This window comes from Trematomus bernacchii, unplaced genomic scaffold, assembly GCF_902827165.1.
Source record: "Trematomus bernacchii unplaced genomic scaffold, fTreBer1.1, whole genome shotgun sequence".
Taxonomy (NCBI): Eukaryota; Metazoa; Chordata; class Actinopteri; order Perciformes; family Nototheniidae; genus Trematomus; species Trematomus bernacchii.
The window spans coordinates 4,884,681-4,956,769 of NW_022987593.1; the positions used below are offsets into that span (position 1 = coordinate 4,884,681).

General features: G+C 39.5%; 3 protein-coding genes and 1 pseudogene across 3 annotated transcripts in view; all 4 read left to right on the plus strand.

Moving 5' to 3' along the window:
* LOC117482291 (arachidonate 15-lipoxygenase B-like) overlaps positions 1-3,868 on the plus strand; it is a 7,584-nt gene extending 3,716 nt beyond the window's left edge. The window contains exons 11-15 of the mRNA XM_034130360.1: positions 29-198; positions 1,996-2,117; positions 2,237-2,337; positions 2,867-3,037; positions 3,132-3,868. Coding sequence (XP_033986251.1) covers positions 29-198; positions 1,996-2,117; positions 2,237-2,337; positions 2,867-3,037; positions 3,132-3,311 — 744 coding nt within the window. The 3' untranslated portion in view covers positions 3,312-3,868. The remainder of the gene's footprint in view (positions 1-28; positions 199-1,995; positions 2,118-2,236; positions 2,338-2,866; positions 3,038-3,131) is intronic.
* Positions 3,869-11,998: 8,130 nt separating this feature from the next.
* LOC117482286 lies at positions 11,999-18,752 on the plus strand (annotated as a pseudogene).
* Positions 18,753-32,601: 13,849 nt separating this feature from the next.
* Positions 32,602-42,817, plus strand: LOC117481942 (arachidonate 8S-lipoxygenase-like). Its single transcript, XM_034129884.1, has 16 exons — positions 32,602-32,657; positions 34,991-35,141; positions 35,558-35,763; positions 35,807-35,816; positions 35,922-35,989; positions 36,241-36,363; positions 36,677-36,777; positions 36,947-37,113; positions 37,259-37,402; positions 38,190-38,393; positions 38,496-38,582; positions 38,662-38,831; positions 40,651-40,772; positions 40,891-40,991; positions 41,696-41,866; positions 42,080-42,817. Exons 1-16 carry the CDS (start codon positions 32,647-32,649, stop codon positions 42,257-42,259), a joined length of 2,016 nt encoding a protein of 671 aa, XP_033985775.1. The 5' UTR covers positions 32,602-32,646; the 3' UTR covers positions 42,260-42,817.
* A 17,645-nt stretch (positions 42,818-60,462) lies between these two features.
* LOC117482292 (arachidonate 15-lipoxygenase B-like) lies at positions 60,463-68,998 on the plus strand. The gene is made up of 15 exons (XM_034130361.1): positions 60,463-60,566; positions 60,798-60,948; positions 61,372-61,579; positions 61,714-61,783; positions 62,038-62,160; positions 62,235-62,335; positions 62,455-62,621; positions 62,767-62,910; positions 63,672-63,875; positions 63,978-64,064; positions 64,151-64,320; positions 66,633-66,754; positions 66,875-66,975; positions 68,115-68,285; positions 68,468-68,998. The coding sequence occupies exons 2-15, from the start codon at positions 60,805-60,807 to the stop codon at positions 68,645-68,647; spliced, it is 1,992 nt and encodes a 663-aa protein (XP_033986252.1). The 5' UTR covers positions 60,463-60,566; positions 60,798-60,804; the 3' UTR covers positions 68,648-68,998.
* The last annotated feature ends 3,091 nt before the right edge of the window (positions 68,999-72,089 follow it).

The window sequence follows — 72,089 nt, forward strand, 5'->3', positions numbered from 1 at the left end:
ATATCCTGAAATATTGACTGTTCCCTAGTTTGTATCTTCTGGTGGAGAGGCTTTGAAGACCATCCTGAAGCGATCACTGTCCTCATTGACCTACAGCTCCCTCTGCATACCAGAGGACATCACTGAGCGTGGCCTGGAGGCTGTGCCCAACTTCTACTACAGGGATGATGGACTCAAGCTCTGGGATATCATCCAAAGGTATCAGAGTGTAGGCAGTTTCTATTCTGCAATAATAATATGTGCTAGGGATGCAAATAATGTATATTGTAGTTGCCATGCGATAAAGACTCAGATGATGCTTAGGGTTAGGTTTGTTTGAAACAAACAAACAACTGAATCACATAAAACTAATTATGTCAATGAAGAAAGGATAGATCTGCTGGCACGCACAAAGGCTATGGATCTGTTTTAATGCAGTTATTGCCCCAGCAAAGAGCACTAGTCCTGCAGTAAAGCAACTTGAAAATACAAATGCAGAATTAGAGTTTATGTTCCATTCCCCATCTGCAGAAGTGTGCTCCATGTTTTGTTTCATGAGGCCTGGCTACAAAGACTTTAAGATTTCTTAAAGTGTCAAACGTACACCTATACAACCAATTCTCAAACTTATCTCTACCTTAGGTGAGGGATAATGTGCATTTTTCAATATTGAAAAATAAAGATATTGAAAAAGCCTTGCTGTACATTATCCTTAAAAAAACTCTGTTCCACGGCGTACCAATGGCTGGAACTGCAACAAAAACAACTTAATTTTAAATGAACGGCAGCACAGATCAATGTTTTCTTTTACTGTCCAAGTCTTTTCACAGTTTATTTTTCTTTCAAGTCCTTAAACAACGCCAGAGAAGCCCATACCGTGTTCATGTTAGTGTTTACCTCCTGTCTGTCTTCTTCTGTTGACATTTCTGACATCTAACGCTCTATCTTTCCTTCTCTCGCTTGATCCTTCTCGGCAACGGTCATTATTTAGCTTAGCAGCGGTCTGTTATCGAGTATTAATACCCTCTGATATCTGTAATGACCAATCAGAATCGAGTTTTCAACTCAGCCGTGTAATAATACATTTTATACATTTAGTTTGTTTTGAAATCCCAGTAAGGTTGCCAGGTAACCATTAGACTCTATATGGTTGTTGCTCATGGTCACTGTTTAACAACAAATGCATGCAGCATGATACTTCATATAAGACCACAAACTTAATTTGCTGGTAGCATAGGCGTCATTTTCGCTGGGGACATGTCCCCTACAATTTTAGAAAGTATAGTTTGTTTAAAAATCGGAAAAATAGTGTGCACAAATAAATGTTATAAATGAGACACCTTGAGAAGGTTTATTTACACAAGAAAACATCTACCATCTTGAGAACCGTTTATCCGTTTTCAGTTGATGGGTGTATTTCTGGGAACCCAGTGGTGTAGCTAGCTTGCAACAAGTACAATAATTGTCAACCCAGTATGACTATCCAGCGGTGTCCATGGTTACTCACATTACAATGGTCACATGACTGTTGTCAAACATGAAAACAAAATGGTGGGGCAGGAAAAACTAAATCAAAACGATATAAGTTTAACATATTTGTGTGTGTGTGTGTGTGTGTGTGTGTGTGTGTGTGTGTGTGTGTGTGTGTGTGTGTGTGTGTGTGTGTGTGTGATTAATATTAATTTGTTACAGTATGAATATGGTGTGCTTATTGAGTAACCCCACTGTAGGCTGAGGCACCAATTTTCATAACAAAGTGACACCCATTGGTGGTATGCATCATGGAAGCCAGGTTAAGCTGGGATAACACAGCAAAAAAGCTACATTGGCATGTCTTAAAAAATGTCAAACTATTCCTCAAAGTTAGGATCCTCTTTGTCAAATATTTCACCAAAATCTTCAAAAGCACAGACCTGATTCTTCTAAAGGAATGGGCCATTCAATGATGTCCCTACAGAGAGTCATACTAGTGCAGTGTGTATAATACACCAGCTAGAAATGTGTTTTACATTTCAGGTTTGTGCAGGGAATGCTCAGCTTCCACTACAAGAGTGATGCTGATGTTGAGGTTGACGAAAAGCTGCAGGATTGGATTTCAGAAATCTTTGAATATGGATTTCATTCCCGATCATCAACAGGTGGGCTAAAGAAAAGCTAAATGTTTTAGATAATAACTGTGCACAGTTATGTACCATTGTAATATGATTATTTAAAAAAAGGCGTCTTAGTAAAGCATTTACTTCCCTCTGGTTCTCAGGGATCCCACAGAGATTCAACACTGTGGCAGAGTTGGTGAAGTTTGTCACCATGGTGATCTTCACCTGCTCAGGACAGCACTCAGCCGTGAACACTGGACAGGTGAAGCCTCTTAATATACCACAATTATTGTGTATTTGTGTGGAATGGGTAAATAAGGTTTTATTAGTATGTTTCTGTCCTGGAGAACGATGGATGAATTCTGTTAAAAAAAATTACATTAGACTTAGAGGATTGTAAGCAAGTCTTTAAAATAAATAGTATTTGAAAGCTATGTTAGCAAGTCAGCAAGGCTTTATAGGCACAGTGAGGCTTTAAGCCAAAATCAACAAACTATAACATGCTGTTAAACTCACAAGAGCAACTGGATTCAACAAACAATGCAAAACAATGAGAACAGAAACAGGAGTTGTATTACTTTAAAAAGGTTTTATTGCAAAACGGGCAGGTACTGTGAGTTTGTGGATGTAGTAGCAGAAAGAGCTGACACTAAAAATCCAGAAAAACATTGAACGTCAAGGAGGCACTACAGAAAACTCTGTCCTCTCCTCTCCTCATCCTCTCTTGCCCATTAATGTCTGCACATGCTTTGTTCTAAATGTAATGGCACAAAAATATTAATTCATTGCAGTATGACTATGGTGGCTGGATGCCCAACACTCCAACCACAATGCAACTTCCTCCACCAACCAGAAAGGGGAAAACAAGTAAAGAAACGATGCTGCAGACATTGCCTAACAAGGGTCAGACAGCTAACGCAATGTCCACCTTGTGGCTACTCAGCAACTCGATCTCTGACACCGTAAGTGCCCAAAACTTCCTGTGAAATAAATTACATATCACCTCAAGATGTTCAGATCGAAGATTTATTTTTTATGTATAATTGATTCTATCAGGCACATCTTGTCCACTACCCTGATGCCGACTTTGACGAGACGACCCACTGCGAACTGATAAGGGCCTATCAAGGAGATCTTCAAGCATTGAGTGCACGCATCCGTCTTAGAAACTTGACCGTGAACGTCCCATACACATACATGGATCCAGCGAAGGTAGAAAATAGTGTGGCTATCTGAATATCAGAAGGAATATGTTCCTGAGGTGCTGGCCAAATTCCCCTTCATAGTAACCAAAGTAGAAACGGGGAAAAACTGCATGTTATTAAATAATGTTGGTGTGGTGGAAGGAAACTATACTGCGTTTGATCATTGAGTGATGATCTGGGAATTTTTTTAACAGCCTGATTGATAAAACGGAAAATGTACAGTTTTAAATCATAATCGACATGTTATTTCTTCTTATTAGCCAATTAATCAATACACAGGGTATCTTAACAAAATCAATAGCTCCTGGAAAAATATTATTTTGCATTACAATTGTAAGACTTAAATAAACTGTGCCTTATTACTTATGGTAATAATGAAAAGATAAATATTTGTAGAGGGAATTTTGTTTTGCCATATTCACTACAGGCCGTGTAACGTATCTGTATGTATAAAAAAAACAGTTAGTGAGAAGTTTCTTATGATATCCATCTTTCATGGACGAATGGGACAATTCCAACGTGTTTGTTTAAACTTGTATGTGATATGGAAAATGTAATAAACATGGTGTGGGTCATCTGAATATAAAAGTCATGTGGTGGGTTTTTGGTTCCCCGAGAGACGCAACTTGGTTTAATTACTTATACTTATTTATATGATTAATAATTATATTAAATATATTAATTAACTTTTTTTTGTAATGATTATTAATTCCTTCTGATAGCCATTTTAGTTCCCTTATTGAGCAAATGACCCAACTTCTTTAAGTGACTCTTTATGTATGTCAAAGCTACAGATTCAATAGGATTAAGGAAATGTTATTAGTTATTAATTGTATTTAACTATTTCTGGACACAGGTATAGTTATGTTGACATGTTGACATTACAGGTCCAGCCTTTATTATTAAACTAAAATTAAAATCTCTAAAACTTGCTCTAGAGGAACCTGTGCACTTGAAGCACAGCTGAAGTAAGAAACAATGCAAAGTGTGCAAATACAAAAAATATAAATAAGGTCGAAATCAGAAATATGTCAAAAGATATAAGCAGGCATGCAAGTAACATAACATTATTGCACATAATGCATGTCCCATATTATCCCGTAAAACTAAAAAGGAGTGTGAGTGACTGACGGTTATTGTCCACAACGCTCCACATGTTGTGCAGCATCCTCTTTTAAGACAACACACAAATATAATCAAGCTCCTCCCTTACGACTTCCTAGAGAACTTGTTAAATCTGTGGGTGTGGGCTGCCCTCACCCTGCCGCCCCAGCACATTACAACAAAGACTACAGCAACTGGCTTAAGTACAATTTTGAGAGACTTGTACTGTATTTGAGTATTTCAATTTTGTGCTATTTTGTACTTCTACTCAACTATTATTCAGAGGTAAATCGTGTACTTTTACTCCACTACATTTATTTAATACATTTAGTTGCTTTACAGATTTGGATTAATAATGTGAAATATAATCAACACTTAAATAAGACTTTAGTTACACCTGGAATACATTCAAAATCTACCCTGCAGTATACAAAGTCATTAAAACTAGCATCACCTTTACCAGCTTTGATAACACTGAAATGCATCAATAATCATAATCAGAACATATCATATATTATTCTGAAATGGGCCAATCTGCACAATGAGTACTTTTACTTTTGGTATTGTAAATATATTTAGATGCTAAAACCTTTTTACTTTCACTTCAAGTAACATTTTGATTGCATGACTTTTACTTGTAACAATGGTGTATTACACTCTGGTACTTCTTCAGCCAGGATTTGATCTCTGTTAAGCAGTCCATCAACTGCTGTAGTGAGTTGACATTTTGATTGAGAGGCAGATAGATCTGTACATCATCAGCGTAACAATGGAAGGGGATATTGTGTTTTGTGAGAATTGAACCTAGGGGCAGTATGTACAGTAGAAAAAGGATGGGGCCCAGGATCGAGCCTTGGGGAACCCCACAGGTAAGAGGAGCTTTAGCAGAGGATAAGGTACCCAGCTGCACTGAGAAGCTACGGTCTGTCAGGTAAGACCTGAACCATGCAAGGGCAGAGCCTGTGATGACTGCGGACTGTTCAAGCCGTGACAACAGGATGCTATGGTCCACAGTGTCAAAGGCAGCAGTCAGGTCTAACAGCACCAAGACAGCTGGGCTACATGAGTCGGCGGCTAAATCAATCCAATATGCCAGTACAAGCTCTAGCAAATCAAACCGCGTGCTTGTGTGTCCGGGGCGGGAGATTCATGTTATTGGCTGTTGGTCGAGCTTCAGACACGCCCGCCGGCAAGCTTCAACGCACGCCACCGTGTGGACGCAGCATTAGGGTTAGGTTTGTTGGAACCAAACAAACAACCGAATCACATAAAACCAATTATGTCAATGAATAAATGATAGATCTGCTGGCACGCACAAAGGCTATGGATCTGTTTTAATGCAGTTATTGCCCCAGCAAAGAGCACTAGTCCTGCCGTAAATCGACTTGAAAATACAAATGCAGAATTAGAGTTGATTGTTTTCCAATCCTCATCTGCAGAAGTGTGCTCCATGCTTTGTTTCATGAGACCTGGCTACAAAGACTTTAAGATTTCTTAAAATGTAAAACAAACACCTATACAACCAATTCTCCAACTAATGATTAGGTTCAAGGTTCAAGGTTCTTTATTTAGTCATACGAACATAGCTACAGTGTAGTTATGTCGATGAAAATCTTAGGTCACAGGGTACTCCAACAGTGCAACACAAAACACAGATAAACATAAAAATATAGTGCAAGTAAATAGTAAATAGTAATACAAAAAGAAAAACAGTTTTAAAAAGTGAAATAGTGAAATAGTGCAATAAGAGTCTATATGAAAGTTATTGGAATATGATATTAGATAAATAATGTCTAAGTAGCAGCCAGATGAATATTAGGGATGTTATTTAAACTGTTCAGGTGTTTAACAGATTTTGCTTCAACAGTTCAGGTGTTTAACGCAGGATTTGTGTATTTTTTTGGAATAGTTGCTTTGTCTTTGCCAAGCTGGCATTCCTTTTGTGTAGCATCTTAGCAAATCCTTTCATTACTACTTAACCTTCTTTTCACCCATGTCCGGTATTGTTGTACAAAGGGTCAAATATGTTACGATATCCGATAGGACCCAAACGCAGGACACGGCAGAGTGTTGGAAAAAGGTTTATTGTGAGGTGGAGGAGCGTGGAGAGTAATCCGGTTGGAATGATGACTGGTGGCTGCAGGTGATGGTAACTAGGCGGCTGGAGAGTGATCCTGGAGCATAAGAGAAACAGGTGAGAAACGTATTCCATGTACAGAGAAATAGCTTAAATCGGCTAAGAAGGCTGAGAGTTACCACTGGGGTTTAAACAACGATCTGGCGCTGACATGTTGTGGAGCCTCCGCTGATATACCATTAGTAAATGGCTGAATGGGAATCAGGTGTGTAAAGCTGATTGCAGCAGGTGGAGATTTGCAGCAGGTGGAGATTGAGCCGGGAGCCAGGAGTGACAGCCACCACGCCCACACAGACAGGGAAAGGGAACACACACTCACAAGGGAGGTGGCTGAAGAGTAGAGCCACCACAGTACCCCCCCCTTAAGGGACGCCTCCAGGCGGTCTACCAGGTCTACCAGGTCTACCAGGGTTATCACGGTGGAAGTCCCGAACCAGGGACGCGCCCACGATGTTTCGCCGGGGAACCCAAGACCTCTCCTCTGGACCATAGCCCTCCCAATCCACAAAATATTGGAATCCCCTTCCACGGCGACGAACGTCCAACAATCGCCTGACGGTGTAGGTTGGGTGATCATTGATGATGCGGGGGGGTGGGGGAACACTCACTGGAGGAGACAAGGGGCTGCTGGCAACAGGTTTCAACAGAGAAACATGAAATGTCGGATGAACCTTCATGTGTGGGGGAAGCTTGAGTTTTACTGCAGATGGGTTGATAACTGAGTCGATGATGAAGGGGCCGACATAACGTGGCGTGAGTTTCTTCGACTCTGTCTTGAGTGGGAGATCTTTGGAGGAAAGCCAAACACTCTGACCTGGTAAGTAGTTGGGAGCCGGGGTCCTGTGGCGGTCTGCGATGAGGCAGTTGCGGGCAGCGGAGCGGAGCAGGGCGGCTCGGGTGTCCCTCCACACCTTATGACAGCGACGAAGGTGGGTCTGAACGGAAGGAACAGCAACCTCCTCTTCCTGGGATGGAAACAGGGGTGGTTGGAAACCCATGGCACAATGAAAGGGTGAAATACCTGTGGCTGCATTTGACAGGGAGTTGTGGGCATATTCGATCCATGGCAGATGTGGGCACCATGACGAAGGGTTCCTGAAAGCCACACAGCGAAGAGCCGCCCCCAGATCCTGGTTGGCCCGTTCCGTTTGCCCGTTCGTCTGAGGATGATATCCAGATGACAGGCTCACTGATGCTCCCAGAGCCTGACAGAAGGCTTTCCAAACGTGGGAAATGAACTGGGGACCCCGGTCAGAGACGATGTCGGTGGGAATCCCATGGAGTCGAACAACATGATTGACCAGAAGATCTGCAGTCTCTCGGGCTGTGGGAAGCTTGGGAAGAGCAACAAAGTGTACCATCTTGGAAAATCTGTCCACAATAGTTAGGATGATGGTATTTCCTTGTGACAGTGGAAGTCCAGTGACAAAATCCAAGGCCACATGCGACCAAGGACGCCTAGGTACCGGCAGCGGGCGAAGCAGGCCAGAGGGAGATTGGTGGGAGGACTTGGCGCGGGCACACACTGTACAGGCAGCAACAAAGGCCCTGGTGTCTTGAGCCATGGAAGGCCACCAGAACCGTTGTTTTAGAATAAACAGTGTGCGATGGACACCAGGATGACAGGAGAGACGGGAGGTGTGTGCCCACTGCAGGACCTTGGAGCGAACAGGGGTAGGCACAAAAAGACTATTAGCTGGGCAGTTACCTGGGTTAGGTTGCGCCCGCTGAGCCTCCTTAACCAATGACTCAATCTCCCAGGTAACAGCCGCCACCACGCAGGAGGCAGGCAGGATAGTGTCTGGATTGGCAGCTGGTCCTTCGGAAGCGAACTGGCGAGAGAGAGCGTCCGGCTTGAGGTTCCGTGACCCTGGACGGTAGGTAAGGGTGAATGAGAAGCGGCCGAAATACAGGGCCCATCGAGCCTGACGAGAGTTAAGGCGCTTGGCAGATTGGATGTACGCCAAGTTTTTGTGGTCTGTCCATACAATAAAAGGGAGCTCGGCTCCCTCCAGCCAGTGCCTCCACTCCTCTAGGGCAAGTTTGACAGCCAGCAGCTCTCTGTTACCCACGTCATAGTTCTTCTCAGCTGGAGTGAGGCGGCGAGAGAAAAATGCACAAGGATGTAATTTTTGGTCTCGTTCCGAGCGCTGGGAAAGAACTGCCCCTACCCCGGTGTTGGAGGCATCGACCTCCACCACAAACTGGCGAGAGGAATCAGGGTGGATGAGCACAGGGGCAGTGGTGAAAAGTCTCTTTAGCTCCGAGAAGGCTGCATCGCACTCTGGGGTCCAGAAAAAACCAGTTGTAGGGGAAGTGAGTCTGGTTAAAGGGCCCGCCACTCTGCTGTAGTCTCTGATGAAGCGCCGATAAAAATTGGCGAAACCAAGAAACTGTTGAAGCAGTTTAACTGAGGTTGGTTTGGGCCACCCCGCCACCGCTTGGATCTTCTCAGGGTCGGTCCTAATCTTTCCTTCCTCAACGATGTAGCCCAGGAATGAGACTGTGTTGACATGAAATTCACATTTCTCCGCCTTCACAAAGAGTCTGTTTTCAAGGAGTCTCTGCAGCACCTGCCTGACATGGATAATGTGCTCCTCCTTGTTACGGGAGAAAATGAGAATGTCATCCAAGTAGACAAAGACTGACCGGTTGAGGAGGTCACGGAGCACATCGTTCACCATTGACTGAAAAACTGCTGGGGCATTCGTCAGTCCAAAAGGCATCACCAGATACTCAAAGTGACCGAGTGGTGTATTAAAGGCAGTCTTCCACTCGTCCCCTTCACGGATTCTGACGAGGTGGTAGGCATTGCGGAGGTCCAGTTTGGAAAAGATGGTGGCTTCCTGGAGGGGTTCAAAGGCGGAGTTAATGAGGGGTAATGGATATTTGTTTTTTATAGTGATGGCATTGAGACCCCTGTAATCAATGCAGGGCCGCAGTGAGCGGTCCTTCTTGGACACGAAGAAGAACCCAGCACCGACCGGGGAGGAGGATGGGCGGATGACACCAGCAGCCAGGGAGTCATGGATGCAACTCTCCATGGATTTTCTCTCAGGGCGAGACAGGTTGAACAGACGTGAGGAAGGCAGAGGGGCCCCGGGAAGGAGGTCAATGGGACAGTCGTAGGGTCGATGAGGAGGAAGAGAAAGAGCTCGCTGTTTACTGAACACCTCTCCTAGGCTATGATATTCCATGGGGACAGATAACAGGTCAGGCGGCTCGATCTTGGGTGGTGGAGCGGCGGCCTCTGCTGGCGGCAGGGCAGACTGCAGGCATGAGGATAAACAAAAACAACTCCAACTAATGATTTTGCCAGTTATCCAATCAATCTGGGGGTTGTGTGTTCTTAACCAGGGATGACCCAACACTATGGGAGCATGAGGTGAGGAAATAAGGTGAAACTGAATAAACTCACGATGGTTTCCAGACAGAATGAGGTTTACTGGCTTGGTGCGGTGAGTGACTTGGGCCAGGAATTGTCCATTTAGAGCATTGGCATTAAGAGGTGAATCTAACACTTCGCAGGGAATTCCTGCCTGAGCTGCAATGTCAATGTCCAAAAAATTCTCGTCCGCCCCCGAGTCCACTAAGGCGAGCAGGGGTAGTAACTGTTGGTTGCAGCAAAGAACGGCTTCTAGCTGCGTTCTGGGTCGGGGGTTGAGAGAGGAGGAAGGGCTCGCCAGAATCCCCACAGCTACTGACGAGCCTGACCTTTTGGCAGATTAGGACAGGAGGAAACTAGATGACTGGTTTGGCTGCAATAAACACATTCCCCAGCCTGGATCCTTCTAGCCCGCTCAGATGGTGAGAGGCGGGCCCTTCCCACTTGCATGGGCTCATCTTCGGGGGGTGAAACCGAGAAAGGAGTCGGAAAGGATCTGGAGATTGGGGCAGTGGCAGTGCCAATTCGGGGATCAAGTGAGGAGTAGCTGGGATTGGGGTGACGGCTATTCCTATCCCTGCGTCTCTCTCTGAGGCGATTATCAATCTTGATAGCTGTGGCAATTAAATTATCCAAGCTAACTGGATCATCCCTAGCAGCTGGCTCGTCTTTAATTGCTTCGTTCAGCCCTTGAAGAAAAACATCTTGCAATGACTCGTTATTCCAGCCTGAGTCAGCAGCAACTGTTCTAAACTCAACTGAAAATTCGGCTACACTACGGGAGCCCTGCCGGAGAGAAAGAAGGCGCCTAGAAGCGTCCCTCCCCCGTACCGGGTGATCAAAAACTTTTTTCATTTCGGAAATGAAAGTATCAAATGATAAGCAAATGTGTGGCTGGCTCTCCCTAACGGCTGTAGCCCAATCTAGAGCACTCCCCCTCAACAGACTCATGACATATGCTACCCTAGCCCCGTCTGTATGATAAGTACTAGGCTGCTGCTCAAAAACTAACGAACACTGGAACAAAAAGGCTCTACAAATACCCAAATCTCCAGCGTATCGCTCCGGTGTAGGAATAACAGCCTCTCGTAGCTGATGGAGAGGTGCGGCAGGAGCGGGGGGAGGAGCTGTCGGCTGTGCAGCGGGCTGCGGGGGAGAAAACTGTGAGGTGAGCAGTTCCACTTGTGTGCCGATCCTTTGCACGTTAGCAGAGAGGTTCCGGAGAGTCTCCACAACCTCACGGAGAACCACGTCGTGATGCCCCACAAGAGCACCTTGATTGGCCAGGGCTTGGCTGAGTTCGTCCGTAGTCTTGGACTGGTGGCCTGTGTCCGCTGAGTCCATACTGGCCAGATCGTTCTGTTACGATATCCGATAGGACCCAAACGCAGGACACGGCAGAGTGTTGGAAAAAGGTTTATTGTGAGGTGGAGGAGCGTGGAGAGTAATCCGGTTGGAATGATGACTGGTGGCTGCAGGTGATGGTAACTAGGCGGCTGGAGAGTGATCCTGGAGCATAAGAGAAACAGGTGAGAAACGTATTCCATGTACAGAGAAATAGCTTAAATCGGCTAAGAAGGCTGAGAGTTACCACTGGGGTTTAAACAACGATCTGGCGCTGACATGTTGTGGAGCCTCCGCTGATATACCATTAGTAAATGGCTGAATGGGAATCAGGTGTGTAAAGCTGATTGCAGCAGGTGGAGATTTGCAGCAGGTGGAGATTGAGCCGGGAGCCAGGAGTGACAGCCACCACGCCCACACAGACAGGGAAAGGGAACACACACTCACAAGGGAGGTGGCTGAAGAGTAGAGCCACCACAAAATATGCATGGATATCCTTAGTTTCTTAGGACATACAGATAACACATATACGGACAATGAGGTCTTAAACTCCTAGATGCTAAAACCACGTTTTTGTCAAGTTAAATATGCAGGAACCCACGACCATTAAACATCTTGTGAATACACAAGATACGTAAAGTCATTATAAAATAGAGATCGTAATGAGGAAGCACTTTTCTAACAGGACTTTCCACATACAGGTAGAAAGTATCCAACATTCCACCACCATAGCCAACCATTTCTATCGCTAAGGAGTGGACACACCCATACACATATAAAAAGAGGAATCAGCAGACATGAGCCATTCACCAAAGGATTCTTGGTCTAACAGGTAACAGAGATGCTATATGATCTTATTCTTTTAGCAAAGATTAGACTTATAAATAAGTGACAATTGACAAAAATAGTAGTATTTGTCATATTATCTTTTTTGCAAATGCCATTTTCATTGTATTACCAGTATTAATCCCAAATGTTCTGCCGTCAGGTTTGTCTTTTGCTTTCCAGTGTAAATATTGTTATATTTTGCATTCAGGTTTATCTAGTCACAGTCAACCCAAACTAGTGCTGAGCAACATCTTTATTATTGTCTCCCTTACAGGATTCTTCCTCTCTCCAGTGGGAAAATGGTTGATTATGAAGTGACAGTATTCACTGCCAATATCGACTATGCTGGGACTTTAAACAATGTCTACATTAAGCTGGTGGGAACAGATGGGAATAGTGAACGCGAGTTGCTGATGGACTATCTTCGGACCTGGAACTTTATAAGAGGAGCAGTAAGTCTGTTATATCACAATCAATGTTTAAATAGAGACGGGCTTGTTATAACTCTCTGATAAGTCGGGTTTAGTTTTCTTCTTGAATTATGATGTTATAAAGTAATATCTGGTGGTTTGTGAATATATGTTAATGTGATACCTGTCCTGCTTCCACCAATATAAGAAATTGCCAAACAATTAATGTTCTCAAATCATTTCTGTCATTACTCCAGGTGTCTAGTTTTACAGTGCCTTGCCCTGTCTCCATTGGAAAGCTGATCCAGATCAAGCTGGACAAACCGCGCTTCCTGTTCTTTGAAGACAATTGGTTTCCTAAAAAGGTGGAAGTGAAATCCCCTGAGGGACACACCGACAACTTCCCCATCTACCGCTGGATCAATGACAGCGAGGTGCACTGCTTCAGAGAGGGAACAGGTTTGTGGAAATGTCTTAGTATGACATTATTTTATCCCTTATGCATGTCCCATCTACGCACACACTACCTAACAACAGGATTCAGAGATCTTTGAACACAAAGTTAACGTTAATGTGTTTTGCTGATTTATTTGTATATTCTGTCTCTTTCCTCAAAAAAGATAACTGAAACAAATACAGAATCACAATTAGCTTTTCTTTACAGAGTCAAATTACAGCACACATGATTTTTCATTAAATAAGGAGCCTCTATGCACACAACATGAAGCTACATTTAGCTCATGGTTTTTTACCTTAGCTCATTCAATTACCACAATGTAGTAGTATAAATTCAAAATAATTTAAAGGCCGATTTGCACAAAACACAGAAGAAATAACCAATTTACCAGCAAAGGCTCATAACGTGGAGAGAAGCTATTCGTCCGACCACATGGTGATTTTCTTGAGATATAGTCTAATCATGATTGATCCCTAAACTAGAAATCACATGATCGGAACAGACCAGAGAGAAAACGTTCCTACTGTCATTACAAAATCTTACACCAGATGGGGCCAAAATCTATGAATTTGCAAGCAGCAGTCATGTAGTCATGTGCTATGACAGACATCCTGTCTGAAGACATTTGCAATCTGCTCTTTAAGGCTTCATTACATTCATGCCCACACTGTATAAGTCACACATTTTGAACCTTGTTTAATCTCTTTCTTTAAGCTCTGACAGCCTGTAAAGATCCACATTCCAAGACAATACGGGAGCAGGAGATAAAACAGCGAGAGTGACTATTGGTGAGCGCCCAGACCCCTTACAATATAATATATATAAATATAACCATGATATGACATTTTTGCACCCGCCAGAGATCAGTAAAATGCGTTATACATTTGCATAAGTTTCATAATTGCAATATTGAATACATATGAGGTATATTAAGCATGCATACCCAAAAGTTCATAACCTTCTCCTATTTCCTATTTCCCAGTTGGCATGATCATGCAGAGGGGTTACCCCATTGCATGAAGGCAGATAGCGTTTTTTCCCTGCCTTCTGCGCTCCGCTTCTCCTACACCAAGGACATAGAGCTTGCCTTCACTCTAGGGACAGGGTAAAGTCCTCAAATTAGATATCCATCCTTTTATGTACCTGTTTATTGAAAGGACTTTAAGATTCATAATAAAGTTACTCTTTCCTTTTTGTTTAGGCTGATTGAGCTCAAACTTGAGGGAGTGGCTGATTCCGTGGATGACTGGACTAAGATTGATGATATCAAAACAGTGTTCCCTTGCAGATCAACACAAATTTACGGTACTTAATGGTAGTTTAATAGACTTATATTGGATGAATACAAAATAAAAAAATAACTTTACACTTTTCAATTTCACTTAAAATCTAAACAAATAATAAAATAAAACAAAATCACAAAATAAAAAGCAAGATAAAAATTAAAGCAGCAAGCAGTTATGAACAGGCCTTTGGACCTTCCCGCAGTTATGACAACATTAAACAAATGTAACACCGGATAAATCTAGAGACTTTGAAAACACCAACCGCACACCAAATCTGGAACGGGACGTGAAGAAGCGTGGGGGGCTTCCCGCTCCCCCTACTTTTGTCTCCTTTCCCAGACATAGTCCATTTATTGACCTTTATTTGGGGCTCAACTACACACCTGTGTAAAAATCTGTCCACAGACCGCCTTAAAGCCAGACATATAATACTCCGGGAAAACTACTCAAAACAGCTTGGTAGTTCCCACCGTAGGTGTTTCCAATAGCATATTTACCAATGAGAACAGTCACATTGAGTGGACTCAAAAGTGTAAACAATACCAGCGTTGCTGAAGCTAATGATGGAGTGATGACATTTTGGACAGACATGGATGTCAAATGTGACTTGATTTCCATGCAACCAGGAGGTGGTAATTGTAGTTTATTGCTGAGAAAAACCTTCTGGGTCTAATAGATTAGTTTTTTACTGAAAATAAATGTGACAGGCATGAAGAAGTTTCCAGATTTTAAGCTTTGCTCCTGAAAAGCTGTGACTTTGAAACAACCAGAAAAAAGTGTCTCTGATTTTGAATTTAGTGTAACACATTTCAAATGCAGAGTAGGCTGATAATAGTTGAAGAGTAAGATTTTGTAGAAAGAAAATTAGAAACTCAACTAAGTTAAACTCTTTCTTTTTTCCAGACTATGTCGAGGAACATTGGAAAAAGGACGCTTTCTTTGGCTACCAGTTCCTAAATGGTGTCAACCCCATGTTGATCCGACGTTGTTCAACTCTGTCCAAAAACTTTCCTGTCACTGATGAGATGGTCTTCTCCAGAGGTCCGTATACCTTGGCAGAGGAAATGAAGGTGAGTGTCTTGATAGTCTCAGTATTAAAAACGTGTTTAGCCCAATGACATGTTGAATTAACAATTGCATGTCAAAATTACATGTTCATTTAGTATGTGTAATATCATCCTGTATTATCCTCTCGAAAACAGAAAGGCAACATATTCTTGTGTGACTTCAAGCTTCTGGATGGACTGAAAGCTAACATCATCAAAGAGAAGCAGCAGTACATGACGGCTCCCCTCGTCCTGCTCCACAAAACACTCGATGACGAGCTGATGCCACTTGCTATTCAGGTGAGATTAGCACTCAGGTATAGTCAATCGTTAAGATTCGGTTTATTGAGTAAAGCAGTTTATCAATTAAACTAAGTAGCAACCAAGCTGGTGTCTAGATGACAGCTATGAATTCCCTATTCAAGAAAAGTCCATTCATTCACTATTGCCTGACCCTGAAGCATGTCAATATTCCCACTTAAAGCCATATTCAGTTTCACTTAGGTGAACTAGACAGTGACAAACTGAACAGTGTTACTGTTACCTGGGATTCAATGCAAATGTGAATTTCACGTGAAAAATAAAGAGAGCATCTAGCTGAAAAGCAGATTAAACCTATAGTAAATTCTTAAAATGTAAATGTTATTCCTGCATAAAATAAGAAATCCAACACAAGTCAGGTCAACTTCCTTTCCACAACATAAAAGACCAAGGAATGTAGGGCTGCTGCTCTGAACCACACCCCCTTCCTTCTCCTGCAGCTAAAGCAGACTAAAGACAATCCCATCTTCCTGCCTACTGATTCTGAGTACGACTGGTTGATGGCCAAGATTTTCGTGAGAAGTGCAGATTTCAACCTGCATCAACTCAATGTTCACCTGCTGCGCACACATCTGCTGGCTGAAGTCTTCACGGTGTCTCTGATGCGCAACATTCCCATGGTGCATCCACTGCACAAGGTAGCTGAAGAGAGAAAACTAAACTTATTGCTGCCAGTTTTTGTTGTTGAAGGTTTTTTAGTTGATGAGCTTTTGCGTCTTCCTAATTTAATTCATTACATTGATGTAGTGTCTATATATTTCAAGCATTACACACAGCTAAATGGTATAGTAGCAACAACGTTTCTTAATTTGAAATAATTATAATTTCACTAAAGACAGTTCACTCTGTCCTTCAGCTGCTGTTGGCTCACACATGGGACACCTTGGAAATCAACTACTTAGCTCGAAATCAACTAATATCTAAGAATGGAACTTACACCGAGGTATGAAAGAAAAATCACACCTTCAGTAAACCATTACCTAAGCAATGTTTTACTTTTTAAATGTACAGTATTTGTCTCTTACTATATTCCTTACATTTTTTTACATTGTTTCCTAGTTTGCAGCGGCTGGTGGGGAGGATATGATGAAACTCCTGAAGCGATCACTGTCCTCATTGACCTACAGCTCCCTCTGCATACCAGAGGACATCACTGAGCGTGGCCTGGAGACTGTGCCCAACTTCTACTACAGGGATGATGGACTCAAGCTCTGGGGTATCATCCAGAGGTAGTCTCTTAATATTAGTGTCTTTCGTTATAATCTTCATCATTACCACTTCAATCAAGAAAAAGTCACAGAACGTAAAACCATGAATTGCCCTTTTTAAATGTCTGTTTATGTATTGCTTGAAAGAAAGAGATAAATTGTGTTAGTGCGATTCAAGAGGGGCTGGTAGGCATATATATCTATATAAACTCATGACACTAAACAGGTTGACATTAGTTGTCTTACAACTACAGTGTGTAAAGAAGTAGAATTCTCAAGGCAGGTGTTATAAAAACATGTCTACATTTTCCAAAGGTTTGTGGAAAGAATGCTCAAGTTCTACTACAACAATGATGCCGAGGTCAAGAAAGACTCTGAACTGCAGAAATGGATTTCGGACATTTTTGAGCATGGATTTCTTTCCAAAGTATCCAGTGGTGAGCTTTACGAATAGCAGAATATACATCATCATCAATGTGCACATTTATGTGCCATTATGTTATGATTGTTTAAACTGTTAGGCATCTTTTAGTAAAGCATTTACTTCCCTCTGGTTCTCAGGGATCCCACAGAGATTCAACACCGTGGAAGAGTTGGTGAAGTTTGTCACCATGGTGATCTTCACCTGCTCAGGACAGCACTCAGCTGTGAACTCTGGACAGGTGAAGCCTCTTAATATACCACAATTATTATGTATTTGTGTGGAATGGGTCAATGAGGTTTTGTAGTTTCTTTACTGAAAAGAGAGTTACATGACATTAAAAAGAGTAAACGACCATGTTAGCAGGTCTGGGAGGCTGCACGTTGGTTCAAATATGCTTCAGATGCTAACATACATAAGGTATCATTTTTACTAAGATCTAAATCTTAGTTTTTAATGTAAGCTTATAGGCACAGATACAGAGTAAAGCTGAGACTGATGGGAATATCATTAGGTCTGCAGGACATGAATCAAAGTATTTGACAACTAAAACATTTTATATAATGGTGGTGCTGGATATGAAAGGTATCACGTCCATCCTGAGGTCAACATGAATATATGAACTTAATTGAATCGCAACAGAAGTCAATAAGATCCTTTGGGCTGTGCAGATGTTGGTTCCAATCAAAATGTCATGGCAATACATCGAATAGCTGTTGAAGTAGTTTAGTTGGCTCAAAGTAGTGGACACACTGGCCAACAAAGTGGGATGGTGTGGCTTCAAAAAGTATTATTCAGTCTTCATGCCAATCTTTTATTTATTGCAGTATGACTATGGTGGCTGGATGCCCAACAGTCCCTCCACAATGCAACTTCCTCCACCAACCAGAAAGGGGAAAACAAATCAGGACACGATGCTGCAGACATTACCCAACAAGGGTGTAACAGCTAACGCAATGGCCGCCTTGTGGCTACTCAGCAAATCATCATCTGACTACGTAAGATTAAGATCATGATTTGTGTACATTTTGTTCAAATGTGATTAAACCAAAATATCGTCTTTTAGCTACTGAAAATCTTGTACACTTTCCACCACAGCAGTATATCTTACCCATAGTCTTTGATTGATAAACATTTGAATGTTAGTGGGAAAAAGTGTACTTGTGTATAACAATGTGTCATTGATGTCATCAGGTCCCTCTTGGCCAGTACCCAGAGGCCCATTTCAACGAGACGTTTCCCTGCGAGCTGATAAAACACTTTCAAGGAATGCTTCAAGCGTTAAGTGCAAACATCAAAATCAGAAACTTGCCCCTGAAGGTCCCATACACATACATGGATCCAGAAAAGGTAGAAAATAGTGTGGCTATTTGAATATCAGAAGGTGTATGTTCCCGAGGTGCTGGCCAAATTCACCTTCATATTAACCAAAGTAGAAAAGGGGAAAAACTGCATGTTATTAAAGGGGACCTATCATGCAAAATGCACTTTTGTACGTCTTTTATACATGAATATATGTCCCCGGTGTTCCAGGGAACTCACCAAGTGTCAGAAAACACAACCCTCTCTCTTTTCCTCCACACCCAAATCTCTAAAAACGGGGCTGCAACGGATCTGATACAGACTGATACAGATTTGAACATTTCTCTGATGTCAGGACGGAGGAGCTCCGCCTATATGGCCAACTCTCCACCTATCAGGGGAATGAGAGGTTGCCGTGGCATGGTAACAGCATGGTAACAGCATGGTAACATGACGCTCGTAACTCGGCCCCCTCCTTTGCAGAGGGGCGTGGTCAGCTGCAGCGCATGCAAAGACAGGGGTGGAGGAGAGCAAAATAGAGCGAAATGAGGCATGGCTAAAATGCATGATCTGTTTGGTATTTTGAAAAAGAAAACGTATAATATACCTTATATAGGTATGGCCCTACAATATATTATTCAAATATAGCATGATAGGTCCACTTTAAATAATGTTGGTGTGGGGGAAGGAAACAATACTGCGTCTGATCATTGAGTGATGATCTGGGAATTTTTTTTAACAGCCTGATTGATAAAACGGAAAATGTACAGTTTTAAATCATAATCTACATGTTATTTCTTCTTATTAGCCAATTAATCAATACACAGGGTATCTTAACTAAATAAATAGCTCCTGGAAAAATATTATTTTGCATTACAACTGTAAGACTTAAATAAAATGTGCCTTATTACTTATGGTAATAATGAAAAGATAAATATTTGTAGAGGGAATTTTGTTTTGCCATATTCACTACATGCGTGTAACGTATCTGTATGTATAAAAAAAAACAGTTAGTGAGAAGTTTCTTATGATATCCATCTTTCATGGACGAATGGGACAATTCTAACGTGTTTGTTTAAACTTGTATGTGATATGGAAAATGTAATAAACATGGTGTGGGTCATCTGAATATAAAAGTCATGTGGTGGGTTTTTGGTTCCCCGAGAGACGCAACTTGGTTTAATTACTTATACTTATTTATATTATTAATAATGATATTAAATATGTGAATACACTTTTTTTTGTAATGATTATTAATTCCTTCTGATTTCCATTTTAGTTCCCTTATTGAGCAAATGACCCAACTTCTTTAAGTGACTCTTTATGTATGTCAAAGCTACAGATTCAATAGGATTAAGGAAATGTTATTAATTATTAATTGTATTTAACTATTTCTGGACACGGGTATAGTTATGTTGACATGTTGATATTACAGGTCCGGCCTTTATTATTAAACAAAAATAAAAATCTCTAAAACTTGCTTTAGAGGAACCTGTGCACTTGAAGCCCAGCTGAAGTAAGAAACAATGCAAAGAGTGCAAATACAAAATATATAAATAAATAAGGTACCCTTATTGCACATAATGCATGTCCCATATTATCCCGTATAATAAAATAATAAAATAAAAGTGTGAGTGACTAGCAAACGATGGAGAGGGTGACGGTTATTGTCACATGCTGCAACATGTTGTGCAGCATCCTCTTTTAAGACAACACAAACATATAATCAGGCTCCTCCCTCAGGAGCCCAACATCCTAGAGAACTTGTTAAATCTGTGGGTGTGGGCTGCGAATTAAATGCCATGTTCCTGGAGCAAATCGGAAAATACTTGGAGTGATCAGTGGAGTTCCGATAGAAATCAGCATGGAAGAACTCAAGAAAGAAATTAAAGTGGGCAAAGTGTCTGTAGTTAAAATAAAATTATAAAATGCAATAACGTGCTTTAACCAGTAGGTGTCCCTTTCCATCAGCTGTGCACCGTTATGGCAAATACAGCCTATCTACCAATTGGATCAAATATAAAAGTCAGCCGAATTAGTGTTGATACTGCAAGGAGACGTATTGTGTGAAAAGAAATGTAAGATGTTGTTTAATTGCTTATATATTTAAGATCCACGTCAAGTTTTCAGTTTTGGCGGCAGTTCCTGTTTGTCTAGAAGTCTTGTCATCAGGGCTCTATAAATAGAGTTAACTACGGCAGATATGTAATATTTAATGCAGCCGAAACGTGTATTACAATGCCGTTATGTGATGACTTTCAAAGAGAAAAGCAAGCACACTCAGAATAATGTATTATTTAATTTTTGTATACAGTCTATGGTTGCTCCAGAGGATTGTGGGTAATGTCCGTCAAACTTCCGGGTTCCTCCATGGGATCTTATTTCGGAAAAAGTATGCATTGAAGTCAATGGAGAGAGAAAGATTATCTTTCGATCCCGTTTGAATTGTGCCACGATTTACACATATGATGTTTGTCAATCTTAAATAATAATTTCCATGTCAAAAAAGTCAGTTTGTCGTAAAACTGTTGAAATATAAGACTATGAAATGTGTGTGTATGTACAGCTCTCAACATGCCCAGACTTGTAGTGATTTTCACCTCTTTTAATACTTTTAAAAGTATTAATAAAAATACGGGGAATACGGATCTCGGGGTCTCCCTGCTCCCTGTGCGCAGATGCGACGCGTCATATGACGTCACATGTTTGGCATGTCTCGATTGAATATGCTTTATTTAAAACTAAAACAAGGACAATAAACAAAGCAGTCTTCACAACGGCCGGACAAAATACTTTGAGCCGCCCTATAGCCAAAGCCCGAGACACTGTTTAAAGCATAATAAAGACAATATATAGAGAGCATAATGGAAAATAACGTATCTATGCTACAATTTTAGATGCAGATTTTGTTAAACTAATACGTTTGCGCTGTGGACCAACACTATAAATTGACGGGGAAAGGGCTAGCAATAAAGATAACACCATTAAACAGTTACACAACATAACAGACATAATATCGATAGCAGCGTCCCTAGCAACCACCTTGGTAACAATGAAAACGTTGTATTTACACAATTTCCTGAAGTATTCTTCGTAATAACTAGCAAACTAAAGATCATGTACATCCACTGCACACATAATCTGAAATAACAACTCATATTTCTCGCATCAAATGACATCAAAACGCATTTTAATGGCCAAACTAACCTTAAAATAGGCATTTTCTACCGAGAATAAAACGAAGGTCGGCCATATTTTTTTATTTCTGCGGAGAGAAAGTTGAAGATCACGTGACATAGAGGCCAGCCATTGGAAATGAATGGTGAAAAAAAACGTAGGGATCCTACAATTTCAGAGGCGTTTTTGTAGAAATACTACGTCCCAAGTTGTGGACCAACGTAGTTATTACACGTTTAGATGTGAGACTGGGTTGGTTCGCCACTAGTGTTATGTCGGCTCATATACTGTAGGCCGTTTTTTTTATTGATTTTAATTTTATAAAAGATTAGACACAAAATGAATTATTTAAAGCGTTTATTTGTTTTAATCTGGATGACTACAGTTTACACCTTTTTATAACCCAAAATTCAGTATCACATAATTAGAACATTTCACTAGACACATTTCTAGACAAATTACTAGAAAAATCTTTGATTTTGAATGTCAAATGTGAAGTTTTCTGTTGCCTCAAAAATGCACTTCTCGTAACTCAAGAATATGTGGAAGTTATTAAAAAGGTTAAAATCCATTTATATCTAAAAGGGGTGTCCTATCTTGTAAAAGCTTCATATTTTGGTACTTACATGTACTTCACTTTTACCTCATCTCATCAACAAAGTTTACATACGTCCTGTTTAATAATTAAAGGGCCCATGTCATGGCCATTTCCACTGATCATAATTACATTGTTGAGGTATACTAAAATAGATTTATACTGTGCAATTTTCCAAACTCACATTGGTTTCGCATACAGCATCTCTGTCAAGCATGTGTATTCAGCAGTATTCACTTTCTCCACTAAACGACTCGTTGGAGCTCTTGCCCCCCCCTCCCTGTGAGCCTAGTGTGCTCCGATTGGTCAGCTCGGCCACTCGTTCTGATTAGTCAACCACCAGAGAGGCTGCGCCCATGTCAGTGCTTTTCCCGGCTGCTCTCAGCGTAACATCAGTCTTATCAGGGCGTCGGTACAGCGGTATATTTTATATACATATATATTTTTAACTGTTGTTATAGAAGAGTGTGACGGCCTCAGGGCCTTTGTCTTACGGTGGGGTGGAGCTGAAGAGGGTAATCAGCGCGATCACGGACACCTCCGTAGCCGGTGCTATTAATCCCAGCGGCCCGGAGTCTCTCTCCAAAGCGGCTGCAGAAGGACGAACTGAGCGACCCTCTCCCCTCGACCACCTGTCTCTGCATTTACCACAATAAATGTGCCGTGGTTTTGTAAACTCGTGTATGTCTCCTTGTCTTTCCGTTGTGGCCTACGAGCTACTCTCATAACAAAGAGTAAGTTATTTTTACCCGTTATAAACTACTACTGTTTGATGAGAAATCAAATCATGGTTTGCTATATATGAATTCAGGGAAGAAAGGATAGGCCTACTAAGTATTTCCATTAAACTTTATTTTTAGAAATGTACAAAATGAACATAAATATACATATATACACGGTATATCATCCATTCCTCCTCCTCGCATCTTGCCTGCGCACAGTCGGTGCGGTGCCTTTTAGCACCCTCAGTAGTAGTAGAATCCCTTCCCCGTCATGGATTGTCCGCCAGGATCTGGCTGGACGAAATCAAATGCAAATCACAAAATATTAGAGAAACTTAGTTGTTTTAGATTCGTTAGTAGTAGTTGTGTAATGAACAGCTTGCCTGCTAATATGCTAACCTAGCTTTGTTTACCTTGGTAGCTAACACGATATGAACGTTAGCTTGGAGGAAAGGCAACTATAATGCAGTGTAATAAAACTACTATGAACAAAAGCTAGTGGTTCATATTAGGCTAGCAATAACGTGTTTATAATTGCAATCGTATACGGGTATTCTGCTACGTTCGGTCATACAATGTAACTTGCATGAATACATTGTTTTGCGCTAGCATACAGCTAGCCTCGTTAGCTACATGCAGTATATGTACGGTCACAATGTACGGTAAATCACAGTACAGTATACTGTATGAGTATTCCGTGTGTGTGACTGCAGACATTCTCCTGCCATGACAAACATGTAAGGCCATCTGCTGACATTGTAGTTGATATATTTAAACGCTAGCAACGTAGCATCACAAAAATGTTTTTCTGACCAAAACTAGCTCTAGCTCCGTGTGTTAGATCGCTACGCCAGCTATAATGTAATTACGTTTCGCGACTGACCGGCAAATCACCCGGAGTATACTGTCAATAGGTATTTTGTGTGTGAATGCAGACATTCTCCTGCTATGAGATACATGTATGCAAGGCCATCTGCTGATATTAGAGTTGATATATGGAAACTCTAGCAACTTAGTTAGCACAGTTAGCACTGTGTCAATGGCTTAGCAGTCCAACACAGTTTACACATTTAAACAGTCTTGTTTGATAAATACACAAATAACAATGCAAACTTACAGGTTGTATACCCAGATCTTCCCCTGCTCCAAACGGTCCAAACAAGCTGTGCATATCCGGCCTCAAACTGGGCAATGTTTTGGAAGCTTTCGTCTGTGAAATGCCGGTTCTTCGAACCTCTGGAGGAGGAACACGACGCTGCTGGTGTGGCCATAGCTCTTCGGGATTGGTCCATTTCGTTCCGGGTACCGCATGACATCAGGCGGTACCCGGAACTAAATGGAAGACTCAAATGGGCAGTGACGTATCTCCAACGAGGCGTTTTGGGGAGGTATTTTCTGTGTTAGAGTTTTACTCGCTACAGGGTGTACTTTGAGGGTTTTGACTCTGCACACCGTTTACATGCATAAAAACCTTCATAACACACAAGGGGACGGGTAATAACCGGAAAAGCATGACATGGGAGCTTTAATAATTCAATCTCTCTTCCATCAGGTTCAAACAACTATTGCAAAGTTATTTTGTTCAGAAAAGACTTGCCGTTTTTTAAATAAATCACAAATGGATCCTGACTTCTGAGATTCTGAAATTACCCTTTAATCACTCATTTTAACCATAAATACTAATGCTCTTTTTTTCTGATTTACAGACATCTGACATTGCCCAACAACGAATGAGAATGTGTCTGGAAGGTCTGCCCTTATTTGTCCGTGACAGTGCACAGAAGCTTTTCCTGAAATGCCTGGTGTGTACAGTATGGTTGTCCATTAATCATAAGTCTACATTTAATGTCATACAAGTGCAGTTATTAAGTTTTCCTATAATCATAGATAAAACTGTTTTGAAGATGAAGCCCGATTCTCAGGATAAATACTAGACCTGCTACATAACTACTAGCAGTGGCGGCCGGCCCATAGGGGCGCTAGGGGCGCCGCCCCCCCTCTTCCCACATTAAAAATAAAAATAATAAAAAAAATAAAAAAATATATATTTAAAAAATATATTTTTTATTTTTATTTTTATTTTTAATAAACAAGGTAAATATAATATAATTGGTATCAGTCAAATGTATAATCTACCATAAAATCTCGTTTAAAATTGTGTTACGATGTCTAAAGTTACTGATAAGTCACATGTTTCCTGCCTGGCCTTGCCCGTGTATCATTACTCCCTCTCGTCTGGGCGCTATGCACAGCGCCCAGACGAGAGTGCAGCAAGTGCAGCAGAAGCCAACTGTTGCTATCTTTAAACTATGCCGCCGAAACATAATTTCAGCCAATCAGCGTCGTCAAATCTGATGGTCACAGGGCTCCTACGTGAGCGCCCGGTGCAGTCTGTGAGTTGTTTGGACTCGTATCCAAGGAGACAAAACAGGAAGCTGTCATACACTCTGGAAGCTACCATTAGCAGCTAATGAAAACTCAGTTTTTGACATAAAAATGGAATTATGGATCATCAATCATTTGTGACAGACACATTGGATTAACCTTCAGCTGCGTTTTTCTCGTTTTTGATCAGAATTGTTATTCTGCAAAAGGTGAGCATATCTCCGTGTTTTGCTACCTAAAGCTACGTCGTGTGATGTCTGTATTTGCTTCCCCTGTCGCGAGTTCTGATCGCTCAGTGATGATACTTATATTTCTAGAATCTGGAATCTCAGCTTGTTAGCACAGTTTATGCTGTAGAAACTATGTCCAGGACAAGGTGTTTGGAAGTTTTGGAAGATTCATAGCTAACCACACTGAAGTTATGGAGGTATTGATCAGTCTTCTCATATTTTTAAGCCTCAAATTGTCCTCCCCCCCCTCCCCCCCCCCCCCCCCTCTAACATCACCAGAAGTCATCATTTAGGGGGTCTTTTCTCAAAAAAATGCCCCATAGTATTGTTTGATCACCATTTCCACAGCCCCACCTAAAATATGTTCCACCAGCCGCCACTGACTACTAGTGAACTAGTTGTAGAACAGAACAGTTAACATTTTCACAGTAATTATTGTGTCATTGCTGAGCAATCAAACCAGTGTTTTATTTGCAGTTATATATTATCCTTATTTGGTAAATAATAATTGCTTATCTGCTTTCTACATGCAGGTCACTGATCCGGGAGAAAAGCAGACTGCTGGTGTCAAGATGGGTCCTCACTGTTCTTGTAGATGATGGTGGACCTACCCCGTCTCAAATGGTCCACAGTATTGCTGTTGTTTTGGAAGAGACAATTGTACTCTCGGATCTACCAGACATCCCAACTGCATTTGTATACCTTTTTGGTCTACTCTATTGGCGCGTTTCCACTACACGGCTTCGCTCGGTATGGCTAGGCCTCGTTAGGCCTTGTTAGGACCGGCTCACTTTATGCTGCGTTTCCATTACAGTTTAGGAACTGGGGTAGTTACTATAGTAACGCAGTGTAGGTGGAGCCGCGACGTCATCTTCAATGAGAACCCCAGAAAAACAACACGGCCGTTAGCTGTTAGCACTCAAGCTCACAGCTCCTCATATCTGTTCAGAAACTAGACAAAAGTTAAACAAGTACAAACCACAGACTGCCTGTGTCATGGCGAATACAGTCGCTGGTTTATTTATGTCTGTATAGGCTGTTGTTGTGAGTGTGGACGGTCGGAGCATACACTGCGTTAGCTTAGCCGATCTCCATTAGACAACACGCATTTTAAAAGGTTTTTCGCCTGCCGTCTGTCTGCAGACTTGTCAAAGCATTAATTCATGGTTTTTACTAACCGGTATCAGTATGTTGTTACTTCGGCATCATTTTGAAACGTGTATTACAATTCAATCACGGCCAAATATGTTCATTTTGTTGTAGTTGTAGCCCCCTTGCCAGCGATTCTCTCTCTAGTTTAGCATACTCAGCCCGACTCAGCCTGGTTGTTCCTGGCCCCTTTATGGGGCCAGAAAAACTGTGAATTAGGACCCGCTAGCCGGTACTAGGCCTAGTGGAAACGCAACCAAAAACGGGACGCTGACGTCACAGCTCTCTTAAACGGGGCTCCGCGCTGCAGTGGAAACGCTATTGTACAGCAGGCTTAAGGGTGGTATTCACATTTATGGATTTCATCCACATTTGTTATGAACCCTAGCCTTATGGAAGAGTTTTAGTAATGGGGTATTTTCAATGTCTAGTTAATGTTACACATTAGCATATTCAGTATCATTCAAGTGGTAATCATTTCAATCGGAACATAAAACGTTTGGCAGGAATTTCCAAAATGTACTTGTACATCTATTTAGAAGTTTAGAAGTCTCACAAAGATGACCTCTAAAATTACTTTATCTGAAATATATTTATTAAATATATTATATATATATTATTATATTATATTTATACATATTATATAATTATATTATATATTAAATATATTAATTTTCTGTAGTTTCTACACAATGCAAGCAAATTCAACACTTTCGAACTGGAAATAATTTCAACTTGAATGATACACAAAATAGTTTACAGTTTTAAGAATGTCTAATATTTGAATAAGAATTTCAACAAATTTAGTATTTGTTTTTTACAGTATTTTTATAACAGAGAATTTGTTGGCAATTCTAAGTTTGTGATAAAAATCTGAAGTTTGTATACATTTGATACATTTTCTGAAACAAAAATATTAACTTTGCACAACTTTCACTTAATGGAATTGTTAGTATGTAGTACTCAAAATAAGAAGTTTCGATACATATGAAAGGTACATTTTCTAGACCAAAAATAATAACTTGGCACAACTTTAACTTATTGGAATTCTTTGTATGTGGAACTCAAAGTTAGAAGTTTTTAAACATATGAAAGATACATTTTCCAAACCAAAGATAATAAGTTTGCACAACCTTTACTTATTTAAAATGTTTAGTATGCAGAACTCCAAACTTGAAGTTGTACAAAATTTGAATGAGTTATCTTGACAAAATATAATTAGTTGACTCAATTGAAAAGAGAAACTTACACATGTTAGTTGGCCTCAAAACTTAAAAATCTTGTGCAGCCTGTTGCCTTGAAATTTTGAGTTGTCCTAACTTTTTTTACAGTGTGGCATCTCAACCCTGTGGTCAGACCGTGGCCCGTGACATGTCTTGTGAATTCTCCGGCCGAAGCTCCAAATAAACCATCAGTGTTTGCCATCAAAGCTCCAGCTCTCCTCGTGTCTCTCTGAGTCCTGTTTCCAATTGCTTCAGAAGTTTCCCCCACAATGTTGATATTCTGAGTACTTTTTTAAAGGAAGAGGACTTATGTAATCGGTTTCTGGGAGCCAGAATTCTTGTTGGTTGCAAGGGGATCAAATACTTATTTTACACAATTAAATGCAAATCCATTTATATCTCTTATATAATATATATCTCTGGATATTCTTTTTGATATTCTGTCTCTCATTTGTCAAATAAAGCTACCATTAAAATAATAGACTGTTAATTTCTTTGCAAGTGGGTAAACTTACAAAATCGGAGCAGAGAAGTAAGCGGCTAACAATCTGAGCCGTGGTTGGCAGGACCAACCAGAAGAACCAGAGCCGGCAAGCCCAAGATGTTGCTATCAACATCTGCAGTGTAGAGAATAGCCCTTTGGCTCTGTTTGACCTGAAAGCAGAACGAAAGCCACTAATTGACCACTCTGAGCCAAACGAGAGCTGTCAAGCCCAAAATGTTGCTATCGATAACTGTAGCTTAATTCATATTTCTTTGTATCTAGGAAATGTCCCTGTCAGGCACTCAACTGATAGCTATCGCTAACTGTGTTGATTCGTTTTAATATGGTAAACAATGCTCAATGATTCTCAGGAAATCTGGAACTTGTTGGAACAACCTTGGATATTGTCCAACAAAGCAACAGTGACAAGTGATCCTTTCCACTGTCACCACATAACTGAAAGAGGTGCTGGCAGTTACAGTTCGCCAAATTTAATTAAACCACGTTAAGGATCGCTGAACAACTTGGTTTCCGATGACAGACAAGTAAGTGCATGATTCAGGCAACATATTCCTTTTCAAGTATACAAATTCTCACGCATTGAGATCCACAGAATTGCCCTCTCACCTTGTCTTTTTTTCCTACAAAATGCCAGAGAAAAACGACTCTATAACTGATAAAACCTCAGGTTGCACAACGAGAACACTGACAGCAAACAACATACAAGCTTCGACTGGTTTAGTTTGCATTTTGGTTTGCTGAGAATGTATGTAATATAAATTACAATAAAATAGGTACTGTACATTTAAGTGGACACATAAAGTGTCCACTTAAATGCTCTCATTAAATAAGATTGCATTTCGCTGACTCTTTAATCCAAGACGACTTACAATAAGGGCAGTAAGCCATAATGATTCATACTAAGGACAACAAGAAAACTGCTGACACATTCACTTCAAACGAGCCGGACCATTGAAAGTGCTGATGCATAAGTAAAACTCTTAAGTACCTTTTTATTTTTTATCAGCCAAGGTACAAGTGTACAACAGGTGGGTTTTCAGTTTACAACGCAAGATGTGTAGACTCTCTGCTGTCTATACGTGAAGCTAAAAATGCATGTCTTTTTCAGCTGTACCTGGGTCCACTTCAAAGTGATTATCTTTTGTTATTATTATTAGTTCATATTTGTTTTTGTTTTGAATTCATAGGTAGAGAGAAAACACATGTTTATCTTTTTCAGATCACATTGCCTTAAAAAACATTATTTGTTTATTTTCCTGTGGTTTCTTAGTTGCAGTAACTGTTCAGCTCAGCTGACTAAAGGGATGTTTCACTCAGACAAAATAACCTTGACTGTCCAGAAAAGGTTTTGAACATATCGCTTCATTATAAGATAATGTCCAACATGTATTTTTTAATGTTTCATGTGAAAAGTGTTTTAGCCAGTACAAAATAAACTCACAGCAGCTTTTAAGTCATCATTTACTTGAACACAGTGAGCTACACTGATATTTTGAATGAGCGAGGAAGCATGAGTTGATCTGGCGTGCTGAATTTTATACACAATCATTTAAGTATTTTTCCTCATTGACTTCCATGTCAATAAATATAAGTACAAGACTGCTTAATGTCTGCACACTATGATAATGCATTTGTTGTTTTTTTGCCGGAAAAAAGTGTCAGCATTCTATTATTATTATCACAATTCCTGCTTAAAAAAAGCCTGGTCTTCTGCAAATGATAGACTTGCTCACCATTGAAGAGCTGCAGTGTTCAGCCCACTGAAGCCATGCCTCTGGCTCAGAGCTTTAGATTAGAGATTTAGTCTTCATAAAAGACTTGTTTCCTAGTTTTAAAGAAACAACTATATCAAACCTGATACTTATGTTTCTGTCTTGCTTGTGTCATTTTACAATGATTACTTATCCAAATTGCATTATGCAAATTATATTTAGTAATTCTCTGAAAACCCATATTACAATTTTCTCCATCTTCATCTGATCTCTCATCCCGTATTTCTAGTAGTCTCAATAGCCTCTGGCGCTGTGTGACCTTAAAGCAGAGAAGTAAGCGACTAATTGAACAATCTGAGCCGTGGTTGGCAGGACCAACTGGCAAGCCCAAAATGTTGTTATACACATCCGGAGTATAGAGATCTTATTATTTATATTTCTGTGTAGCTAGGATATTTACTCAACTGATACCACCTACTGTATCCCTATTGTGTTCATGATGAAATAAATTGGTCAATGATTCTCAGGAACTTGTTCAAACAATCTTGGATAGTGTCCAATGAAAGGAAGGGCAGATTACGTTAAGGCATTCCACTTCAACAAATCTACAACTGATATCATGCCAGGTTGCATAAAGAGATCACTGACAGCACACAACATACAAGCCTCGCCTGATATTTGCATATTTGGTTTGCTGAGAACATATGTAATGTAAATGGCAATAACATTTTTTTACTGTACATTACTGTATTGGGTAGGTTAGCTCAAAGGACATTGTAACACTTTGGACCCGTCCTCCTTTTTAAACACTCACAAATTAAATAAAACAATGTCTGACAGTGACAACTAAACTTGAACATTACCCACTTTGCAATGGCAGAATTCATGACAGTGCTTACATGATATTGTACAGGTAAATTAAATAAAGTGTCCATTTAAATGCTCTCATTAAATTACATAGCATAGCTTCCACACCTCTTTGAGGCTGATGCTTGGCATCTCGAAGCTTCACCTCCCTCCACAGATTGTGTGTGGGATTAAGGTCCGGAGACTGGCTAGAGCCCTCCCTCACCTAAATGTGCTTCTTCTTTAGCCACTCCTGTGTTGCCTTGGCCGTATGTTCAGGTTTATTGTCCTGCTGGAAGACCCATCCATGACCCATTTTCAGTGTCCTGGCTGAGGGAAGGAGGCTATCGGCCAATATTTGACGGTACATGGCCCCGTACATCTTCTCCTCGATGCAGGGAAGTGGTCCTGTCCCCTTAGCAGAGAAACATGCAGGTAACAAGTTTGTCATGGAATAATTTCCATAGATGTTTACCTTTTGCCCTCTGACGCAGATGCCCAGCCTTTGGCAGCGGTTATCTCCCTTAAGGAGGGGCTGCCCTAGCATTTTGTTATTGTTACCAGTTTATGACCGGGCAACTCTCGGTCAGATATAGTTATTGTTGTGGGACACCTAGAACACATCCTTCTCGGGGTGTAGATGACCCCGAGCCATAAGCGACAACAAATGTGATTCAGTGTCCTCAGCTATTTAGTCTATCTATTGAAGAACGTTGATTACCCTTAGCGAAACTAGTTAAAACATCATACGAGAGGAAGGTCTCTTCAGAATTGATTGTGGCATCTCAACCGTGTGGTCAGACCGTGGCCCGTGACTTGTCTTGTGAATTCTCCGGCCGAAGCTCCAAATAAACCATCAGTGTTTGCCATCAAAGCTCCAGCTCTCCTCGTGTCTCTCTGAGTCCTGTTTCCAATTGCTTCAGAAGTTTCCCCCACAAAGTTGATATTGAGTACTTTTTTAAAGGAAGAGGACTTATCTCTGGGAGCCAGAATTCTTGTTGGTTGCAAGGGGATCAAATACTCATTTCACACAATTAAATGCAAATCCATTTATATCTCTTATATAATATATATCTCTGGTTATTTTTTTTGATATTCTGTCTCTCATTAGTAAAATAAACCTACCATTAAAATAATAGACTGTTCATTTATTTGTAAGTGGGTAAACTTACTAAATCGGAGCAGAGAAGTAAGCGGCTAATTGAACAATCTGAGCCGTGGTTGGCAGGACCAACCAGAAGAACCAGAGCCGGCAAGCCCAAAATGTTGCTATCGATAACTGCAATGTTCAGTAGCTTAATTCATATTTCTTTGTATCTAGGAAATGTCCCTGTCAGGCACTCAGTTGATAGCTATCGCTAACTGTGTTGATTCGTTTTAATATGGTAAACAATGCTCAATGATTCTCAGGAAATCTGGAACTTGTTTGAACCACCATGGATATTGTCCAACAAAGCAAAAGTCACAAGTGATCCTTTTCACTGTCACCACATAACTGAAGGCGGTGCTGGCAGTTACAGTTCGTCAAATGTTATTAAACCACGTTAAGGATTGCTGAACAACTTGGTTTCCGATGAAAGGCAAGTAAGTGCATGATTCAGGCAACATATTCCTTTTCAAGTACACAAATTCTCAAGCATTGAGATCCACAGAATTGCCCTCTCACCTTGTCTTTTTTTCCTACAAAATGCCAGAGAAAAAACGACTCTATGACTGATAAAACCTCAGGTTGCACAACGAGAACACTGACAGCAAACAACATACAAGCTTCGACTGGTTTAGTTTGCATTTTGGTTTGCTGAGAATGTATGTAATATAAATTACAATACAAAATGTATTGTACATTAAAGTGGACACATACAGTGTCCACTTTAATGCTCTGATTAAATAAGATTGCATTTAGCTGACTCTTTAATCCAAGACGATTTACAATAAGGGCAGTAAGCCATAAGGATTCATACTAAGGACACCAAGAAAACTGCTGACACATTTACTTCAAAAGAGCCGGACCATTGAAAGTGCTGATGCATAACAAAGTCTCATAAGTACCATTTTATTTTTTATCAGCCAAGGTACAAGTGAAACAGGTGGGTTTTCAGTTTACAACACAAGATGTGTAGACTCTCTGCTGTCTATACGTGAAGCAAAAATACATGTCTTTTTTCAGCTGTACCTGGGTCCACTCCGAAGTGATGGTTTTTTGTTATTATTATTAGATAATATTTGTTTTTGAATTCATGGGTAGAGAGAAAACACATATTTATCTTTTTCAGATCACATACCGTTGCCTTAAAAAACATTATTTGTTTATTTTCCTGTGGTTTCTCAGTTGCAGTAACTGTTCAGCTCAGCTGACTAAAGGGATGTTTCACTCAGACAAAATAACCTTGACTGTCCAGAAAAGGTTTTGAACATATCGCTTCATTATAAGATAATGTTCAACATGTTTTTTTTAATGTTTCATGTGAAAAGTGTTTTAGCCAGTACAAAATAAACTCACAGCAGCTTTTAAGTCAGAATTTACTTGAACACAGTGAGCTACACTGATATTTTGAATGAGCGAGGAAGCTTCTGTTGATGTGGCGTGCTGAATTTTATACACAATCATGTAAGTATTTTTCCTCATTGACTTCCATGTCAATAAATATAAGTACAAGACTGCCTAATGTCTGCACACTATGACAATGCATTTGTTGTTTTTTTGTCAGCATTCTCATATTATTTTCACATTTCCTGCTTAAAAAAAGCCTGGTCTTTATTGCAAGTAAGGACGTTTTTGCACATGAGTTTTGGTCTTAATATGCGCTGCTCAATATGGGCCTAATAAGGCAGTAGTACCACAAGAATAGTAATTCTCCCATAATAACACTTAATAAATATGATCTATTCTTATGTAACAAGACATGAAAATATAAGTGTTAATTAAGTCTAAATAACTCAAAATTAGGTATTTCTATCTAAGAATATGTTCCCTATTTTAAAGTGAAGTCTTGTTCATAACCAATAAGCTAGTAGTTTGACTCTAATTGACCTGAACAGGTTCCCTATTCTAAAGTTGCCTCCTCTTCACACTTTGTAAATACATTATAGCACACACCTACTGCAATTAACCTCAACAGTACATGAACAAAGTAGGCACAACTTGAAATATCTGTTTTATTAATGAACCACTAAAGAGAGGTTCAGACACATACCAAAACACGTCAAGTTAAAAAGCAGTTAAAAATGATGTATTGAAGTCAATGGCGAGAGAAAAAAATTATCTTTCGATCCCGTTTGAATTGTGCCATGAATTACACATATGATGTTTAAAGATAATTTTGCAAGTAAAAAATAAAAAAAATGGTCGTACAACTGTGAAGTAACACTTTTTTTTTTGTGTGAAACCGCTCAATGAACTACATCTCTGGTCTCGCACAATACACGTTACCAACACCAAGACGGCCGTCACGTTAGCACATTTCACCTCTTTCTTTCAGAATGAGGCGAAAACGAGGAGAAAATCACTACAAGTCTGGGCATGTTGAGAGCTGTACATACACAAAAGGGGAGTTAGTCGGTTCCGTATGCATTTTCTAGTTCTACTACTTCTTTCTGGACACTCCCACAAACTGTTAGTATAAATAGCAGAATCAGTGGGGATTACCTTTATCGAAAGAGCCTTTCTTCAGAGAAACTTCTCTCTCATTAAAAGGTAAGAGAGATGCTTTGTGATTGTTGATCAGTTAAGCAATGACTGGACAGTAACACATTCAGTGGGACATTTTATATTAGTTGTATAATACTTTTTGCTTTTAATTATGATACCAGAATTTGAAGGGTTTCTTTGCACTGAGGTCGATGTAATCACAGTTACTCGTATTAGTACTGAATGGTTATTATAGTTCTCTCACAACCAGGATTCTTCTGCTTTTCAGAGTGAAAATGGTGGACTATAAAGTGACAGTATCCACTGGCTGCCGCGATGATGCCGGCACTTCAAGCAGGGTCCACATTAAGCTGAAGGGAACAGATGGGGAGAGCGAACGCATCTGGCTTGAAGGAGATTCCTCTTTCATCCCAGGAGCTGTAAGTCTTAAATATGCCTTTCTATTTTTAAACAAAGGCTTTAACATGCTTCCTCAAACGGAACAAGAGATAACACACACACGTGTTCTAATTACAGAAACTCAAATAATAGAAACCTTTAATTATCCCTGTAGGGTAATTCAGGTGTTTATTAAGCAACATGAATAAGATTGAAATACAAGATAGCACAGGTAAGTGTTCACACAAGGAACACTCTGCAGCCTTAACATCTAGTTGCTCTCTGGGAAGAGGAAGCAAGGACAGTGAACATATCTTCTGTATTGCGCACATTTTATTATTTTCTCAAACCATTCAGTCATTTTGTGATAATCATTTGGATGTCTAAGCTTATTGGTTATCAAATACACTTTATCTCTTGTATCAATGTTTCCAAACAATTTCTGTCATTACACCAGGTGTCTTCTTTCACTGTTTCCTGCCCTGTCTCCATTGGAGAGCTGTATTGGATAGAGCTAGACAAACAGCCACCAGAAACACAAGATGATTGCTGGTTCCCTGTCAAGGTGGTAGTCAAATCCCCTGAGGGAGTCACCTACAAGTTTCCCATTTTCCGCTCCATCACTACCACTGATGTACAAAGCTTCAGAGAAGAAAATGGTTTGTGAAATGTTTGTTTGACATCCTGTACAATGTGCACTTTCCAGAAGATATGAAGTTATAACAAGTTACTCAAGCTGGTCTATAAGGAGTCCAGAGAAAATTCTGTATGTTAAATCTGTTTTTTATTCTTTTTTTAAGCTCCGGTGATGACTTACTGAGCTTTACTCTGGTACTTTTGACAGGCTGTGGGAATTATTTGACCCGGATTGGCGAGAGAAATACTATCTGTAAGTGCTCAGAGCATATTCACATTTTAATTGTATGTATTCCAAAGATAACATGTATCTAAACCTCCTCCACCTTTGGGTAAATATATTCATGATATTTAATGACAAATGAATCACAGCGTGACATTGTTGCACCAGGGTTTATGATTACAAATAAAATAGCCTACTTGTAGGTGCAGTTTCTCCCTTGTTAAGCATTAGAGTGGTAGTTTTAACAGCGCAGCATCACCACCTGTTTCTATTTAACACAGCTGGCATTTGGATGGAGAAGGAATGCCCCATTGCATGAAGGCAGAAACTACTTCTTCTCTGCCCTCGGAGGTCCAGTTTTCCTGGACCAAGAAATGGGAGTTTTACTCCAATGTCATCGCTGGGTGAAGCCTTTAGAACATCCACCCACCCACCCACCCACCTACCCACCCTACCTACCTACCTACCTACCTACCTACCTACCTACCTACCTACCTACCTACCTACCTACCTACCTACCTACCTACCTACCTACCTACCCTACCTACCTACCTACCCTACCTACCTACCTACCTACCTACCTACCTACCTACCTACCTACCTACCTACCTACCTACCTACCTACCTACCTACCTACCTACCTACCTACCTACCTACCTACCTACCTACCTACCGATAAATAAAGTTATTGTTTTTTAATAAAGGTTTTTTTTCTAGGCTGATTGAGCTGAAGCTGAAGGGACTTGCTGATTCCAAAGAGAACTGGACTGATCTTGATGATATCAGGGGAATATTAAACACCAAGAACCACTTATCAGGTGTACTATCATAGAATCTCAAATTATTAATTGATTTTGTGAACGAAAATGTTAAATCATGTGGAACCGAGAACAGAACCCTGAGAGACCCCACAAAAGACAGTTGTTTAAGATAAAGATTTTATAAAAGAAAATCATAAACTCAACTAAGTGCAGCTCTTTTGTCCAGACTATGTCCGGCTACGTTGGAAAGAGGATGCTTTCTTTGGCTACCAGTTCCTAAATGGTGTCAACCCCATGTTGATCCAACGTTGTTCAGCTCTGCCCAACAACTTTCCTGTCACTGATGAGATGGTTTTCCCCAGAGGTCCGTATACCTTGGTAGAGGAAATGAAGGTGAGTGTCTTGATACTCTCAGTAGTGTTTTCCCCAATGACATGGTGAATTAAGAATTGTCTGTCACAATTACATGTTCATTTAGTAGGTGTAATATATACTGTGTTGATGTGATTCAAATTGTTACTCATCCTCTCTAAAACAGAAAGGCAACATCTTCCTGTGTGACTACAAGCTTCTGGATGGACTGACACCAAACATCATTGATGGGAAGCAGCAGTACATGGCGGCTCCCCTCGTCCTGCTCCACAAAACATCTGATGATGAGCTGATGCCACTCGCTATTCAGGTGAGATTTGCACTCAAGTAGCTAACATAAAAGATCTATGCATTGATTAACTATCATTGATTCAACTATCATTCAAACTGCAGAAGAAGTCGGCCTCTACGTTTATTTATTCCTGCTTGAGCCAGAGCCAGGCAGGAATAGTTGAGTCGGATCAACTTTTTTTTACTAGACACAAAAGCATTGATGTATAAAAGACAAAGGAACGTGGGGCTGCTGCTCTAAAGTGAACCTTTGGTCTGACATGGGCTTCAATGAAAATGTATATTTCCCCTTAAAGGTTCTATATAAATGCAGTACATATATATATATATATATATATATATATATATATATATATATAAGCACTTTTCCAGTCTCTGGCACAAATCAAAGCGATTTACTCTCATGTCAGCATTGATCCATCCACACACTAATTAGGGGAGACTAATATACACCCCAATTGGCCATTCCATCGGGAACAATTTAGGGATCAGCTTCTTGTCCGAGGACACTATTGAAACCATTGACCCGGCAATTGGTGGACGCCGCTCTTCCTCCTGAGCAACATAGCAAATAGTTGCTATGAAACTACTTTCCTATGTAAAGATATAGGAGTAGTGATTACCTAAGCAGTGAATGAAGTCCCAGTCCGTGGATGCAGTCCCTCTGCTTTAACTTCCATATTTAAGCGATTAACATATTGACTGAAAAGCAGAGAAAAGTTATAGTAAATAGGCAGAAGAAACAAAAATTACAGAAAATGGGTCAATGGATTGAAGGAACCACATCACCCTTCCTTCTCCTGCAGCTGAAGCAGACTCCAGCAGGAGACAATCCCATCTTCCTGCCTACTGATTCTGAGTACGACTGGTTGATGGCCAAGGTTTTCGTGAGAAGTGCAGATTTCAACCTGCATCAAATCAATTTTCACCTGCTGCGCACACATCTGCTGGCTGAAGTCTTCACAGTGTCACTGATGCGCAATGTGAAAAGGAAACATCTACTGCATAAGGTACCTGGAATAATAATACTTGAATTACTGTAGCTGTATTTTTTCAACTTGCTTACTTTGTTAGAATGTAATAGTGTTACTAACAGAGTTCCCTCCTTCCAGCTGCTCATACCTCACACTCGTTACACTCTGCATATCAACGTCCTAGCTCGAACAAACCTCATATCTGAGAACGGAGCTTTCTCACAGGTACGGAAAGACCAACTTTTTTAATATCATGTACAGTATTTGTCTCTAACTATATCCTGAAATATTGACTGTTTCCTAGTTTGTAGCTTCTGGTGGAGAGGCTTTGAAGACCATCCTGAAGCGATCACTGTCCTCATTGACCTACAGCTCCCTCTGCATACCAGAGGACATCACTGAGCGTGGCCTGGAGGCTGTGCCCAACTTCTACTACAGGGATGATGGACTCAAGCTCTGGGGTATCATCCAAAGGTATCATAGTGTAGGCAGTTTCTATTCTGCAATAATAATATGTGCTAGGGATGCAAATAATGTATATTGTAGTTGCCATGCGATAAAGACTCAGATGATGCTTAGGGGTAGGTTTGTTGGAACCAAACATACAACTGAATCACATAAAGCTAATTATGTCAATGAAGAAAGGATAGATCCGCTGGAACGCACAAAGGCTATGGATCTGTTTGAATGCAGTTATTGCCCCAGCAAAGAGCACTAGTCCTGCAGTAAAGCAACTTGAAAATACAAATGCAGAATTAGAGTTTATGTTCCATTCCCCATCTGCAGAAGTGTGCTCCATGTTTTGTTTCATGAGGCCTGGCTACAAAGACTTTAAGATGTCTTAAAGTGTCAAACGTACACCTATACAACCAATTCTCAAACTTATCTCTTACCTTAGGTGAGGGATAATGTGCATTTTTCAATATTGAAAAATAAAGATATTGAAAAAGCCTTGCTGTACATTATCCTTAAAAAAACTCTGTTCCACGGCGTACCAATGGCTGGAACTGCAACAAAAACAACTTAATTTTAAATGAACGGCAGCACAGATCAATGTTTTCTTTTACTGTCCAAGTCTTTTCACAGTTTATTTTTCTTTCAAGTCCTTAAACAACGCCAGAGAAGCCCATACCATGTTCATGTTAGTGTTTACCTCCTGTCTGTCTTCTTCTGTTGACATTTCTGACATCTAACGCTCTATCTTTCCTTCTCTCGCTTGATCCTTCTCGGCAACGGTCCTTATTTAGCTTAGCAGCGGTCTGTTATCGAGTATTAATACCCTCTGATATCTGTAATGACCAATCAGAATCGAGTTTTCAACTCAGCCGTGTAATAATACATTTTATACATTTAGTTTGTTTTGAAATCCCAGTAAGGTTGCCAGGTAACCATTAGACTCTATATGGTTTTTGCTCATAGACACAGTTTAACAACAAATGCATGCAGCATGATACTTCATATAAGACCACAAACTTAATTTGCTGGTAGCATAGGCGTCATTTTCGCTGGGGACATGTCCCCTACAATTTTAGAAAGTATAGTTTGTTTAAAAATCGGAATAATGGTGTGCACAAATAAATGTTATAAATGAGACACCTTGAGAAGGTTTATCTACACAAGAGAACATCTACCATCTTGAGAACCGTTTATCCGTTTTCAGTTGATGGGTGTATTTCTGGGAACCCAGTGGTGTAGCTAGCTTGCAACAAGTACAATAATTGTCAACCCAGTATGACTATCCAGCGGCATCCATGGTTACTCACATTACAATGGTCACATGGCTGTTGTCAAACATGAAAACAAAATGGTGGGGCAGGAAAAACTAAATCAAAACGATATAAGTTTAACATATTTGTGTGTGTGTGTGTGTGTGTGTGTGTGTGTGTGTGTGTGTGTGTGTGTGTGTGTGTGTGTGTGTGTGTGTGTGTGTGTGTGTGTGTGTGTGATTAATATTAATTTGTTACAGTATGAATATGGTATGCTTATTGAGTAACCCCACTGTAGGCTGAGGCACCAATTTTCATAACAAAGTGGCACCCATTGGTGGTATGCATCATGGAAGCCAGGTTAAGCTGGGATAACACAGCAAAAAAGCTACATTGGCATGTCTTAAAAAATGTCAAACTATTCCTCAAAGTTAGGATCCTCTTTGTCAAATATTTCACCAAAATCTTCAAAAGCACAGACCTGACTCTTCTAAAAGGAATGGGCCATTCAATTATGTCCCTACACAGAGAGTCATACTAGTGCAGTGTGTATAATACACCAGCTAGAAATGTGTTTTACATTTCAGGTTTGTGCAGGGAATGCTCAGCTTCCACTACAAGAGTGATGCTGATGTTGAGCGTGATGAACATCTGCAGGATTGGATTTCAGAAATCTTTGAATATGGATTTCATTCCCGATCATCAACAGGTGGGCTAAAGAAAAGCTAAATGTTTTAGATAATAACTGTGCACAGTTATGTACCATTGTAATATGATTATTTAAAAAAGGCGTCTTAGTAAAGCATTTACATCCCTCTGGTTCTCAGGGATCCCACAGAGATTCAACACCGTGGCAGAGTTGGTGAAGTTTGTCACCATGGTGATCTTCACCTGCTCAGGACAGCACTCAGCCGTGAACACTGGACAGGTGAAGCATCCTAATATACCACAATTATTATGTTTTTGTGTGGAATGGGTAAATAAGGTTTTATTAGTATGTTTCTGTCCTGGAGAACGATGGATGAATTCTGTTAAAAAAAATTACATTAGACTTAGAGGATTGTAAGCAAGTCTTTAAAATAAATAGTATTTGAAAGCTATGTTAGCAAGTCAGCAAGGCTGTAGATAGACACAGTGAGGCTTTAAGCCAAAATCAACAAACTATAACATGCTGTTAAACTCACAAGAGCAACTGGATTCAACCCACAATGCAAAACAATGAGAACAGAAACAGGAGTTGTATTACTTTAAAAAGGTTTTATTGCAAAACGGGCAGGTACTGTGAGTTTGTGGATGTAGTAGCAGAAAGAGCTGACACTAAAAATCCAGGACACAGGGCTGAAAGATATATATAATATACTATGTAATAAGAGCAGCATTGGCTCAGTCTCTATAGGGACTTGGCCTGGGAACCGAAGGGTCACAGGTTCACCTCTCATATCCTGCATGTGGCTCTGTATTCTTCTTCTTTTCTTTCTTAATAGTGAATATATATCTTACGAAAAACATTGAACGTCAAGGAGGCACTACAGAAAACTCTGTCCTCTCCTCTCCTCATCCTCTCTTGCCCATTAATGTCTGCACATGCTTTGTTCTAAATGTAATGGCACAAAAATATTAATTTCATTGCAGTATGACTATGGTGGCTGGATGCCCAACACTCCAACCACAATGCAACTTCCTCCACCAACCAGAAAGGGGAAAACAAGTGAGGAAACACTGCTGCAGACATTGCCTAACAAGGGTCAGACAGCTAACGCAATGTCCACCTTGTGGCTACTCAGCAACTCGATCTCTGACACCGTAAGTGCCCAAAACTTCCTGTGAAACTTTAAATTACATATCACCTCAAGATGTTCAGATCAAATCAATTAATATTATTTGCATTATATAAGATATTAATATATATATATAATATATATATATATATTATATAGCCAAATGTTGTTTTATGTTTGATATACATTTAAATTTGAGCAGGAACATTTATTTTTTATGTATAATTGATTCTATCAGGCACATCTTGTCCACTACCCTGATGCCGACTTTGACGAGACGACCCACTGCGAACTGATAAGGGCCTATCAAGGAGATCTTCAAGCATTGAGTGCACGCATCTGTCTTAGAAACTTGCTCCTGAAGGTCCCATACACATACATGGATCCAGCGAAGGTAGAAAATAGTGTGGCTATCTGAATATCAGAAGGAATATATTCCTGAGGTGCTGGCCAAATTCCCCTTCATAGTAACCAAAGTAGAAACGGGGAAAAACTGCATGTTATTAAATAATGTTGGTGTGGTGGAAGGAAACTATACTGCGTCTGATCATTAAGTGATGATCTGGGAATTTTTTTAACAGCCTGATTGATAAAACGGAAAATATACAGTTTTAAATCATAATCGACATGTTATTTCTTCTTATTAGCCAATTAATCAATACACAGGGTATCTTAACTAAATAAATAGCTCCTGGAAAAATATTATTTTGCATTACAACTGTAAGACTTAAATAAACTGTGCCTTATTACTTATGGTAATAATGAAAAGATAAATATTTGTAGAGGGAATTTTGTTTTGCCATATTCACTACATGCCGTGTAACGTATCTGTATGTATAAAAAAAAACAGTTAGTGAGAAGTTTCTTATGATATCCATCTTTCATGGACGAATGGGACAATTCCAACGTGTTTGTTTAAACTTGTATGTGATATGGAAAATGTAATAAACATGGTGTGGGTCATCTGAATATAAAAGTCATGTGGTGGATTTTTGGTTCCCCGAGAGACGCAACTTGGTTTAATTACTTATACTTATTTATATGATTAATAATGATATTAAATATGTGAATACACTTTTTTTGGTAATGATTATTAATTCCTTCTGATAGTCATTTTAGTTCCCTTATTGAGCAAATGACCCAACTTCTTTAAGTGACTCTTTATGTATGTCAAAGCTACAGATTCAATAGGATTAAGGAAATGTTATTAATTATTAATTGTATTTAACTATTTCTGGACACAGGTATAGTTATGTTGACATGTTGACATTACAGGTCCGGCCTTTATTATTAAACAAAAATAAAAATCTCTAAAACTTGCTTAGAGGAACCTGTGCACTTGAAGCCCAGCTGAAGTAAGAAACAATGCAAGGAGTGCAAATACAAAATATATAAATAAATAAGGTACCCTTATTGCACATAATGCATGTCCCATATTATCCCGTATAATAAAATAATAAAATAAAAGTGTGAGTGACTAGCAAATGATGGAGAGGGTGACGGTTATTGTCACATGCTGCAACATGTTGTGCAGCATCCTCTTTTAAGACAACACAAACATATAATCAGGCTCCTCCCTCAGGAGCCCAACATCCTAGAGAACTTGTTAAATCTGTGGGTGTGGGCTGCCCTCACCCTGCCGCCCCAGCACATTACAAAGAAGACTACAGCAACTCTTAAACAAAAGGGTAGAACATCCTCCACACTCTGTAGACATTGAAAGTAGACTCAGCAGAGATTTACAACAACAACAAATGCACTTATTCATAAGTATTTTTCTAAAAACAATGCGATAAATAATCCGAGGGTTTATTTGCAATTTAAAGATTTTAATCAATGACTTTTTGGTCAACATGTTTATTAACAGGTTATGTGTTTAACTGTCTTTTGAACACATGAAGACAACATATAAACAAGAAGATACTCTTTTACTCTTAACCATTTTATGTTGTTCCATTTTTGTTTTATGTGAACGTTTTTCTGTTGCCTATAGTGTTGCTAATTGTTGTTGCTGGTCTTCAGCTTGTGTGTAAACTTGATCAACAAAGACAGTAGGTGGAAGAGAGTTTGTGCAGAATCTGTTGCTATCAAGAAGAGGTAGAAAAGTGAGACGTGTGGTGTGACGTAGCGGGAGAAGTTGGGAGTGCGAGATTGAGAGCAGCTGGTAGAATGGCGTCTTTGAGTCCTGGAGAGGAGGATATGGAAAGTGCATCTGAAGGAGAAGGAGGATGGAATGAAGTAAGAACAAAGAGTTCAAGAAAGAAGATAGACATGTCAAGTGACAGTCTCAGTGAGTCTGATTCGCAGAATGAAATAAAAAGAGTAAAGCAAAGGATTGAGAATGAAGAGTGGAAAGTGATTGTGGAGTTTGGTGAGCAATCCGCAGTTAAGCTACATCCAGTGGCCCTGACTAAAGCCATTCACAAAGAAATTGGATCGATAAAGCAAGCAAGATTTCTGAGCAATTGCTGAAAATGAAGACCCTGAATGAAGTTCGAATTAAATGCCATGTTCCTGGAGCAAATCGGAAAATACTTGGAGTGATCAGTGGAGTTCCGATAGAAATCAGCATTGAAGAACTCAAGAAAGAAATGAAAGGGGGCAAAGTGTCTGTAGTTAAGCGTCTTCCTACTAGGTATCAGGGTAAGCTAGTGGATAGTTTGTCTGTTCTTCTTCAGTTTGAAGAAACAATTCAACAGAAGATAATGATAGGTTGCATGAGCTTTCCAGTGAGAGAATTCATCCCTAAACCTCTGGGCTTTAAATGCCAAAGGTTTGGGCATGTGGCAGACAAGTGCAAAGAAACTAACCCTAGGTGTCCAAAATGTGCGGGGGAACATGAATATGGTAGTTGTGCTGCAGGTGCTAAGGTGAAATGTTGTAACTGTGGTGGGGAACATAGTGCTGCGTATCAGGGCTGCGAAGTGCAGAAAAAGGCCAAGGAGGTGCAGAGATACAAAGTGCAAAATAAAGTCTCATATGCTGAAGCAACAGAAAAGGTATCACTAAACATAGCTAGGAAATCCCAAGTAGCAGCAAGTATATTCTCTTCAGAGGATTTCCCCAAACTCCCACAGGCAAAGGAAAGCTCCACAAAGTGTTCACATAAGTGTGTGATAGGAGAGGATGCATTGATTGTTAATAAGTACAAATGTGTGGCCTTTATTGGAAAAGTGGTGAATGTTGCTTTGCAACAAGCAAAAAAGAGGTCACGACTGAAAACAATAGTGGAAGCAGCAGGTGCATTTTTGGGGATATAACCGTTGAAATGATACATGATACGCTAGCCCCCAATAATGATGATTCACAGATTAGTGAGTAGATGAATGTTTTTTCTCATTCTGCAGTGGAATGCTAGAAGCCTTATTGCAAATAGACAAGAATTCAAGACCTATATATATCAGTTAAAAGAAAAACCAGACATTATTTGTATTCAAGAAACATGGCTGAAGAATCATTTGGACTTCATTATTGGGGGATATAGTGCTATAAGACAAGATAGAAATTATGGTCAGGGAGGGGGATGTGCAATCTTTATCAGAGAAGTAATGTCTTATAGTAGGCTAACATTTAAGAACAGTCTTGATTTAGAAATAGTGGGTGTAGAACTTTGGGTTAATAAAAGGAAAATTAGTGTCCTGAATTTTTATAATCCATGTAATGAACTCAAAATAGAGGAATTAGACAGACTTTGTCAAGGAAACGAAATAATATGGTGTGGTGATTTTAATGCACATAATACAATGTGGGGTGGGAGATCAACAGATTACAACGGACAGGTGGTGGAGGACTTAATGGAGGCAAAGGAATTAGTTTGTTTAAATAATGGGCAAGGTACAAGACTCAATTTTAGAGATGGAACAGAGTCTGCGATCGATCTAACTCTTGTAACAAGTGAATTAGCTTCTGGTAGCAGTTGGGAAGTATTGGCAAATAACAGTACAGGGAGTGATCATCTTCCGATTATAATCAAGTTTGATATAAGTAATGTGGTTGAGCTAGACGGTATCATGAGATGGAATTTTTCTAAATCAAATTGGGAGATGTTTGCTAAATTGTGTGATCATGAAATTGATAAGATTGATATGGCAGGAAGTATTGATGAAATTAATGAGCAATTTACTTCAAATATAATTAAAAGCGCTAATCAAACTATTGGGAATAAAACTGGTAAACTTAGTAAATGTGTTAAGATGGTACCGTGGTGGAACAAAGAATGTAATGATGCAATCTGAAACTAAATCAGGCTGTTTGGAAAGCTAAGAAAGACACATTCATTACACAATTTATTAGAATATAAAATGGCACAAGCTCAGGTAAGGAACATTGTTAAAAGAGCAAAAAGGGAATGTTGGAGAGGATTCTGTTCGAGTATTGGGAGAACTACGCCATTAGATAAAGTATGGGGAATGATTAAGAAGATGAGGGGAATGAGACAGCAGAGTAACCTGCCAGTGTTAGAGAATGGAGGGGAAATTGCCACTGGTCCTATGGAAAAGGCAGACATTCTAGCTAAGAATTTTGTCAAAGTTCATTCATCTGAACATTTGACAGAAGAAGGTAAGATCAGGAGACAGGAAGTGTTAGATGAACATCCTAATGTATATGAGGAAAGAAATTTGTCACAGAGTGTTGTAAATGTACCTTTTTCTATTCAAGAGTTGAGAAGAGCACTAAGTAAGTGTAAAATGACTGCTCCTGGGAAAGATAATGTATGTTACATAATGTTGGCCAAATTAAGTGATTTTGCATTAGGAAAGCTGCTGGAGATGTACAATGAGATTTGGGAGAAAGGGAAGCTGCCAATAATATGGAAAGAGTCTGTCATTATTCCTATTAGAAAACCTGGGAAAGATCCAACCAGTCCAGGCAGTTATAGACCTATAGCTCTGACATCACACTTTTGTAAAGTTATGGAAAGAATGATAACAGAAAGGCTGACTTACTATGTTGAAAAAAATGAATGAATGACTCCTTATCAGAGTGGGTTTAGAAGAGGGCGGAGTACTTTAGATCCACTGCTGTGCCTGGAATCTGAAGTCAGGAAAGCCCAAGCGAACAAGGAGTGTGTTGTAGCTGTATTCTTTGATGTGGAAAAAGCTTACGATATGATGTGGAAGGAAGGATTATTAATAAGACATTATGGGTCTGGGAGGTAAGGTATATAATTGGATTATGGATTTTTTGTTTGGCCGTGCCATCAGAGTCCGAGTTGGCAATTCTTATTCTCGAAGGCATGAAGTTGAGAATGGAATGTTTTCTATCATGATAAATGATATATATGCACAAGTAGGATCTGATATTGGTAAGTCACTTTTTGCAGATGATGGAGCTATTTGGAAAAGGGGTAGAAATGTAAATTATATTAAGATTCAGGAAGCAATTACGGAAATTGAAAGATGGTCTCTGACATGGGGGTTTAGATTGTCGGTAGAAAAATCTGAAACTTTATTTTTTACAAGAAAAAGGATAGTATGAGGAGGTTAGGTTACAACTTTATGGACAAGAACTAAAGGAAGTGAAGACTTTTACGTTTCTGGGAATATGGTTGGACGAGAGAGTTACATGGAGTATTCACATTGATAAAGTAGTATGTAAAAAGCTGTTAAATGATCCTGTAGTTTCTCAGTTGCAGTAACTGTTCAGCTCAGCTGACTAAAGGGATGTTTCACTCAGACAAAATAACCTTGACTGTCCAGAAAAGGTTTTGAACATATCGCTTCATTATAAGATAATGTCCAACATGTTTTTTTTAATGTTTCATGTGAAAAGTGTTTTAGCCAGTACAAAATAAACTCACAGCAGCTTTTAAGTCAGAATTTACTTGAACACAGTGAGCTACACTGATATTTTGAATGAGCGAGGAAGCTTGTGTTGATCTGGCGTGCTGAATTTTATACACAATCATGTAAGTATTTTTCCTCATTGACTTCCATGTCAATGAGGAAACGTTCACTCGTTTTGAAGTGAACGTTAGTTTAGCTGCTATAGCAACACAGTCTCACTCCATAAACGTCCAGGAGCGACGCTTGGTCAGGGTCCCGAGGCGTGCAGTTGGGACGTTCCTAGGCTCCTTCAGCTTCATAAAGGGACGCAAATAGCTTTCAACTGATTGCAATGTATTCCCATCTGCGGCGGGATTTGACGCTCATGGAAGCACTGCATTCGTTTGTGTCGGCGGCTGTTAAAGGCAATGTGAGCGTCCATTCCCATTGGATAACGGAGAATTGTACACCCGGAAGTAAGTATTCCCCTTACTGTCGATTGATTTGACAATGATATCTCCACTACTCATCAACTCAAAAACACCAGATTATCCTTGTTAATTAAACGACATTGATAGGTTTTAGTGTGTGTACAATGCTTTTGTCACGTTTTCCCCTTCAATTCTGAGAAACAAGTAGTTTTCTATGAGTTTTGGATGACTGAAGACATTACATTACCCACAATCCTCTGTAGCAACCATAGACTGTATATTGCAACAAGCAACAGCTTCGGTTCATGTTAATTTACAAACTCTTCAACTACAACCGTAGTTATATTTAAAAACATGTTAGAAGGCCTCACGAAATACTTTAATGTAAATTCAAATTTAAATGTGAAGGAATGTGTGTATATTAACTGTGGGTTTTTCTCTGGAAATTTTTCCTTGTACGATGTGAGGGTCAAAGGACAGAGGATGCTGTTTTTCTCATACTGATATTCTGCACAAACTGTGCTGTTGCATTTACTGTAAAGTGTCCTTACTGTAGGTATTTTTATTATTTGTGTAGCACTTTGGCACACACGCACGCACGCACGCACACACACACACACACACACACACACACACACACACACACACACACACACACACACACACGCACACACACACACACACACACACACACACACACACAGAGAGAACTGGATAACAGTAGATTTACTCAAAATCGGATAAACTGTAATTATATCCTTCCAATGGCATTGTAATACACGTTTCGCCTGCATTAAATATTACATATCTGCCGTATAGAGCCCTGATGAGAAGACTTCTTGACAAACAGGAAAAACTGGCGCCAAAAACTGAAAACTTGATGTGGATCTTAAATATATAAGCAATTAAACAACATCTTACATTTCTTTTCACACAATACGTCTCCTTGCAGTATCAACACTAATTCGGCTGACTTTTATATTTGATCCAATTGGTAGATCGTATTTACGCCATAACGGTGCACAGCTGATAGAAAGGGACACCTACTGGTTAAAGCACGTTATTGCATTTTATAATTTTATTATTAGATATTAATAGGATCCCTATAAAGTACATGGGCGTAATTTCCACTGGGGACAGGGGGGACATGTCCCCCCCACTTTTCAAAACCCCGTTTGTGTCCCCCCCACTTTTCAAATGTGTTTATTTTTTACGCAAGCGGTCCTCGTCACGGAGGAGCGTCTGTGTGTGTGTGGCACGAGCGCATTTTGTGAGAGAGAGATAGAAAGAGAGAGAGACAGAGAGAGAGAGAGAGAGAGACAGAGAGTTACGGGGGTTGTTGTTAGCATCTGGTGCTAGCTCGGAGCTAACGGAGATTAGTAGCTGTTTCAACAATAATGAGAGGGAGAGCTCTTTCCTGTCGGACTTTGAGAGACTGAGAGAGAGAAATAGAGAGAGGGACAGAGAGAGAGACTGAGAGAGTTACGTGGGTTGTTGTTAGCATCTGGTGCTAGCTCGGAGCTAACGGAGATTAGAAGCTGTTTCAACAATAAGGAGAGGGAGAGCTCTTTCCTGTCGGACTTTGAGAGACTGAGAGAGAGAAATAGAGAGAGAGACAGAGGGACAGAGAGAGAGACTGAGAGAGTTACGTGGGTTGTTGTTAGCATCTGGTGCTAGCTCGGAGCTAACGGAGATTAGAAGGTGTTTCAACAGTAAGGAGAGGAGTAGAGGGAGAGCTCTCTCCTGTCGGACTGAGAGAGATCACGTCAGCTCAGTGAGGTAAAGGACTCTGAGGGATTAGGTTTTAAACTGTAGTCTAAATTATCTCAGTGGGTCTCAAACGGTTTGGTCATCTATGTAAACAAATATTTCCATCTATGTAATATTAGTTGTATATAAAATAAGTTCAGAAATCCTTCCAATGTGTACTATAGGTCAGTACAAAAATAAAAAACACAGTTTGAAAGGGGAGTGATTAGTCAAATATGCATAAATAAAAAAGAAAGAATGCAGACTAGGTAAGATAAAGATATAGAGAGGAGTTTATCAAATATGTGTTATTGCTTGTGAGCATATTATAATGGTTTTTTGATTATTGAAATATATACAGTTCTGTTTCATTTGATTGTTGAGAGCTGTATCCATAAATCTCTTAATGTTGCCCTCAAAGTGCACCAGATTGATGCATTCAACTTCAATTTAAAGACAAAAATCTTCCCGGGGGTGCATGCCCCCGGACCCCCCAACAGGAGGTAAGGTCATCTCAAATAATACAGGTTCACATGGATAGGATACTAGATATGTGTGCACACTCATTATATACACTACACATTTTTCTTGGATTTGTTAACACCATAGTCCCTAATATATTTGTAGAAAGGCAGGAAATGGAATTAAATTGAGAAAATGTTTCATTGCGGAGGACCCCCTGTTTTGTGTCCCCCCCACTTCTCAAACCAAAGTTACACCCTTGATAAAGTATATTCTTTACTCGTCGTTATTCTCTACTAATAGTTAATTAAAGACTGTATATAATGACTATTTTGCACATCCCTTTCAAGATTTCAAGATTTTCGAAGGTTTATTGACATATCATATTATACACAACTACGGTGTAGTTATGCAATGAATGAAAAACTTGGGTCGCAGGTTCCTCAACAGTGCATTACAAGACATCTATCAATATGTGTGTACCTCCACCATTACATTGTCATATTCTGCACATTTCTTATACTATCTACATACATCTTATAAGAGTATAATACATATGTATAATATCAGTTAAAATAAGTGCTTAAACATAGTTAACATTGCAGGAAAGCAATATATTAGACGTTAAGTACTTTGTCAGGCTTAATATTTATCTGTAGATACACATTTTACTGTGTGTGCTGTGTGCTCTGCATGTGTGACCATCAAAGAGGGTTCCATCCCTCCATATTCATCTTCTATACCCCCAAAGCTTTTTTCTTATTCAAAAGAAGACCTTAACCTAAAGTATTCTTTAATGTTTAAATAAAGCCTTATTAGTTTGTCTGTTTTGCACATCCTCCTATTAATATCTAATAATAAAATTATAAAATGCAATAACGTGCTTTAACCAGTAGGTGTCCCTTTCTATCAGCTGTGCACCGTTATGGCGTAAATACAGCCTACCTATCAATTGGATAAAATATAAAAATCAGCCGAATTAGTGTTGATACAGCAAGGAGACGTATTGTGTGAAAAGAAATGTAAGATGTTGTTTAATTGCTTATATATTTAAGATCCACGTCAAGTTTTCAGTTTTGGCGCCAGTTGTTCCTGTTTGTCTAGAAGTCTTTTCATCAGGGCTCTATAAATAGAGTTAACTACGGCAGATAATATTTAATGCAGCCGAAACGTGTATTACAATGCCGTTGGAAGGATATAATTACAGTTTATCCGATTTTGAGTAAGTCTACTGTTATCCAGCTGTGTGTGTGTGTGTGTGTGTGTGTGTGTGTGTGTGTGTGTGTGTGTGTGTGTGTGTGTGTGTGTGTGTGTGTGCGTGAGCCAAAGTGCTGCTCATATAATAAAAATACCTACAGTAAGGACACTTTACAGTAAATGCAACAGCACAGTTTGTGCAGAATATCAGTATGAGAAAAACGGCATCATCTGTCCTTTGACCCTCACATCGTACAAGGAAACACTTCCAGAGAAAAACCCACAGTTAATATACACACATTCCTTCACATTTATAAAGTACGATCTATCTATCTATCTATCTATCTATTTAAATTTTAATTTACATTAAAGTATTTCGTGAGGCCTTCTAACATGTTTTTAAATATAACTACGGTTGTAGTTGAAGAGTTTGTAAATTAACATGAACCGAAGCTGTTGCTTGTTGCAATATACAGTCTATGGTTGCTACAGAGGATTGTGGGTAATGTAATTCGGCCATCCAAAACTCATAGAAAACTACTTGTTTCTCAGAATTGAAGGGGAAAACGTGACAAAAGCATTGTACACACACTAAAACCTATCAATGTCGTTTAATTAACAAGGATAATCTGGTGTTTTTGAGTTGATGAGTAGTGGAGATATCACTGTCAAATCAATCGACAGTAAGGGGAATACTTACCTCCGGGTGTACAATTCTCCGTTATCCAATGGGAATGGACGCTCACATTGCCTTTAACAGCCGCCGACACAAACGAATGCCGTGCTTCCATGAGCGTCAAATCCCGCCGCAGATGGGAATACATTGCAATCAGTTGAAAGCTATTTGCGTCCCTTTATGAAGCTGAAGGAGCCTAGGAGCGTCCCAACTGCACGCCTCGGGACCCTGACCAAGCGTCGCTCCTGGATGTTTATGGAGTGAGAGTGTGTTGGCTATAGGCTTAGACTGTCGGGGGACACCTTACTTCTTCCTTCTGTCTGTCTGTACCTGTGTACTCTCATGTTCCGAATAACCCAGCTTCCCCCAAATTTATTTTTGGTGTCTATATCTACGCCGGGATCCTGAGTCGTGGCTGATCCTGTTGCTGCGGTCCTGTGTCCTGGATCCTCTATCCTGAGTTCTGGATTTGAGTCCTGGACTTCGAGTCGTGGCTGAACCTATCACTGTGGTCCTGCCTGACTCTCATCATACTACTTCCCTGATGGCTCCCACAGGATTGTTGACATCCTTGTGGATTCATCTTCTTATTACAGACACATGCATTTCCAAACATTTGGTCTACCTATGCTGTAAAATGTATTATCTCTTCGATTTACACACGGCATCTATTGCACGTCTGTCCGTCCTGGGAGAGGGATCCCTCCTCTGTTGCTCTCCTTGAGGTTTCTCCCATTTTCCCCTTTAAACTGTGGATTTTCTGTGGAAGTTTTTCCTTGTACGATGTGAGGGTCTAAGGACAGAGGGTGTCGCATTGTCATACTGATATTCTGTACAAACTGTGAAGTCCACTGAGACAAATTTAACATTTGTGATATTGGGCTATATAAATAAACATTGATTGATTGATTGATTGATAAATATAAGTACAAGACTGCCTTGTCATTTTTATTAGCCTTAACATGAAGTAACATTAAGTAACCCAAAATGTTAAACAGTAAGAGTAGTAGTCATATTTCGTGAACCCTTTGAAGAGTACTGTCACCGGTGTGATCATTCTATAATACACCATTTAAGTCCGGGGGAGAAATGCTAACGCTAACGTTAGCATCGGCGATCTTCTCTACTTCATGCTATCTGCACAAATGGTTGACATTAAACATTAAAACGACCAGGCAGTTCAGAGAGAATCAAAGGAAGACAGGCAGGCAGCTTTGCATGACATTCTTCAGGACGTGTTTCATTGTGGTAATAGTGAGGATAGTCAATCGTTTTGTTGACAAGACAGTAGTGACGGCCATCTTGGTGACGTGTGTTGTTGACCAGAGATGTAGTTCATTGAGCGTTTCACACAAACAAATGTGTTACTTCACAGTTTTACGACACATTTTTTTTCGCCACTATAGAGTGGCGAAGTCCCTCCCCTTCCGGTGGACCTCCATGGGACCTTATTTCGGAAAAATTATGTATTGAAGTCAATGGAGAGAGAAAGATTATCTTTCGATCCCGTTTGAATTGTGCCACGAATTACAGATATGATGTTTGTCAATTTAAAAGATAATTTTGCAAGTCAAAAAAAAAAAAATGTGTCGTAAAACTGTGAAGTAACACATTTGTTTGTGTGAAACGCTCAATGACCTACATCTCTGGTCAACAACACACGTCACCAAGATGGCCGTCACTACTGTCTTGTCAACAAAACAATTGACTACCCTCACTATCACCACAATGAAACACGTCCTGAAAAATGTCATGCAAAGCTGCCTGCCTGCCTTCCTTTGATTCTCTCTGAACTGCCTGGTCGTTTTAATGTTTAATGTCAACCATTTGTGCAGATAGCATGAAGTAGAGAAGATCGCTAGCGTTAGCGTTAGCATTTCTCCCCCGGGCTTAAATGGTGTATTATAGAATGATCACACCGGTGACAGTACTCTTCAAAGGGTTCACGAAATATGACTACTACTCTTACTGTTTAACATTTTGGGTTACTTAATGTTACTTCATGTTAAGGCTAATACAAATGACAAGGCTGTAATGCTAACTAACGTGCTAGCTACTAGCTAGCTTGATCCACACACTCCTGGTCCTTTCATCAGACGGGAAGCGAAAGAACGAGCAAGACCCATTGCTGGTATAATAACAACCTGGTACTAAGCACACAGGCATCTTGTTAAAGTTATCTTATCTTAGCCAGCGCCATATAGATAGATTCTATCTATATGGCGCTGATCTTAGCTATCTCAATTGTGCTGATCTTAGTGTCTCAATTGTCACATCACTTACGCGACTCTGGGATTTGTAGTCTTTCTAGTTGCGTATTTTTCATAGTCTTATATTTCAACAGTTTTATGACAAACTGTGACTTTTTTGACATGGAAATGATTTTTTAAGATTGACAAACATCATATGTGTAATTCATGGCACAATTCAAACGGGATCGAAAGATACGTTTTCTCTCTCCATTGACTTCAATACATTATTTTTCCGAAATAAGGTCCCATGGGGCGGAAGTAGATGGGCGTGACTTCGCCACTCTATTCACAGAGGGCCCGCTATAGTAACTGAACGAGAGAGTAATGTCAAATGACAGTACAATTGACCAATCATATCTTCCCTCTAAATGGGTGGGTTTTATTATCGCGGACTTTATGACAAGTTCCGCCCGCTGTGAAACTTTTCTTGTTTCCATAGCAACAACAACTTCCTGTCAACAGCGTGAACTCGCCTTCAAAATAAAAACATGCCAAATTACACTTAAGACATACAACTGCAACGAAAGTAACAAACACAATGCAATATCATTTTCAATGTCAAAGAACACAAATTGGGTTCACAGGTGTTGTTTTGTGTGGTAGAGGGTCGCTGTCATTGATGCGTTTTGCACCCTGGGCCCTTGTTTTGATATCCCGCTGAAGTATACGCTGTGACGTAATAACTCTTTTTTTTTGGTGGGGGTCAGAGGGCCTAGGTATAAAGCTCACGGCTCGCCACTGCAGCATATGCACCGCCACCCCTCGCCCTCCATGATGAAGTGGCTTCTCCGATTTTGTTGTCAATGTTTTGACTGAACTTTATTACTGTTCACATATAAGTAAACATTACGTTTGAATGATTTAGGGAGCTGGTGTTATTTTTTTTAAACCACAAACCGCATGTTGGCTATTTCAGCACCACATACTTATTGATCCACTATCAGCATCAGTGCACCCTGCTGCTAGATTGTGCCTGTGCTGTGTGTCATTCACTCTCAACATGGATAAAAGTACAATAAGCATTCTTCAGGTGTAGGTAGATTCTCTATTTGGATATTATAGCCTATATGTGCGACTGTCGGTCCGATATTGTAAAAAAATATATATATATATATCAATTGTATTTTACATTTTTATTCTCAAAATAATTGACACCTATTGCCGACCCATGGTGTAGTGTGTTACCAATAGTTTTCTTGGTGACTGTGGTCCCAGCTGCCTTGAGATCATTAATCAGTTCCTCCTGTGTAGTTCTTGGCTGATCCCTCACCTTTCTCATGATCATCAATACCCCACGGGGCGAGATCTTGTGTGGAGCCCCAGACCGAGGGCGACTGATGCTCATTTTGTGTTACATCCATTTCAGAATGATCGCACCAACAGTTGTCTCCTTCTCACCAAGCTGCTTTCTGATGGTCTTGTAGCCAATCCAAGCCTTGTGCAGGTCTACAATTTTACCCCTGAGGTCCTCAGACAGCTCTTTAGTCTTGCCCATGGTGGAGAGGTTGGAATCTGATTGATTGATTCTGTGGACAGGTGTCTTTTATACAGGTAACAAGTTGATGATATGAGTACTTTTTTAAAGGAAGAGGACTTGTGTAATCGGTCTCTGGGAGCCAGAATTATTGTTGGTTGCAAGGGGATCAAATACTTATTTCACAAAATGAAATACAAATCCATTTATATCTCTTATATAATATATATCTCTGGATATTCTTTTTGATATTCTGTCTCTCATTTGTCAAATAAACCTACCATTAAAATAATAGACTGTTCATTTCTTTGTAAGTGGGTAAACTTACTAAATCGGAGCAGAGAAGTAAGCGGCTAATTGAACAATCTGAGCCGTGGTTGGCAGGACCAACCAGAAGAACCAGAGCCGGCAAGCCCAAGATGTTGCTATCAAAATCTGCAGTGTAGAGAATAGCCCTTTGGCTCTGTTTGACCTGAAAGCAGAAAGAAAGCCACTAATTGACCACTCTGAGCCAAACCAGAGCTGTCAAGCCCAAAATGTTGCTATCGATAAATGCAATGTACAGTAGCTTAATTCATATTTCTTTGTATCTAGGAAATTCCCCTGTCAGGCACTCAGCTGACAGCTATCTCTAACTGTGTTGATTCGTTTTAATATGGTAAACAATGCTCAATGATTCTCACGAAATCTGGAACTTGTTGAACCACCTTGGATATTGTCCAACAAAGCAAAAGTGACAAATTATCCTTTTCACTGTCACCACATAACTGAAGGAGGTGCTGGCAGTTACAGTTCGACAAATGTTATTAAACCACGTTAAGGATCGCTGAACAACTTGGTTTCGATGAAAGGCAAGTAAGTGCATGATTCAGGCAACATATTCCTTTTCAAGTATACAAATTCTCACGCATTGAGATCCATAGAATTGCCCTCCCACCTTCTCTTTTTTTCCCACAAAATGCCAGAGAAAAACAACTCTATGACTGATAAAATCTCAGGTTGCACAACGAGAACACAGACAGCAAACAACATACAAGCTTTGACTGGTTTAGTTTGCATTTTGGTTTGCTGAGAATGTATGTAATATAAATTTCAATATAATAATCTACTGTAAACTAAAATACTGGGCTAGTCAGCTCAAAGGTTGTTGTAACACTTTGGAAGTATCCTCTTTTTTAAACACTCACAAATTAAACAAAACTATTTTCTGATGATGACAACAAAATTGGTAAATTTTTATTTTTTAAATGGCAGAATTCATGGCATAAAGTGAGCCTGGCCTACCAAGGCCTAACTATACCGTACTAAGCCGTGCGAGGCCCTGCAGTGGAAATGCGCCATAATTGACCACTCTGAGCTAAACCAGAGCTGTCAATAATAAATGTGAAAAACAGAATACCGTATTGTTAAAATACAGTATTTATCCACATTCATGATAATATTTATATATTCAACAAATAAAAGTCTTCATATTAATAATAATAATAAATCATATGTGTCCGAAAGGGATCAGGAGGAAGCAAATGCTTATTAATTCCCACCCCTTACTTGATCAATGATTGTCCTTTAAATCATTATGCAAGTTATTCTTACTTACATTTACATTTATACATATACAATAATTTCTCATCTTCAATCACCTCTCTTCATTCTTATAGTTTTTCTGTACATCCTTTTAAACTGAATTATGCTTGTGCTTTGTTTTAACTCCTGCTCCAAACCATTCCATAAAATCACCCCACAGATTGTTATACTCATACTTCTCAGAGTTGTTCTGACCTTGAGTTGTTTAAAATGTAGATTTCCTCTCAAATTATACCCACCCTCTCTGTCTATGAACAATGTTTGTAATTTCCTAGGAAGTAGATTATGTCTTGCTCAGTGCCGTTTTAAATGTAACCAGATCAGTGAACTTCAATATGTGTGACTTCAAAAATAATACATTAGTGTGTTCAAGATATCCAACATTATTGATAACTCTTATAGCCCTTTTTTGTAATGTGCATAACGGCTGTAGGTTGGTTTTGTACGTGTTTCCCCAAATCTCCACACAGTAAATCAGATATGGCAATATCAGTGTGTTATATAGAGTATACAATGAGTTGTAGTCCAGAATGTGTTTGGCTTTTCCCAATATTGCGATAGTCTTAGCCAGTTTTGCTTTTACAGGAGTGATATGAGGTTTCCAGCTGATTTTGTGGTCTAAAACCACACCAAGGAACTTCATTTCATATACTCTGTCAATATTTATGTTATCTAGTATTAATTGCACATGTGGATTTGTTTTATGTTTTCCAAATAACATAATCTTTGTTTTGCTTATATTTAATGATAATTTGTTTGTGTCAAACCAATGCTTTACTTTAATCATTTCTGCTGTTATCACTTCCATTAGCTCTTTCAAATTGTCACCGGAACAAAAAATATTAGTGTCATCTGCAAATAAAATAAATTTCAATATATTTGATACTCTGCAAATGTCATTGATGTATATTATGAACAGCTTTGGACCCAACACGGACCCCTGAGGTACTCCACAAGTTATGTTCATGTATTCTGATTTATGTTCACCAATTTCAACAAATTGTTGTCTGTTGCTTAAATAATCTCTCACCCAGTCTAATCCCACCCCTCTGATGCCATACCGTTCCAGTTTTGTCAGTAAAATATTGTGATCTATGGTGTCAAATGCTTTTTGTAAGTCTATAAATATTCCCACTGCTTGTTTTTTATTGTCCATGCAGTTTGCTATTTCCTCACTTAATTCCATTAGTGCCATAGATGTTGATCTATCTTTCCTGAATCAAGCTTAATTCATATTTCTTTGTATCAAGGAAATTCCCGTCAGGCACTCATCTGACAGCTATCTCTAACTGTGTTGATTCGTTTTAATATGGTAAACAATGCTCAATGATTCTCACGAAATCTGGAACTTTTTTGAACAACCTTTGATATTGTCCAACAAAGCAAAAGCGACAAATTATCCTTTTCACTATCCCCACATAACTGAAGGAGGTGCTGGCAGTTACAGTTCGCCAAATGTTATTAAACCACGTTAAGGATCGCTGAATAACTTGGTTTCCGATGAAAGGCAAGTAAGTGCATTCAGGCAACATATTCCTTTCAAGTATACAAATTCTCACGCATTGAGATCCATAGAATTGCCCTCCCACCTTGTCTTTTTTTCCTACAAAATACCAGAGAAAAACGATTCTATAACTGATAAAACCTCAGGTTGCACAACGAGAACACTGACAGCAAACAACATACAAGCTTCGACTGGTTTAGTTTGCATTTTGGTTTGCTGAGAATGTATGTAATATAAATTACAATAGAAAATGTACTGTACATTAAAGTGGACACATACAGTGTCCACTTTAATGCTCTGATTAAATAAGATTGCATTTAGCTGACTCTTTAATCCAAGACGATTTACAATAAGGCTAGTAAACCATAAGGATTCATGCTAAGGACAACAAGAAAACTGCTGACACATTCACTTCAAACGAGCCGGACCATTGAAAGTGCTGATGCATAAGTAAAACTCTGAAGTAGCTTTTTATTTTTTATCAGCCAAGGTACAAGTGAAACAGGTGGGTTTTCAGTTTGCAAAGCAAGATGTGTAGACTCTCTGTTGTCTATACGTGAAGCAAAAATGCATGTCTTTTTTCAGCTGTACCTGGGTCCACTCTGAAGTGATGGTTTTTTGTTATTATTATTATTAGTTAATATTTGTTTTTGTTTTGAATTCATGGGTAGAGAGAAAACACATATTTATCTTTTTCAGATCGCATAACGTTGCCTTAAAAAACATTATTTGTTTATTTTCCTGTGGTTTCTCAGTTGCAGTAACTGTTCAGCTCAGCTGACTAAAGGGATGTTTCACTCAGACAAAATAACCTTGACTGTCCAGAAAAGGTTTTGAACATATCACTTCATTATAAGATAATGTCCAACATGTATTTTTTAATGTTTCATGTGAAAAGTGTTTTAGCCAGTACAAAATAAACTCACAGCAGCTTTTAAGTCATCATTTACTTGAACACAGTGAGCTACACTGATATTTTGAATGAGCGAGGAAGCTTCTGTTGATGTGGCGTGCTGAATTTTATACACAATCATGTAAGTATTTTTCCTCATTGACTTCCATGTCAATAAATATAAGTACAAGACTGCCTAATGTCTGCACACTATGACAATGCATTTGTTGTTTTTTTGCCGGAAAAAAGTGTCAGCATTCTCATATTATTTTCACATTTCCTATAGGTTCCCTATTCTAAAGTTGCCTCCTCTTCACACTTTGTAAATACATTATAGCACACAACTACTGAAATGAACCTCAACAGTAGGCTACATGAACAAAGTAGGCACACGTTGAAAAATCACTTTTTTTTGGTGTGAAACCGCTCAATGAACTACATCTCTGTTCTCGCACTATACACGTTACCAACACCAAGACGGCCGTCACGTTAGCACATTTCACCGCTTTCTTTCAGAATGAGGCGAAAAGTATTAAACGAGGAGAAAATCACTACAAGTCTGGGCATGTTGAGAGCTGTACATACACACAAGGGGAGTTAGTCGGTTCCGTATGCATTTTCTAGTTCTACTACTTCTTTCTGGACACTCCCACAAACTGTTAGTATAAATAGCAGAATCAGTGGGGATTACCTTTATCGAAAGAGCCTTTCTTCAGAGAAACTTCTCGCTCATTAAAAGGTAAGAGAGATGCTTTGTGATTGTTGATCAGTTAAGCAATGACTGGACAGTAACACATTCAGTGGGACATTTTATATTAGTTGTATAATACTTTTTGCTTAAGTCGTTTTAATTATGATACCAGAATTTGAATGGTTTCTTTGCACTGAGGTCGATGTAATCACAGTTACTCGTATTAGTACTGAATGGTTATTATAGTTCTCTCACAACCAGGATTCTTCTGCTTTTCAGAGTGAAAATGGTGGACTATAAAGTGACAGTATCCACTGCCTGCCTCGATGATGCCGGCACTTCAAGCAGGGTCCACATTAAGCTGAAGGGAACAGATGGGGACAGCGAACGCACCTGGCTTGAAGGAGATTCCTCTTTCATCCCAGGAGCTGTAAGTCTTAAATATGCCTTTCTATTTTTAAACAAAGGCTTTAACATGCTTCCTCAAACTGAACAAGAGATAACACACACACTTGTTCTAATTTACAGAAACTCAAATAATAGAAACCTTTAATTATCCCTGTAGGGTAATTCAGGTGTTTATTAAGCAACATGAATAAGATTGAAATAAAGATAGCACAGGTAAGTGTTCATACAAGGAACACTCTGCAGCCTTGACATCTAGTTGCTCTCTGGGAAGAGGAAGCAAAGACAGTGAACATATCTTCTGTATTGCGCACATTTTTATTATTTTCTCAAACCTTATACATTCAGTCATTTTGTGATAATCATTTGGATGTCTAAGCTTATTGGTTATCAAATACACTTTATCTCTTGTATCAATGTTTCCAAACAATTTCTGTCATTACACCAGGTGTCTTCTTTCACTGTTTCCTGCCCTGTCTCCATTGGAGAGCTGCATGGGATAGAGCTAGACAAAAAGCCACCAGAAACACAAGATGATTGGTTCCCTGTCAAGGTGGTAGTCAAATCCCCTGAGGGAGTCACCTACAAGTTTCCCATTTTCCGCTCCATCACTACCACTGATGTACAAAACTTCGATGAGGAAAAAAAAAAAAAAGGTTTGTGAAAATGTTTGTTGTACTGTACGATGTTCACTTACCAGAAGACATTAAGAACAAGTTATTCAAGCTGGTCTATAAGGAGTCCAGAGACAATTCTGTATGTTAAATCTTTTTTTGATTCTTTTTTTAAGCTCCGACTACGCCTTCTAAGGCAAAACGCAGTCGGTACTTTGTGGACCCGGATTGGCGAAATAAATATCAGTAAGAGCTCAGAGCGTATTCACATTTTAATTGTATTTATTCCAAAGATAACATGTATCCAAACCTCCTCCACCTTTGGGTAAATATATTCATGATATGTAAGGACAATGAATCACAATGTGACATTGTTGTACCAGGGGTTATGAGTATAAAAAAATAATTGTAGGTGCAGTTTCCCCCTTGTTAAGCATTAGAGTGGTAGTTTTAACAGCTAATAACGGCCTCACCACTTTACCTTTTTCTATTTATCACAGCTGGCATTTGTATGGAGAAGGAATGCCCTATTGCATGAAGGCAAAAACCTATCGGTCTCTGCCTTCGGAGGTCAGGTTCTCCACGACCAAGACTGCGGAGTCTGCATATGATCTCGGGACAGGGTGAAGTCTTCAAAACACCTACCTACCTACCTACAAATACAGTGATTGTATTTTAATAAAGGTTTTTTTTCTAGGATGTTTGAGATGAAGCTATGGGGAGTTGCTGATTCCAAAGAGAACTGGACTGATCTTGATCATATCAAGGCAATATTATGGACCAAGAACTCCTTATCAGGTGTACAATCATAGATTTTCTAATTATTAATTGATTTTGTAACCGAAAATGGTAAATCATGTGGAAGATTTTTATAAAAGAAAATCATAAACTCAACTAAGTGCAGCTCTTTTGTCCAGGCCGGGTCCAGGAACACTGGAAAGAGGACGCTTTCTTTGGCTACCAGTTCCTAAATGGTGTCAACCCCATGTTGATCCGACGTTGTTCAGCTCTGCCCAACAACTTTCCTGTCACTGATGAGATGGTCTTCTCCAGAGGTCTGTATACCTTGGTAGAGGAAATGAAGGTGAGTGTCTTGATACTCTCAGTAGTGTTTTGCCCAATGACATGGTGAATTAAGAATTGTCTGTCACAATGACATGTTCATTTAGTATGTGTAATATATACTGTGTTGATGTGATTCAAATTGTTACTCATCCTCTCTAAAACAGAAAGGCAACATATTCCTGTGTGACTACAAGCTTCTGGATGGACTGACACCAAACATCATTGATGGGAAGCAGCAGTACATGGCGGCTCCCCTCGTCCTGCTCCATAAAACACCTCATGATGAGCTGATGCCACTCGCTATTCAGGTGAGATTTGCACTCAAGTAGCTAACATAAAAGATCTATGCATTGATTGATTCAACTACCATTCAAACTGTAGAAGAAGTGGGCCTCTACGTTTATTTATTCCTGCTTGAGCCAGAGCCAGGCAGGAATAGTTGAGTCGGATCAACTTTTTTTTACAAGACACAAAAGCATTGATGTATACAAGACAAAGGAACGTGGGGCTGCTACTCTAAAGTGAACCCTTTGGTCTGACATGGGCTTCAATGAAAAGGTATATTTCCCCTTTACATTTCTATATAAATGCAGTACATATATATATATATATATATATATATATATATATATATATATATATAGCACTTTTCCAGTCTTTGGAACCAATCAAAGCGCTTTACTCTCATGTCAGCATTGATCCATCCACACACTAATTAGGGGAGACTAATTTACACCCCAATTGGCCATTCATTCCATCGGGAGCAATTTAGGGATCAGCTTCTTGTCCGAGGGCACTATTGAAACCATTGACCTGACAATTGGTGGACGGCGCTCTTCCTCCTGAGCAACATAGTTGCTATGAAACTACTTTCTATGTAAAGATATAGGAGTATTGATGACCTAAGCAGTGAATTAAGTCACAGTACGTGGACTAACTTCCATATTTAAGCGATTAACAGATTGATTGAAAAGCAGAGAAAAGTTATAGTAAATAGCAGAAGAAACAACAATTACAGAAAATGGATCAATGGATTGAAGGAACCACATCACCCTTCCTTCTCCTGCAGCTGAAGCAGACTCCAGCAGGAGACAACCCCATCTTCCTGCCTACTGATTCTGAGTACGACTGGTTGATGGCCAAGATTTTTGTGAGAAGTGCAGATTTCAACCTGCATGAAATCAATTGTCACCTGCTGCGCACACATCTGCTGGCTGAAGTCGTCACAGTGTCACTGATGCGCAATGTGCCAAGGGAACATCTACTGCATAAGGTACCTGGAATAATAATACTTGATTAACTGTAGATGTATTTTTTCAACTTGCTTTCTTTGTTAGCATTTAATAGTGTTACTAACAGAGTTCCCTCTTTCCAGCTGCTCCTACCTCACAATCGGTACACTCTGGAAATCAACTTCCTAGCTCGAAACCACCTCATATCTGAGAATGGATCTTTCTCACAGGTACGGAAAGACCAACTTTTTTAATATCATGTACAGTATTTGTCTGTTTTGTCTGTTTATATCCCGAAATATTGACTGTTCCCTAGTTTGTATCTTCTGGTGGAGAGGCTTTGAAGACCATCCTGAAGCGATCACTGTCCTCATTGACCTACAGCTCCCTCTGCATACCAGAGGACATCACTGAGCGTGGCCTGGAGGCTGTGCCCAACTTCTACTACAGGGATGATGGACTCAAGCTCTGGGATATCATCCAAAGGTATCAGAGTGTAGGCAGTTTCTATTCTGCAATAATAATATGTGCTAGGGATGCAAATAATGTATACTGTAGTTGCCATGCGATAAAGACTCAGATGATGCTTAGGGGTAGGTTTGTTTGAAACAAACAAACAACTGAATCACATAAAACAAATTATGTCAATTAATAAAGGATAGATCCGCTGGCACGCACAAAGGCTATGGATCTGTTTGAATGCAGTTATTGCCCCAGCAAAGAGCACTAGTCCTGCAGTAAAGCAACTTGAAAATACAAATGCAGAATTAGAGTTTATTGTGTTCCATTCCCCATCTGCAGAAGTGTGCTCCATGTTTTGGTTCATGAGGCCTGGCTACAAAGACTTTAAGATTCCTTAAAGTGTCAAACGTACACCTATGCAACCAATTGGTTCCCAACACTTTGAGAAGGTTTATTTACACAAGAGAACATCTACCATCTTGAGAACCGTTTATCAGTTTTCAGTTGGTGGGTGTATTTCTGGGAACCCAGTGGTGGAGCTAGCTAGCAGAACGTACAATAATTAAAGGAATGAGCCATTCAATGATGTCTCTCCAACACGTCGAGCGGTAGCTCGTGGGCAGCTTTTCAGTAGCTCGCCGCTCGATTATCGATTATAGCGTAGTAAGGTTGCTTCTTGATTTTTCGGCCACGGCTGGACAATATCAAGGAACAGACGTGACAGCGGCACAGCGACACCACACACGGAGCAGTCTGCTTTCTCCACCACCAGTCCAGAACCAACAGCAGAATGACCCGCTCTGAATCAGGCCCTGTCGCTGCGGCTCAGAGACACACAGGGAGGGATTTGTGTTTTTTGAAAAACAGTCGTTATCGTCATGTCAGGTGAATTTAATCAAGTCTTGGATTGCAGAGTATGAATGTCCTCTTGCTATTTTCAGTTGATAAATACTTGTGTAAAGTTTGTGAAGGCAGGAGGAAAGCTTCCGCGATCACCGTCTCCTCTCCGTTCCTCCAAACCCCGCCCCCTCCCTGAAAATAATGAGTGACAGGCTGATAGTGACCCGATAGAAACTTTATTATTCACTTAATCACTGATTGAGATATGATGAAGCTAACTTAATCTCATACATTCATGGGATTTATGTAACAGTAAGACAGAGAATGTAAGTGTGCACCCACATGCACTATTTTTGTTTTTATAATGCTGTTGTAAATACTCCTGTTGTCTGCTGTGTTCAGACCATAGACTGTATATATAAAGGTTCAGACTCAAGTCATGTTTGTGATGCCACATTCAAGACATTCAGTGTCTTTTTTTAACAGAAGACCGTTGCTAGAAGCTGCAGCTAGACTGCAGAAGTATTCGTTTTTTGTTTTTGAGGATGGAACAATTTCACACACAGATATAGGGAGGCTAGACCTATACAATTGATTTATTATGGTTTATAATGTAATGTAAAGACGAAGAAGAAGAAGAAGAAGAAGAAGAAGAAGAAGAAGAAGAAGAAGAAGAAGAAGAAGAAGAAGAAGAAGAAGAAGAAGAAGAAGAAGAAGAAGAAGAAGAAGAAGAAGAAGAAGAAGAAGAAGAAGAAGAAAAAGATGGCTGAACTGTTCAGTGTCAATCCTGTGGAGATGGAGGTTATAAATCTCCAAAATAATGTTCAGCTTAAGTCTCAGCAAAACTCACAACATTTCTGGAGCCTTGTAGACCCAGAAAACTATAAGAACATTCACCAAGCAGCACTGAAAATGTCTGCTTTATTTGGCTCTATATACCTTTGTGAAGCAGCTTTTTCTGACATGAATGTCATGAAATCTAAATACAGAACAAGACTGACTGATGAACATTTAAATGACTCTATTAGAGTGAACCTAAGTGGGTACACTCCAGCATACACCTGTATGGTGGACTCCATGCAGTGCCAGTCATCTCACTAACTGTGAAAAAGAGTGAATGCACTTATTTTACACATGTGCCATAAGATGCTTGTAAGGTGGTGATTAAGGACATTTATGTGAATTCTCAATGATGTACTTACGTGGGCCATAATAATATGTGAGACATTTTCGTTTTCTTGGACCTTGATGTGAAGTTAAGATTTGTGACAAGCTTTAGGTATTGCAATTTCACACGTCTACAAAAGTATAGCTTAATTCAACTGATGAGGGCTATGTGAATAAATGTAAGCGATGTGATGCAAGTAGCTGTTGGCCACTTTCATTTTTTCAAAGTAGCTCTCAGATGAAGAAAGGTTGGAGACCCCTGCTCTACAGAGTGTCATACTAGTGCAGTGTGTATAATACACCAGCTAGAAATGTGTTTTACATTTCAGGTTTGTGCAGGGAATGCTCAGCTTCCACTACGAGAGTGATGCCGAGGTTTGGAAGGACGAAGAACTGCAGAATTGGATTTCAGAAATCTTCAAATATGGATTTCTTTCCCGATCATCAACAGGTGGGCTAAAGAAAAGCTACATGTTTTAGATAATAACTGTGCACATTTATGTACCATTGTAATATGATCATTTAAAAAAAAGGCATCTTAGTAAAGCATTTTCTTCCCTCTGGTGATCAGGGATCCCACAGAGCTTCACCACCGTGGCAGAGTTGGTGAAGTTTGTCACCATGGTGATCTTCACCTGCTCAGGACAGCACTCAGCCGTGAACACTGGACAGGTGAAGCCTCTTAATTAATATACTACAATTATTATGTTTTTGTGTAGAATGGGTAAATGAGGTTTTATTACTATTTTTCTGTTCTGGAGAACGATGGATGAATTCTGTTAAAACACATTACATTAGACTTAGAGGATTGTAAGCAAGTCTTTGAAATAAATAATATTTGAAAGCTATGTTAGCAAGTCAGCAAGGCTGTAGATAGACACAGTGAGGCTTTAAGCCAAAACCAACAAACTATAACATGCTGTTAAACTCACAAGAGCAACTGGATTGAACCCACAATGCAAAACAATGAGAACAGAAACAGGAGTTGTATTACTTTAAAAAGGTTTTATTGCAAAACGGGCAGGTACTGTGAGTTTGTGGATGTAGTAAGGCAAGGCAAGGCAAGGCAAGTTTATATAGCACCTTTGAACACAAGGCAATTCAAGGTGCTTTACAAGAATGACAGACATTCAGACAAAGGCATTTAAAAACAGTAATTAAAAAGAAAAGATAATAAAAGAAACATTAAAAGAAAAAACAAATGAATAAAAAGTACATGAATACAAAAGTTACAGTGCAGTTTAAGATATGAATAGTTCAATTAAAAGCAGCGGCAAAAAGATAAGTCTTCAGCCTGGATTTAAAAGTAGTAAGAGTTGTAGCGGACCTGCAGGTTTCTGGGAGTTTGTTCCAGATATTTGGAGCATAATAACTGAACGCTGCTTTACCATAGTAGCAGAAAGAGCTGACACAAAATATCCAGGACACAGGGCTGAGGGATATATAATATAATATACTGTATAATAAGAGCGGCATTGGCTCAGTCTCAGGGACTTGGCCTGGGAACCGAAGGGTTAGTCCGATCAGACCAAAAGAAAATGAGGAGTGTGCACTGGTAGCTGGAGCCAGTTCATCTCCTGGTAACTGCTCCCTAGCCTCTTCACTCTGCCACCTCTCCTATCCTGCATGTGGCTCTGTCTTCTTCTTCTTTTCTTTCTTAATAGTGAAGATATTTCTTTAGAAAAACATTGAACGTCAAGGAGGCACTACAGAAAACTCTGTCATCTCCTCTCCACATCCTCTCTGGACAATTAATGTCTGCACATATTTTGTTCTAAATGTAATGGCAAAAACATATTAATTCATTGCAGTATGACTATGGAGGCTGGATGCCCAACAGTCCCTCCACAATGCAACTTCCTCCACCAACCAGAAAGGGGACAACAAGTGAGGAAACGATGCTGCAGACATTGCCTAACAAGGGTCAGACAGCTAAAGCAATGGTCACCTTGTGGCTACTCAGCCACTCGGGCATTGACACCGTAAGTGCCCAAAACTTCCTGTGAAATAAATTACCTATATCACCTCAAGATGTTCAGATGCTGTATCAAATCAATTAATATTATTAGCGTTATATATATATTGCCAGATGTTATTTTATGTTTGATATACATTTAAATTTGAGCAGGAACATTTATTTTTGATGTATAATTGATGTCATCAGGTACATCTTGGCCACTACCCTGATGCCGACTTTGACGACACAACCCCCTACGAGCTGATGAAGGCCTATCAAGGAGAGCTTCAAACATTGAGTGCACACATCCGTCTTAGAAACGTGCCCCTGAAGGTCCCATACACATACATGGATCCAGAAACGGTAGAAAATAGTGTGGCTATCTGAATATCAGAAGGAATATGTTCCTGAGGTGCTGGCCAAATTCACCTTCATATTAACCAAAGTAGAAATGGGGAAAAACTGCATGTTATTAAATAATGTTGGTGTGGGGGAAGGAAACAATACTGCGTTTGATCATTGAGTGATGATCTGGGAATTCTTTTTAACAGCCTGATTGATAAAACGGAAAATGTACAGTTTTAAATCATAATCGGCATGTTATTTCTTCTTATTAGCCAATTAATCAATACACAGGGTATCTTAACAAAATAAATAGCTCCTGGAAAAATATTATTTTGCATTACAATTGTAAGACTTAAATAAACTGTGCCTTATTACTTATGGTAATAATGAAAAGATAAATATTTGTAGAGGGAATTTTGTTTTGCCATATTCACTACATGCGTGTAACGTATCTGTATGTATAAAAAACACAGTTAGTGAGAAGTTTCTTATGATATCCATCTTTCATGGACGAAATGGGACAATTCCAACGTGTTTGTTTAAACTTGTATGTGATATGGAAAATGTAATAAACATGGTGTGGGTCATCTGAATATAAACAGGGGTGCACATAACTGGTACGCAGGTACGCATGCGCGGCAACAATCTGAAATGCGTAACGTCACTTGTGTCACAACGCGCCTTTGCGTACCTGATAGGTCATCAAAACAAAACACATATTTCGCCTACACATGTTTCTTGTCAATACTCAGTGGAGTAAATTATTAGACATGTCCAAAAAAAAACAAAGACATTAAGCAGCCACTTTGCCGTTTCGCTCCCTGCTAAAATCTTCAGACTTTCTATGACTGATTGAACTGGGTGCTGGCCGTGCCGCGCAGGACATAACCGACGGACCTGTGAAGCTTCACAGGAGGCAGAGGCTTAGATCACTGGACGACAGAGTTGGTCGCCGTGTGCACAGACGGAGCTGCTGTTAACGTCGGTGTGTACAACAGAATTGTACCAAAACTACGTCAACTGGCTGCAGTGGGAGACTCCCCTGTGCACATTCTGTGCCCCGCGCACACACTGGAGAACTGCGCAAAATCAGCTGATCACAACGTTCACGCTCTGTGGTCAAGCTGCTGCAGTTTTATTTAGTTTTACAAAGTGGAGTAAAACACACAGCTGCAAACTTACTCAGGCTGTTAATGGAAGAGTTTGAAATCAGACAGAGGTGGAAGAAGTGTTACTCAAGTAAAATTAGAAAAGTATTATCATCAAAATCTAGTTAAAGTAGCGACAGTAAAAGTAGTCATTTTGCAGATTGGTCCATTTCATAATAATGTACTGTATATGATATGTTTTATAATTATTGATCATTAAAGTGTTTAAAAATTAGTTTGAATGACTTTGTATACTGCAGGGTAGCTTGTGGATTTACTCCAGGTGGAACTAAAGTCTGATTTAACACTTGATTATATTTTCACATCATTCATCCACATCTGTAAAGTAACTAAAGGTATTAAATACATGTAGTGGAAGAAAAGTACATGATTTACCTCTGAACTGTAGTGGAGTAGAAGTACAAAGTAGCATAAAATAGAAATACTCAAGTAAACTACAAGTATCTTAAATTGTACCTAAGTACAGTACTTGAATAAGTGTACTTTGTTACTTCCCACCTCTGAAATCAGATATGACTTCAAGTCATGTGATAATTTCTTAGTATTTGATCCTTCAACTTGGCCTCAGGAAATGCAAGGACTTCACAGTTTTGGCAACAAGTTTTGGAGAAAGCAAATCGGAGGCTTACAAAGAGACAGGGAGGTGCATCTTCATCATCTTCATCATCTAGCATGCAATAAGTGTAAATAGAGGACAGTGAAGGAGACACTGAGGAGGACAGTGAGGAAGACTGCACTTATTAACACCACGCTTCATGTGGGGTGAGTACCAAACGCTGTCTCCTGGTCTGAGTAACTCACTCAAAAAGTTATGTGCACACCTGAATATAAAAGTCATGTGGTGGGTTTTTGGTTCCCCGAGAGACGCAACTTGGTTTAATTACTTATACTTATTTATATGATTAATAATTATATTAAATATATTAATTAACTTTTTTTTGTAATGATTATTAATTCCTTCTGATAGCCATTTTAGTTCCCTTATTGAGCAAATGACCCAACTTCTTTAAGTGACTCTTTATGTATGTCAAAGCTACAGATTCAATAGGATTAAGGAAATGTTATTAGTTATTAATTATATTTAACTATTTCTGGACACAGGTATAGTTATGTTGACATGTTGACATTACAGGTCCAGCCTTTATTATTAAACTAAAATTAAAATCTCTAAAACTTGCTCTAGAGGAACCTGTGCACTTGAAGCACAGCTGAAGTAATAAACAATGCAAAGAGTGCAAATACAAAAATATAAATAAGGTCGAAATCAGAAATATGTCAAAAAATATAAGCAGGCATGCAAGTAACATAACATTATTGCACATAATGCATGTCCCATATTATCCCGTAAAACTAAAAAGGAGTGTGGGTGACTGACGGTTATTGTCCACAACGCTCCACATGTTGTGCAGCATCCTCTTTTAAGACAACACACAAATATAATCAAGCTCCTCCCTTACGACTTCCTAGAGAACTTGTTAAATCTGTGGGTGTGGGCTGCCCTCACCCTGCCGCCCCAGCACATTACAACAAAGACTACAGCAACTGGCTTAAGTACAATTTTGAGAGACTGTATTTGAGTATTTCAATTTTGTGCTATTTTGTACTTCTACTCAACTATTATTCAGAGGTAAATTGTGTACTTTTACTCCACTACATTTATTTAATACATTTAGTTGCTTTACAGATTTGGATTAATAATGTGAAATATAATCAACACTTAAATAAGACTTTAGTTACACCTGGAATACATTCAAAATCTACCCTGCAGTATACAAAGTCATTAAAACTAGCATCACCTTTACCAGCTTTGATAACACTGAAATGCATCAATAATCATAATCAGAACATATCATATATTATTCTGAAATGGGCCAATCTGCACAATGAGTACTTTTACTTTTGGTATTGTAAATATATTTAGATGCTAAAACCTTTTTACTTTCACTTCAAGTAACATTTTGATTGCATGACTTTTACTTGTAACAATAGCCGCGTTCACACCAAGTACTTTCCTGTACTTAGTTCCGGCACTAAGAGCCCTGGCGCTTTTAACCCCAGGGTACTTAGTACAGATCGCGTTCACACCGGAGTACTTTTCCCTGAGGGAAGATTACAAGTACAGTAGGTGGCGGTAAGCACCTTAAAGTTGTTTGCAACCCGCTACAAAACAAGAGAAGAAGAAAAACTGATACAGGATCTGTTTAATCGCCATGTCGGTTTTCTTTATTGCACTCTCAAGACATAACATTAAATAGAAATATTTTAAATGTAACTAAAGTGTCAGTTGTACATGTCAGTAAACATTGTCAATATAA

Excerpts from the sequence above, each read along its gene's own strand:
- LOC117481942 (XM_034129884.1), top strand. Across the intron at positions 36,364-36,676 it reads TACTCCAATGTCATCGCTGG|GCTGATTGAGCTGAAGCTGA; the intron begins GTGAAGCCTTTA and ends TTTTTTTTCTAG. Across the intron at positions 40,773-40,890 it reads TCATTCCCGATCATCAACAG|GGATCCCACAGAGATTCAAC; the intron begins GTGGGCTAAAGA and ends TCTGGTTCTCAG.
- LOC117482292 (XM_034130361.1), top strand. The coding sequence starts at position 60,805 with ATGGTGGACTATAAAGTGACAGTATCCACTGCCTGCCTCGATGATGCC. Across the intron at positions 61,784-62,037 it reads GATTGGCGAAATAAATATCA|CTGGCATTTGTATGGAGAAG; the intron begins GTAAGAGCTCAG and ends TATTTATCACAG. Across the intron at positions 64,065-64,150 it reads AGAATGGATCTTTCTCACAG|TTTGTATCTTCTGGTGGAGA; the intron begins GTACGGAAAGAC and ends ACTGTTCCCTAG.